Here is a 72,089-nt window from a genome sequence, read left to right on the forward strand (position 1 = left end):
AGATTGGCATAATAAAAACTAGCTACATGAATTAAAACTATCATCCATCCACCTTATAATTGTTACATTAAGGTGTCTAAGGTCTTAACCAACTTGGTATATTCTTATGCATAAAAGTAAAGTCCTTTTCGGTTGCCTTCAGATCCGAGATTAACACGTCATTGATTGTTCATTGAATCTCAAAAGATCTAGGAGTTTTATTGTGATTGATTTGGTAAAGTGATTTACCTACCTAAAATAGATTCGTGATGTGATTATGTCATCCCTCTTCATATTACGAATCAAAAATATGGATCCTAGCCTTAATTTAAACTTGAGTTAATAGTTAAGGATTGAATCGACTTCTTTAAAATTTCTCTCTTAGGTTATATGGAAATCCTCTCCTACCTCCACGCACACTTTCAAATTCTATCTTCTCTATGTTCTCCATAGGGAATAGCTCAATTGCTATGGAATCTTCCTCAATTGGAAAGATGTCCTGAATGAACATATCCCTCAAATCCATGATGTGTAAACTTTAAATAAGTTGTTATTGCTATAAACATGTAGATTTGTCAAATAAGGTTTCTTGCATCATTGTCACTATGTCCTCGATATTCCAAAAGGATCTTTTATGAATATGTGAACATATGAAATGAATTTGCAATTGAGTGAAATGTTTCACTAAAAGACAAGGCAAGAATGATTTGAAAACTGTCAAAAGTTCCTAATTGAATTCGAGCTTAAGGCAAGGTTTTGTATGTGCTCAATGAGAGCTATATAGACAAACTTGTGAATCTCAATGTTGTCTCTGAAAAGAGTCTTTCAATAGATCTTGTGCTTGGATCTTTCATTAGTTCTTATGACAATTTCAACTTGATTTATCATACAAATAGTATGGAGAAGAAATTAATGGAATTCTTAAACCTTCTCCAAACTATGGAAACAGGAAATGAATTAGATTTCTTATCCCGTTCTAGTTATCGCATTTCTAAATATTGACGGAAAGAAGAGGAAACACTCAAATCCTAAATGGAAAGTTACGGTTTCAGCCAGAACTTCCCATTATGATGGAACACAATTAGTATGTCCTCCATTCCTCGCAACCATGATTCAAATGAGGCAACTTGCAATCAATGCAATGACAAGGATCATAGGAAACGAAGTTGCCTTGAGTGGAGATGGTAATGTCGAAATCTTTTGACTCTATATCAAGTACTTAAATAATCGAACTCCATAATACTTCTAATTCATGGGTCCTTGATGCGTGATGTGATAATAAAATTTGTACAACATTGAAGGATCTATAGGAAAGAAAGAAGATTTAAGCATTAAGATCTAAATTTAATCATTGGAATGGACAAGTGTCGCATGTCTTGATGATTAAGCATTTCGAACTTGTGCTTAGTAATGGAATTAGGATAAATCTAGTTATTTACTATTACTCTTCAGAGATTTATAGAAATCAAATTTCGTTTTATGCATTGCATAAACATGAATATCAATTTCATTTGATAATAGAAAAGTGATATTCTAGTTTATAATGATGGTTCTTTTATGTTGAAAACATCTTTTTTCAGTTTACATTCATTATATTGTTTCTAATAATAGCAAGGTTAACTTCAATATTGATTACTCAAATAGCTTAAGTACGAATGTGGTTGTCGCATAATCGTCTTGGCCATATAAGTAAGAATCACATTGCCAAGCTCCAATTGGACTGAGCTCACAATCATTCAACTTTGGGTTGGATGATGTATGTGAATCTTGTTTGATGAAAAGATGACTAAATCACCATTCACATGGATATGTGAATGAGGTGGATGATTGTTGGATCTTGTATAAACTAATGTGGGTAGACCCACCACAAGGGATAACTTATACTACTATGTCATATTTTTTGATAACCTCAGTAGATGTGATTAAATTTATATGATGAAGCATAAGTCTGACACTTTGAATAGCTTAAGAGTGTCAGTACAAAGTAGGGAATTAATTAGGCATGAAGATAAAAGGTCTCAAATCCAAAAGGAAAGGAGAATGCCTTAGTATCAAATTCAATGATCATCATAGAGATTGTGGAATAGTTTCCCGATTAAATCCTCTAAGAACATCGTAGTATAATTGTGACATCCGTAATTTCACGGCCAGAAAATACCGATTTATTTATGCTTATTTAAAATCAGAGTATCCTTTTTGAAGAATAATATTGCGGAATTTGTTCCCAAAAATATGATAAAGATATTATCAAAGAATTTCCGAAGAAATATATTTTATTTATATTAAAAACGTTGGGATGTCATCGTTAATACAATACATAAGCATAAACGGACATAATACAGGCCTTACAAACATCTATTATTCTACTGGGCTATAATCCATAAATCTCTCATCTGATTATCACACTTGTGCTCTCGTGCCACTACTTGTATAACGAGAAACTGAGTGGGTCAGGCTTTGGAGCCTGGTGAGCACATAGGTTTTTCAACCCACAATAATTAAGTTCTTTTAATTATATATTTTATTTAAAACATTCAACCCGATTACCCATTCCCGTTATCCTCACTTTATATCCCTAAAACATCTTATTCAGGGGACCTATCCTAAGGATCATATTTGGGATAGACAATAATTCTTAAGGGATTCCTTAACAGTATATGTCAGTAAGGAAACTATAGGGGGATGGATTACACCTGGTGAAGACTTAGTTCAAAACACCTACTCGTTGCAAGCTTGCTACCGTTCCAATGGACTGTATAGAATAGTCTGTGGTTGTCATCTATACTCCGCTAGACGACTATATCATCTTAAAGTCAAGGCTTCTTGTCATCTATTTCATATTTCATATCTTATCATCTATATCATCTTTTTTCTACCCATCTCTACCCAATATATTTATAGGTATAAAAATACATATACAGTTTGAATCAAGTAAAACATGTATAAATCGTTCATCTAGCATAGATATCAGGAACATAGATAACAGACACATATAGCATGTAATTATCTTAAATACTTCATATCTGTATGTAAGATGAAACTAACTATTCACTCACTTGATAAAGTAATGACTCGAAACTCGGACAACGCCTTGGCATAATAGCTTTTCGGAAATCCAACAACCAAGCGAACGTAACCATTCTAGACGCCTCTCCTGTAAGTAGATGGATTAGTATTATGACTTGGAATTACTGATAATTCTTATTTATAGGTTCATAATAACGACTATGACTTATAAATATATATTACACTAAGATAAATTCGAGTGTAATTTAACTTACAGATATTCCCTAGACAAAAGTCTGGAAATTATGCTGGAAGAACTCCGGCCTACTAGCAACTTAGATGTCGGGATTTAAGGGATCTCAGGGCAACGCCAGATACTTAAAACTAAGGAAATTTTGGGATTTCGGCTTTAGAACTCGAGAGGAAAGGTGTAGGAGGTGTGAAGGATGAAATAGGGCATTGCAGCTTATATATAGCCAAATTTGGGGTGCGCGGCGTGCAAATGGGGTGCACATCGTGCATTTTAAGGCGGAATCTCCCTAGCCACTTTGTTCCACATGTAGTCCTCTATGTGATCTGCGTTTTCACCTTCTAGAAGTATGTGCCGCGCACCTGGCATGCACCACGCGCGGCGCAAAACGCAGATTTTGTAAATTTCGTAACTTCTTCATAGGAACTCCGTTTTTTACATTCTTTATATCTTCAGAAATCTCTTGAAGAGATCTACAACTTTCCTTTAGACTGCGTTTTCATCCCTCTTTTTTATATGATTAAATGATTTTGCCAAAACCATAACTCTCTCATACATACTTCGTTTTTGGCATTCTTTTTCTCAAAATTCCCATCTTAAAGTGTACTACGGTTTTCCTTTTGGTGACTTTAGCTAAAAGTCAACCATTCTCTTCGTCTCTTTTTACATCACACATTCCTTGTGCGTGGCTGACTTTTATGTCTTATAAAAATTATATCTAATTCATACATAGTCGGATTTCTACGAAATTTATATTTTCCGGATTGGGACGACGTGTACTTTCTAACTATATAATGATATATCTGTTTTGGCGCACTTATGTTTACGATTTACGGGCGATTCGGCTGAGTTTTCCTGTTATATTAAATTATAATAATCATGAAACACATAATATTCACATAATTCTTCTTTATTACATCTAATAGGTTACAACTGTTACTATTATATCATCTTATTAATGCCTAACGAGAAACGTGGGCGTTACAATTCTTTCCCCCTTAGGATGATTCCATCCTCAGAATCATGTATCTGCAAACAGATGTGGATAATGATTCTTTATCTCTCTTTCTAGTTTCAAAGGTGAGATTCGACTCATTCGAATGTTTCCATCGCACAACTACTAAATCAACCATCTTATGTCGTAACTTCTTCGACTTACGGTGAAAAATCACTTTGGGCTCTTCGACTAACATCTTATCTTCATGAATCCTTATCTCCGAAAGTTGAATTATATCGGGGACTTCTCCTGCGAACTTCCTCAAATAACACACATGGAAAGTGTTATGAATGCCCCCCAGTTCTTCTGAAAATTCTAGCTTGTAATCTTGGTTCCCAACTCTCCGAAGTACCTTGAATGGCCCAATAAATCTTGGACTCAACTTCCCTCTCTTTCTAAATCTTATATGTCCCTTCCATGGTGAGACTTTGAGCAATACCAAATCTCCAACTTTGAAAGTCATTGGTTGTTGCTTCTTGTGAGTATAGCTCTTTGACGATCTTGAGTTGCTAGCATTCTTTCCCTGATTACTTTCAGCTTCTTAGCAGTCTGATGGACGATCTCCGGTCCCATGAACTGTTTTTCTCCATATTCAAGCCAAAAAGATGGCGTACGACACCTTTTTCCGTAGAAAGCTTTATAAGGTGCCATCTTATTGCTCGAATGGTAACTATTGTTGTAAGAAAACTCTACTAGGGGTAGATGCTCATCCTAGTTACCTTGGAATTCTGGGGTACATGCTCTTAACATATCCTCCAGTGTTTGAATTGTCCTTTCACTTTGACCATCAGTCTGTGGATGGTAGGTTGTAGTCAAACACAACTTTGTACCTAATTCTTCTTGTAGGTTCTTCCAAAACCTCAATGTGAAACGACTGTCACGATCTGACACAATCGTTAGGGGAACATTGTGAAGTCTTACCATCTCCTTCACATAGACATCTGCAAGCTTATCCATAGACCATCTCTCATTGGTCGCTATGATGCAACCCGAGAAGAGCTTTATACTATTTATCCATTTAGCATTGGCATTGATGATCCACCACATGTCACTTATCCACCACTTGCTGCTGATCCACCACATGTGACTGATCCTCTGCCTGCAGATTATCAAGACCCCCCTCCATCAAGGGCTTATCGTAATAAGAAGTCCACAAAGCTTCCTGACTTTGTCTATTCCTCTTACTCACCGGTGTTTGCCTCCTTTATTGCTAATATACATCGTCTCTCTGAGCCAACATCCTACAAAGAGGTCATTTATGATCCCCTTTAGCAGACCGCTATGGCTGAGGAACTTGCAGCTCTTTATCAAACTCATATATGGGACTGGTTCCACTTCCACCCGGAAAGCACACGATTGGTTGTCGTTGGGTATATAAAATCAAAACAAATTCGGATGGATCCGTTGAGCATTATAAAGCCATACTTGTTGCGAAATGGTACGCGCAAAAGTATGGTATGGATTATGAGGAGACATTTGCTCCTGTTGCAAAAATGATGACTGTTTGCACCTTGATTGCAGTTTCTTCCATTCGCCAATGGAAGATTTATCAGATGGATGTCAATAATACTTTCTTGAATGGTGATCTTCATGAGGAAGTATACATGTCTCCTCCCCATGGTATTGCTCACCAACCAGGTGAAGTTTGTCGACTGCGGAAGGCACTATATGGCCTCAAACAAGCCCTTCGTGGTTGGTTTGAGAAATTTTCTATGGTGATTACTTCGCTTGGTTTTCAACCAAGTAACCATGACTAGGCTCTATTTATTCGATGTGCGAATGTAGGTCGGATTATTCTTTCCTTATATGTCGACGACGTGATTATTTCTTGGGGATTGAAGTTGCTCAGTCTCCAAAGGGTTATCTTTTATCTCAAACGAAGTATATTTCAGATTTGTTTGAACCTGCACGACTCACGGATAATTGGACAATTGATACACATATAGAGAGTAATGCAAAGTACTCTCCAACTGATGGTGTCCTATTATCAGATCCAAGCCTTTATCGTACCATTGTAGGGAGTTTGGTTTACCTGACTGTCACTAGACCAGATAATGCTCATGTACTTCATGTGGTTAGCCAGTTTGTCACTACTCCTACTACTGTTCATTGGGGAGTTGTTCTTCGTATTTTGAGATATCTATGTGGTACTCAGTTTCGCACTCTTATGTTTCCATCTAAATCATCTCTTGAGCTGTGTGCCTATAGTGATGCAAATTGGGATATTGATATTTATGATCGTAAGTCCACTACTAGGTATTTTGTTTTTCTTAGAGATTCATTGATAGCATGGAAAAGCAAGAAACAAGATGTTGTTTCTCGATATTGAACAAAATCTGAGTATCGAGCCATGACTATCGCCACTTGTGAGATTGTTTGGTTGAGATGGCTTCTTGTAGATATGGGCGTTCACATCTCTCAGCCTACCCCTTTGTATTGTGACAACGAGAGTGCTATAACGATTGCCAAGAATTCAGTGTTTCATGAGCGAACAAAGCACATTGAGATTGGCTGTCATTTCACACGTCATCATCTCCAGAAGGGCACTATCTCCCTTCCTTATGTTCCTTCCTCTTTGCAGATTGCTGATATTCTTACGAAGCCGTTGACTGCTTTTCGATTTCATTTTCTGTTTGACAAACTCTCTATGCTTATTGCTGTTGCATTGTGAGTTTGAAGGGGGGTGTTAGCCTAATAAGATTTTGGGCTTTATCTTGTATTGAGTTTTATGATTGAGCATTTTAGCTAGGAAACCCTAATTAGCTAGTCTATCTATTATGTCTTTTCCTTTTATTGTATTTATACTTCTCTTTGATAGTAATATGAAACCCTAGCCGTTATATGTCTTTCACTTGTTAGTTTACAGAAACATGTGGCTCAATCAATCACTTGGGATAATCAAGTCAAGCAATCTATATATATGTCATGTTTTTTTTTCCGATAACGACTTAGCTTATTTTTATTTAAATTATGTTCTCTACTTTCTCCGCTCATAAACTATAATCATTGTAATTTTAACCTATCGTTGTCGACTATTGAGTGCTGACAATTTGACATTTAAAAAGGTCATCGATTAATCTTTTAATATATCTATTTAAACTGTTGAAAACCCGATACAATCCGTCCATGTTTTTGATTCAGACATACATACCAATACATGCACGCAGTACGCATTTGAATTTGTTTCATTAATGATCAATATAATAAATTCAAGTTATTTAATTCAACCAATTAAAAATGCATGCATTCTTTTGATTCTATAGTCGATAAACTTAAATGATGAAATTTCGCATTGCGATGAAAACTTAACGGTTGATGAATAAAATTTACCAAAGGGCTTCTAGCTCAGTGATAAGTGGATTTAGGAATAGTTTATGAGTAGACTAGTTTGCCGTTTCAAAAAAACAATAAATAGAATTTCATATAGGAGGACAAGGGTTCAAAACCTACCGCACCCAAAATATCTCTAATGTTCTACAATTGACCTCCAAGTGATGCCGTTTACCTTACCATTTTTATGGCATAATTAATGTCACTTTTTTCTTCCTTTTTAATTTGTTGCGTACAAATGGACTTTTTAAAAAGGAAATATAACTTTTATAATTAAAATGACCATACGATAAATATGTACTAACAAAAATTTCAATGGTTATGATGTCTAGGTTCTCGTTTGATTGTCTGTCCTTCATGTGTGGTATATTCATTTGGCTTGGGAGTTGAGTCTTTGAATATTTGTGTGCCTTTAAGAATCGAATGACAAGCTATTGAAACGAGTGTACTAATATTGACGTTCGTACGATAATTACCCTCTTGCTTTTATCTAACTTTTTTTTTTTTTAATTTTTTTATTTATATCTAACTCATTAACAATGCTTCTTAAGTATATATCATGACGTGAATTATGAACTTATGAAGACAAAGCCCTTCCATTGATACCATTTGGGCCTAGAGCTCGGTATTGGATTTCACAATGAGTTCGTAACTATTTGTTACAGAAAAAAAAATCTTGTATTACAACTTACAAGTAACCAGAACTTAAAAAAACGCTTGTAATAACTAGTAAAAAAATAATCCCAACAACTTTTCGATTGTAAAGATTGCAATTTCACATATAATTCCTAAAACCAAATCTTATCACCATTGGAGATAGAATAAATACCAAAATATCCATGCCAAATTCAAATGCCTTAAAAGGCATCTAAGTATAAATAAAAGTACAATATAAATTAGGGTTCATGTCATTTTTGGTTATTTAATTTTTCGTTTTGTATTCATTTTGTCACTTAACCTATTTTGAATTTTAAAATGTCATCAATCTTTTTGTTTTGTGTTTATTTAGTCACCTAACTTTTGGTTTTATGCTCATTTAGTCACCTAAATCATAAAATTGTGCACATTTAATCACCTAACTTTTAAAATTATGCTCATTTTTATAACTTTATTTTAAAAGTTTAGTGATTAAATGAGCACAATTTTAAAAGTTACGTGACTAAATGAGCACAAATCCAAAAGTTAAGTGACCAAACCAAAAGTTAGGTGATTAGGTGAACACAAAACCAAAAGTTTGGTGTCCTTTTAAAACTTAAAATTAGTTAAATGACCAAATGAATACAAAACCAAAAGTTAAGTGACCAAAAATGACTCAAACCCTATAAATAGCACCCATAGTTTGATTGTCGGTGAAAGAGTGACTCATGAAATGCATCAAACTCATCCAAACATTTGTTGTCTTTGGTAAAATAAAAAACAACCATTAAGTTCATTAAGTGGCGATGACTTGGTACAATATATTTTAAAATAGAGTTAGAATCGTGTTTGAATCTCATAGTATTCAATATTTAGGTGGTCTACTATTTAGAAATAGCTCATAACAAACATAAATAAGACTTTTAATAATGTTTAGGGTGAATATGATTTCATGGAGATTAATGGGACGATACGGGTTGGATAAAATAGAGTTTCTAGAGTACGTGACATGAATCAATGGTCTGTTACCGACCATAAAAGATGAAGCCAATAATAAGATTATGAAAAATAGTAGAGAGGATACATGTATCCCAAGCTAAATGCAAGGTGGACTTAATGTCCATATACCAACCATTATCCTTAGGATCCTAGACCGATAAAGATTGAAAACACCTAAGGGAGTAAAGTAGCATGATCACATAAGGAAGGAGTAAATTGTAACGCCCGATCCTTTTACACATTAAACTACTATGGTCTATAAAAACATTTTCTGTCAATAGGTCGCATTTACAAAATATGGTCCCAAAATTTCTCATTTTATTTACAAATACATTTGTAAACATTCTTCCGGGTACTCCAATCGATACAAATAAACCATAGTAAAGCTGCAAGGTTGCTTACGACATGGAAGGTATGCCCAATTTCTCTCCATCGGCTCTCTGCTATAAATATCAACTCAACTCTCTAGGCTATATATCAAATCCTGGAATACGTGGCATTTAAACAAATATGTAAGACAATCATCGTCTCGTGAGCTATAAGGGTTTCGACACAACGTCATTATCAAAATCATTTGATAAAACCATATGCATTTATAAACAGAATGCAAAGCATGTTATGCATGTCCTCTCTTAATTCAATTCTCCTCGGGCCTTCCCGAGTCTCAGCTATCTGTTGAATCTAATGTCCATAAGGACCACCTCTGTAACGTCCCTAATTTCAACGTAATTTTTTTTCATTTTTATTTATTCAATATATCAAAGTATAATTACATTATATGGAAAACATGATATGAATGCATAGGTGTACAATCGAGCCTTGCCCTTCTTGTGAATCAAAGAAGTACCTGAAAAATATTTATAATCAACTAGGTAAGCATGAGGCTTAGTAAGTTCCTTAAAATACTATATTCCATAATACATATACAATGCATACATATAATGGCCTTCAACATAAAGTTGGTCTGCCCTTTTTCCTTCAGCACAAAGCTGGTCCACTCCTTGGCCTTCATGTAACACCATAATTTTTCAAACAGATTTTTCATTTTAAAATCGCATACTTTTCATAACATATTGTATAGAAATCTCGTTTATTCAAATTACAAAGCACAACTCCATTAATAATCCAGGATCCTCATAACTCTTTCTCTGGTGTGTACAATCAAGCCGGTGCCGTCCCGCGATCCTGAGAAAACCTGAAACACATAACACATAACACGGTAAGCACAAAGCTTAGTGAGTTCCCCAAAATACCACATACGCACATACGCCACTCAAGGCTATAAGACCTTCCGGTCGCTGTGTCTCAGAGGACTTCCGTCCCACAACCCTGGTAGACCTTCCGGTCCTACCCGTAATGACCTTCCGGTCCATATCATGTTGACCTTCCGGTCCATATCATAATGACCTTCCGGTCCTTGACATTCATAACATACATAACACATTCATATCATATAACAGCATACATCTCTTAGCATATAAGACCTTCCGGTCACACATAGGTACCACTCTAGGTACAGTATAGTGAGAAGACTCACCTCAGATGATGAACAGCTCCTATAGACACTGTTGATACACACCGGCCTCTATCTCTGTGCCAAACCCACAATTATCTCAATTAGGAACTAGGTCCAACCCCTTACTTATTAGGTCTAAAGATAGACCACCTACCAGCCCATCAATGCCCTAAACCCATTGGGCCCACCAAGGCCCAATAATAAATGGGCCCTCATACGGCCCAATTCCCAAACAAAAAGGCAAGCCCAAACCAAGGGCCCAAAGCACATATATACACTTCTCTAGTCCAAGACTCTATTGCATGAAGTCCAAACTCCAGGGCCAACACTCAAGGCCCAACACAATGCTTAGCCCAAAAACCCCCAAAAGGAGTTACGCGGGGCGTACCCCCTTGGTACGCTCAGCGTACCCAAACGCGCATGGAACTGATCGGGGACCTCAACCCACTACGTTGCGCGTTATGAGACTTACGCCCAGCGTAAGTCCCAGACTCATTCTTTTTATATTTTTGGTCTGAATAGATTAAGACAACAGTTCATATCTCAGATCTCGACATTCCTCAGTCTCCTAAACCATAAAGTCGAGACCTTTAGGCCTTTGCATGGCTGAAAAGGTTATAACTCACTCCAACCTTTTATCCCCTTTTCTCATTAAGACCAAAACTCATGCATGACCCCATAACCACGACCAAGTTTGGATTTTTATAGATCCACAACACATCCTAAACTGAAATGGGTGAGATCAAGGCTTAGGGAGACCATTTACACCAAAAAGTCTCCATCTTGGGACAAAACCCTAGAAAATGGACCATGAAACACAAAACCAAAATAAAGAGGAAAGTTCTGAGCTTTTTACCTCCAAGTGAAGCTCCTCCCTCTGAAGAACTCAGATCCAAGCTTGAACTCCAAACCCTAGCCTCCACAAGCACCTCCCCTTCTTCTTCACTAACACACAAAGGCACTTTCTAGCTCAAAACACTCACACACAAGCTTTAGAACGATGATAATGCTCTCTTCGGGTTTCTCTCTGTGAAATGGTGGCTGAGGATAAGGCCATAGCATTCCTTATATAGTGCACAAATCTCATTTAGGGTTTGAGTCTGGGCCCACTACGCCCAGCGTAGTTCAAGGTACGCCCAGCATACCGTGAGTATTCCGCGTCCAACTTAAGCGCATGAGTACGCGCAGCGTACTCTTTAGTACGCCCAGTGTACTCATTTGCCATAACTTTCATTTAAGGGCTAATCTTGACAACTTGAAGAAGAAGGGTTAAATAGATATATCCAAATTCCCGGATGTTACACTTCAACATAAAGCTGGTCCGCCCGAGTCTAGTGGCCTTCAACAAGAAGCTGATCCGCCCTCAACTCCCCATATAATATATAAATACATATCTAGCATACAAAAAGTTCCACACAACAAGCAACTAACTAAGATGGTCTAGTGACCTAACGATATACTGTAAAGCAACTACATCCTAGCATGCAGAGGATACATACTGTAGTATACGATATAGTGAGAAAAATTAACTTGGACAATTGCTCAAATGATTAACAATCATCCTTCTGACAATACAATAGGTGGGTAACTTGTTTATCAAGTTTTAGCCTATAATACTATAATTTATTAATATCTATGGTGATCTGGTACAAGTTAGATCCTTCACTAATTCCAAATACACTTTCATAGCTATCAAATAAGGATCAGCCAGACAGGACAGTTGGGAGGCAAGACCATTTCCGCATATAACTTTTCTGAAATCCAACAATCAAGCCAACATACCTGTTCTAGACACCTCTCACGTAAGTAGACCAATTATAATATTTAACTGGAATTCATGATGAATCTAGGTTTTATAGGTTCCTACAACCGCTATAAACATAATTATAAGTTCCCCTAAAAGCCTAGAAAGCATAGCATAAATTACAGGAATTCTAGTGAAAACCGGGAAATTGCATAGGCAGAACTTCGAAACCGAAAGTTCCATTTCGTCAGGCTATCTAGTACTCTAGAGCCTCGCTACTAGCTCCTAAAAACTCATAAACTTCGGCCTCAAGAGCGTGAGAAAATTTCAGAGAGAATGGAAGATGTATAAGAAAGTTGTGAGGAAAGAGTGAGATTTTCGGCCTATATATAGCAATTCAGGTTGTGCGTCGCGTCTGCTGGCGTGGCCGTCACCCCCTGTTGCCATGTATCGCATTCTGCCTGGTCCACACTCAATGCTTCTAGAAGGTGTGTGCCGCGCAACCTACATGCATGTGGTGTTTCTCGCAAAACTTCATGAAATTGTATCTTTCTCATATGAGCTCCTTTTTCGACGTACTTTATATTCACGTGTAGCTATCGACGAGTACTACAACTTTCATTTAGACTCTATCGGCTAATTCTCACTTTATTTTTGAAGTTATATTTTTATAGGGCTTAGACTGTTAAAACCGGTATGAAAATCATAACTCTTTCATATGACATATGTTCTTGACTGCCTTTATTTCAACAAAATCCTATTCATGAGATCTTTAACTCTCGTTTAGATTGTCTTTTCTAATAATCAACCTTTTTGAATTTCGATTTATGTGTCCACACTACTGCGCTGAAACTTCGAAAAAATATAATTTCCTCATATGAAGTCAGATTTGGGCGCTCTTTATATGTACATTCTCGCCTTTACGATTATTAAGACTTTCATTTACATTACTTAGGCTAATAAGCAATCTATCTCTGATTCATATTTTATGATGCGCTTTGTCGTAAAGGGCTGAATGCAAAACTTCGAATAATCATAAGTTATCCAGGTATTATGAGTATTTGCCTTAATTAATTTATGGGTTGTTTGGTTGGGTTTTGACTTTGGGCCCTTAAGAGTGGGCTGAGGAACCTCGTACACGGGGCGTACATTGCTATGTACACTCAACATACTCAGGAGAAGGAAACACGGAAGCCATGCACGTACGTGTGCAGATCCTTAAACCCTAAAATTAGAGTTTGCTCCCTATATAAAGAACATACCCCCTATTGGTTCAGCCTCCCTTCACTCTTACCCAGCCACCATGAAAACCCTAGCTCCCTTTGTGTGCCTTTGTGTTCTAGAAGCCATTTAAGAGTTTTTGTGTGTTGTTTTAGTGAGAAAAGAAGAAAGGATCTATAAGAAGAAGCAAGGATCCACCAAGAGCTTGTAGATCCAGAGGATTGACACCATTTCTGACTCTTTTGAGGTATCAAGTTCCATACTTGACCATTGTATGCTTAGATTTGTTTATTTGGGGTTTTTATGTCCTTTTTGACCCCATTGTTGGGAGTGCTTGAGTATTGTTGGTTCCAGAGCATAAGATCTGTCCTTTTGGACTCTTAGAAACACCTAGGGTCATAAAAATCGCATCTTGGTGGTTAAGCCAAAACCATGCAAGGGTTAGATGGTCTTAAAGCTTGTATAATGGACCAAAATCATGTTTTGACCCCAACCATGCATGCAAGCACCTAAAGTTCATAACTTTATGGCTTGGGAGGCCTTAAAGGACATGGATCTACATTTTGGACGTAAAGACTTAATGGATTAAGTCAGAAGTAAAGTCCCAAGGAAACTGGGTTGTACGCTAAGCGTAAACCCTGGTACGCTGCGCGTACTGGGGTGGTTCACGGTCCATTACCGTTCACGGTCCGTTACAGTTTACGGTCAACCTCCGTTTGCGGCCAAGAGTACGCTGGGCGTACTTGCCAGGTACGCCGCGCGTACGTGTGCAGAATGGCAACCATGGGCTTTTGGGCCTTAAGGATCTGGGTCTGGGCTTGGGGTCCTGTGGCCCACTGAGAAGTATAACTTTGGACTTAGAAATCTGGAACTAGAGCATTGGGACTATTGGGCCAAGATTGGACCCTTGGAATTATTACCTTTGGACTTGGAGCTTTTGGGCCCAATTAGGGGGATGAGGCCCAATTCAGGAATTGGGCAATTAGTGGGCCTTAAGGAGTCTTTAATAGGCTATTGGAGGACTGGGCTTAATAGATTAGAATTGGGACTCTTGGATGTCCAAATTGGACCAAGGAGTAAAATGGTCATTTTACCCTAAGTTGTGTTATAGACTCTGATCGGGTGTTAATGTATTTATGTTAGCCGGGAGTCATCAGAGCAGCTGTTAGAGACTACTTTCTGTAAGATTCGACACACAGTTTTCGAGGTGAGTTACCTTCCAGTAGAGGTGGGTCTACCGCCATAATGTCGGCCCACCAGCAAGGATTGTCTTTAGATGACTGTCTGTGTGATAATTATCTAGGTTGCTATTACTAGATGTGATTTATGTGCCAATATGATATGCTGAATGCGATAGCGGTAGTAGGAGGGGAATAGTCCCCCGCCTCGGTCGTTAGGACTGAAGGGTAGGTCAGTACCCTAGGAATGCTTGATAATATGATTATGACAGTATGGCTATGACAGCATGATTAGGATAGTATGATTATGATTTGCTAGTAGTAGGGGGTGAAATAGTCCCCGTTGCCGGTTGAGATAGACCGGAGGGTAGGTCAGCACCCCAGAACTGCTTGACATGGGTTGGTCAGCACCCCAGAACTGCTTGACATGGGTTGGTCAGCACCCCAGAACTGCTTGACATGGGTAGGTCGGGCTCCCCAGAATTGACCGGCAGTATGTATGTTGTTTGGTATGTGGTATGATGGGGGAACTCACTAAGCTTTGTGCTTACAGTTTTCAGTTTTGGTTTCAGGTACCTCTTCATCCAAGGGGAAGGAGTCGGCGGGGTTGTAGCACATCACAGACACACATGATTTCCGTATTGAGAACCCTGGGATTGTACTCTAACATTTTTACTAATTGATGTTATGTTTTCGAGACTTGTGATCTGTGATATTAATGATGTTTTCCATGAATAATTTTTAAAGTAATATAATTTAACAAAAAAAATTTGGGTCTCGATTTTGGGATGTTACAAGTTGGTATCAGAGCCTTGGTTTGAGGGATTCGGGCACACCTTTGGGGGTGTCTGGACTCAAATCGAGGGCTTGAAGGATTTTTACAAGAAAATAGTTTTCAAAAATTTAAAAATAAAGAGTTTCAAGAAAGAATAAGGTGTGTGATGCGTGCAACCGGCCGAGCTCAAGTAAGTTTTTCCCCAAGATACCCATACTTGTTATGTTATGTTATATGATATATGAGAACTGCATGCTAGAATAGGGCCAAGGATCTAGGGAGGATGCCTTATATTCCTGATGTGTGAGCTTATAGAACTATATGCTAGGGCTGTCTAGCCAGCAGTATGATAGCTTGATTAGGTTATGCTTGATTTGGTTACTCGATGCACGAATGCTACTTGCTTTGTGCTTATAAGGGTTCTAGCTAACTTTAACTAATTAGTAAGCGAGCATGTAATAGTGTTCACAAGCTAGTTAAGGAAAGGTGGTGGGGACTCCTTGTGCAGCTGATGGTGGAGAGTAGATTAGAGAGTGCCCTAGGACAAGCCTAGGATGAGATTAGTTGGAAAGCAGTATTGGTAGAAGGGACTTGGTGAAGTTGAAGCAATCCTTGAGGAAAGTACGGATAGATGTGGAAGGTAGTATGGGCCCATACTACTGGAAGCAGAGGATCCGTACTTGAGTCAAGGAGGGCTAAGATCGAACCAGGGAACTTGGAGAGTGTGCGAGACCTCTCGAGAGTAGGTATGACTCTGACGTTTATGTGTTATATTTCAAAATGGTGGTTACGCGTCATGAAGCAGGAGGTTCAAGGTCTGGATCAGGTTTAGGATCAGGCTCGGGTGCGGGATCCGAGCAGGTTGATGATGGGTTACGCGATTTCATCGCGTCGGAGATCACGAGAGGTATCCTTGAGTCGACCCCGACTATTTTCGGATCGATCAAGGAGTGGATTATCAAGCTGATGGAGGATCGCCTCCGGGCATTCAGGAGCGACTTGGCGTCTAGCCAGTCAGGGACGCGCACACTGTCCTTCAAGGACTTTAGGGGGAGTGGTGCGCCAGACTTTCATGGGGCAAAGGACCCCATTGCTACCAGGAAATGGATCGCAGACATTGAGTCTGCGCAGTTGACGAGCTTCTGCCCAGAGGGGTCGAAGGTCCGCTTTGCTGCAGGATGTCTGAGAGACAGAGCGAGGGATTGGTGGGAGTCAGTCGGTGACTCACTGGGAGCCCTAGCCATCGAGGCTATTACTTGGTCGGATTTCGTGACCAGGTTCAGGGCTGAGTTTGCGCCAGCTGTGGAGCTTCAACAGCTGGCCAGGGAGTTTCTTGATATGAAGCAGACTACTGAGACAGTGGCGGAGATCACCGCCAAGTTCCGATAGAGGGCCTTGTTGGTACCTCAGTATGTAGTGGATGAGGAGATGCGGAAGACCCACTATCATGACATGTTGACGGCTGATATTCGGGAGCATGTCAGCTATTCAGCCTGCCCGACCCTGGAGTCCATGATTGCCAGGGTGAGGGAAAGGGAGATCGATTTAGAGCACCTCAGGAAGAGGAAGGCTGAGACAGAGCAGGTTACTGGGGTTTCGGGGAAGAAAACCAAGGGATCTGACACTAGGTCGAAGGACCAGCCGGGACAGAGCCGCTGTAGGAAATACGGCAAGCCGCATGAGGGAGCTTGTAGAGCGGGATCGTCGAGCTGCTACAAGTGCGGCAAGATGGGGAACTTTGGCAGGGATTGTACTGCCCCGCCCCCACTGTTCAGACATCAGACCTGATTTGCTTCCATTGCAATCAAATGGGCCATAAAAAGGCCAACTGCCCCAGATTGACAGTAGCAGCAGCAGCGCCAGTGGTGGCGCCGACTCCAGTGATTGCACGACTTGCGGATGGACGGAAGGTCAAGTCAGAGGCTCCAGTGGTGAGGAGCCGAGCTTTTCAGTTGACAACCGAAGAGATACACGCCGCACCCGATGTGGTGACGGGATCGTTCCATGTGAACGGTATCCCAGTTCAGGTGTTGTTTGATTCGGGTGCCACCCGATCGTTTGTCTCTCTTGCGCTTAGCAAGAGGTTCCCCGACTCTTCGGGCATGTTGGATTGCCCTCTAGAGGTCGAGATTGCGAACGACCGGTCAGTGCGAGCATCAGAAGTTTTCAGGGATTGTGTTTTGAGGTTGTTCGAGGAGCGCTACTTGGTAGACTTGGTTCTCATACCATTGCGGGGGAACAAGGTTATTATAGGCATGTATTGGTTGAGCTCCAATGGGGCGGTGATCGACTGCGCGCAGCAGTTGATTCGGATCAGGACCCCAAGTGGGAGAGAGCTGGTGATTCAGGGCGAGAGGCCACAACGCGGACCAGCTTTATGTTCAGCAGCGAGGGCTAGCGCTACCTCCAGCAGGGTTGCGCATGGTATGTCGCCTATGTTATGGATACCCGGGAGACGAGTAACTCGACGGTGAGTGATGTGCTAGTGGTACGAGAGTACGTGGATGTATTTCCAGAAGAGCTGCCAGAGATACCTCCGGAGAGGCAGGTAGAGTTCAGGATCGACCTAGTTCCTTGTGCGGCTCCGATAGCCAAAGCACCGTATCGGTTGGCTCCTCCTGAGATGCAGGAGTTGTCTACACAGTTGAAGGAGCTGTTAGACAAGGGATTTATCAGACCAAGCAGTTCACCCTGGGGAGCCCCGATTCTATTTGTGAAGAAGAAGGACGGGTCGCATCGGATGTGTATAGATTACCGGGAGTTGAATAAGGTAACAGTGAAGAACCGTTACCCACTCCCGAGGATTGATGATCTCTTTGACCAGCTTCAGGGGGCATCTTGGTTCTCCAAGATTGATTTGCGTTCAGGTTATCATTAGATGAGGGTCAGAGAGGAGGATGTGCAGAAGACTGCCTCTCGGACACGATATGGTCACTATAAGTTTGTGGTGATGCCTTTTGGGATCACCAATTCTCCTGCCACGTTCATGGATCTCATGAACCGCGTGTGCATACCGATGTTGGATCGGTCTGTGATAGTTTTCATTGATGACATCTTGGTCTATTCCAAGACTCGGGAGCAGCATGCGGAGCACTTGCGGGAGGTGTTCGATACTCTGAGGAGGGAGAGCTTGTATGCCAAGTTCTCCAAGTGTGAGTTCTGGTTGCGCGAGGTGTAGTTTCTTGGGAACCTTGTCAACCAGAACGGGATTTCTGTCGACCCGGCCAAAGTGGAGGCCGTGATGAGGTGGGAGGTCCCAAGGTCTCCATCTGAGATTCGAAGCTTCCTGGGATTGGCAGGTTATTATCGGAGATTCATTCAGGACTTCTCCAAGATAGTCGTGCCCTTGACCCGGTTGACAAGGAAAGTCGTGGTCTTTCGATGGGAGCCTGAGCAGTAGGCCGCATTTGAGACACTGAGACAGAGATTGTGCGAGGCGCCAATCTTAGCCCTGCCAGAGGGTGTGGAGGATTTTATAGTGTATTGCGATGCGTCCATCTCGGGATTGGGCGCGGTATTGATGCAGAGGGGGCATGTTATCGCCTACGCGTCGAGTTGGCTGAAGCCTCATGAGGCAAATTATCCGACGCATGAATTGGAATTGGGGGCAGTTGTTTTCGCCCTCAAAATTTGGCGTCATTACCTATTTGGGGTCCGTTGTACCATTTACACGGACCATAAAATTTTGAGGTATCTCATGGATCAGCCAAATCTGAATATGAGACAGCGTCGATGGCTAGATGTGGTGAAGGATTACGATTGTGAGATCCTCTACCACCCGGGAAAGGCCAATGTTGTGGCCGATGCGCTTAGCCGCAAGGCAGCGCTGATCAGGGATATCTGTATGAGGATGACCGTTGTGACTCCGCTGTTGGATCGGATTCGCGAGGCCCAGCAGGAGGCCATGAAGGAGGAACATCGTAAGAGTGAGCGTATTGTGGGTCAGGTTTCCTCCTTCGATTATGACAGCCGTGGATTGATGACTCTACACCGGAGGGTGTGGGTCCCATACCATGGAGGCGTGCGCCAGGTACTGATAGAAGAGGCGCACAAATCCAGGTTTTCTATCCATCCCGGGGCAATGAAGATATACATGGATCTTCGTCTTCATTATTGGTGGCCCTGCATGAAACGGGATGTAGCTTGGTTTGTTGAGAGATGCCTGACCTGCACGAAGGTCAAGGCCGAGCACCAGAGGCCTCACATCAAGACCCAGCCATTGGATATCCCGCTGTGGAAATGGGAAGATATCACCATGGATTTTATCACGAAGCTTCCCATGACCGCGCGGGGAATGGACTCGATTTGGGTCATCGTGGATCGGTTGACCAAGAGCGCCCATTTCATCCCGATTCAGGAGAGAATTTTGGCCAAAAAGTTGGCCGACATCTATATCAGGGAGGTAGTGGCTCGGCACGGGGTGCCAGTCTCGGTGATTTCCGAAAGGGATGTGTGGTTCACTTCCAGGTTCGGGAAGAAGTTTCACGACGAGCTGGGTACTCGTCTGCACTTTAGCACCGCTTTTCACCCACAGACGGATGGTTAGAGTGAGCGGACCATCCAGACTCTGGAGGATGTTCTGCGGGCGTGTGTTTTGGACTTCGGAGGTAGTTGGGATACTTACCTTCCTTTGGCAGAATTTTCCTATAACAACAGCTATCACGCGAGTATCGACCGTCCTCCCTTTGAGATGTTGTATGGGAGGAAGTGCAGGACCCCGATATGCTGGGGTGAGGTTGGACAGAGGGTCATGCGGAGTACCGAGGTGGTACTCAAGACCACAGAAAGGATCCAGCAGGTTCGGAGCAAGCTTCAGACTGCTCAGAGTCGACGGAAAAGTTATGCCGACAAGCGTCGTTCGGACCTGGAGTTCGAGGTCGGAGACATGGTGCTCCTGAAGGTGTCGCCTTGGAAAGGTGTCACTTGGTTCAGGAAGAAGGGAAAATTGGGCCCCAGGTACATTGGACCTTTCAGGGTTATAGCTCGGGTGGGCAAGGTGGCATATCGGCTAGACCTGTCAGTCGAACTCAGTCAGATTCACAGTACTTTTCACGTCTCCCAGTTACGGAAGTGCCTGGTGGACGATTCGGCAGTGGTGCCTTTAGAGGATATTCAGGGATGATAGCCTGAACTACATTGAGCGGCCAGTGGCGATCCTCGACAGGAAGTCGAAGGACTTGAGGAACAAGATGGTGGAGCTGGTAAAGGTGTAATGGCAGCACCGCAAGGGCTCAGAATGGATATGGGAGCCAGAAGATGAGATGGGGGAGAATTACCCTGAGCTGTTTTCAGCAGCAGCAACGGACTTCGAGGACGAAGTCTAATTCATGTGGGGGAGATTTGTAACACCCGGGATTTTTCCAGGTATTATGAGTATTTGCCTTAATTAATTTATGGGTTGTTTGGTTGGGTTTTGAGTTTGGGCCCTTAAGAGTGGGCTGAGGAACCTCGTACGCGGGGCATACATTGTTATGTAAGCTCATCGTACTCAGGAGAAGGAAACGTGGAAGCCATGCACGTACGCCCAGCGTATCAGGAGTACGCCCAACGTACGTGTGCAGATCCTTAAACCCTAAAATTAGAGTTTGCTCCCTATATAAAGAACATAACCCCTGTTGGTTCAGCCTCCCTTCACTCTTACCCAGTCACCACGAAAACCCTAGCTCCCTTTGTGTGCCTTTGTGTTCTAGAAGCCATTTAAGACTTTTTGTGTGTTGTTTTAGTGAGAAAAGAAGAAAGGAGCTTGAAGAAGAAGCAAGGATCCACCAAGAGCTTGTAGATCCAGAGGATTGACACCATTAATGACTCTTTTGAGGTATCAAGTTCCATACTTGACCATTGTATGCTTAGATTTGTTTATTTGGGGTTTTTATGTCCTTTTTGACCCCATTGTTGGGAGTGCTTGAGTATTGTTGGTTCCAGAGCCTAAGAGTTGTCCTTTTGGACTCTTAGAAACACCTAGGGTCATAAAAATCGCATCTTGGTGGTTAAGCCAAAACCATGCAAGGGTTAGATGGTCTTAAAGCTTGTATAATGTACCAAAATCATGTTTTGACCCCAACCATGCATGCAAGCACCTAAAGTTCGTAACTTTATGGCTTGGAAGGCCTTAAAGGACCTAGATCTACATTTTGGATGTAAATACTTAATGGATTAAGTCAGAAGTGAAGTCCCAAGGAAACTGGGTTGTACGCTAAGCGTAAACCCTGGTACGATGCGCGTACTGGGGTGGTTCACGGTCCATTACCGTTCACAGTCTGTTACCGTTCACGGTCAGTTACCGTTTATGGTCAACCTCCGTTTGCGGCCAAGAGTACGCTGGGCGTACTTGCCAGGTACGCCGCGCGTACGTGTGCAGAATGGCAACCATGGGCTTTTGGGCCTTAAGGATCTGGGCATGGGCTTGGGGCCCTGTGGCCCACTGAGAAGTATAACTTTGGACTTAGAAATCTGGAACTAGAGCATTGGGCCTATTGGGCCAAGATTAGACCCTTGGAATTATTACCTTTGGACTTGGAGCTTTTGGGCCCAATTAGGGGGATGAGGCCCAATTTAGGAATTGGGCAATTAGTGGGCCTTAAGGAGTCTTTAATAGGCCATTGGAGGACTGGGCTTAATAGATTAGAATTGGGACTCTTGGATGTCCCAATTGGACCAAGGAGTAAAATGGTCATTTTACCCTAAGTTGTGTTATAGAATCTGATCGGGTGTTAATGTATTTATGTTAGTCGGGAGTCATCAGAGCAGCTGTTAGAGGCTACTTTTCGCAAGATTCGACACACAGTTTTCGAGGTGAGTTACCTTCCAGTAGAGGTGGGTCTACAGCCATAATGTCGGCCCACCAGCAAGGATTGTCTTTAGATTACTGTCTGTGTGATAATTATCTAGGTTGCTATTACTAGATGTGATTTATGTACCAGTATGATATGTTGAATGCGATAGCGGTAGTAGGAGGGGAATAGTCCCCCCGCCTCGGTCGTTAGGACTGAAGGGTAGGTCAGTACCCCAGGAATGCTTGATAATATGATTATGACAGTATGGCTATGACAGCATGATTAGGATAGTATGATTATGATTTGCTAGTAGTAGGGGGTGAAATAGTCCCCGTTGCCGTTTGAGATAGACCGGAGGGTAGGTCAGCACCCTAGAACTGCTTGACATGGGTTGGTCAGCACCCCAGAACTGCTTGACATGGGTAGGTCGGGCTCCCCAGAATTGCCCGGCAGTATGTATGTTGTTTGGTATGTGGTATGATGGGGGAACTCACTAAGCTTTGTGCTTACAGTTTTTAGTTTTGGTTTCAGGTATCTCTTCATCCAAGGGGAAGGAGCCGGCGGGGTTGTAGCGCATCACAGACACACATGATTTCCGTATTGAGAACCCTGGGATTGTACTCTGACATTTTTACTAATTGATGTTATGTTTTCGAGACTTGTGATCTGTGACTTGATGTTTTGAAATGATATTAATGATGTTTTCCATGAACAATTTTTAAAGTAATATAATTTAACAAAAAAAATTTGGGTCTCGAGTTTGGGATGTTACATTGGATCTATGTTTTCTCTATTAGACATACAAAAAATGAACACAAAAGAAAACCTAGCATGCATCTACTATTTTCGAAAATTACAAATCAAAGATTAGAATGCATACCTTTGTTGCTATGTAGTAATAACAACTAGTTTCTTGAATTCCCTTTGCTCTTGAGAACAAGTACCACAAATGTAGTACCTCTAATGGCTCACAAACACACTTGAGTGAGAGGATGAATATGAGAAAGAGGAGAGAGGGTAGCTTGGTCCAAAAATCGGTTCTTCTAGGGTTTCTCCAAGGGTAGACGAAATCTAGAGCCTAGGGGGTCTATTTATACTTGAGGCTAGCTAGAGTTTCAGGGTGGAAACCCTAATCCCTTAGCTTAGGGCCTAAGCAAGTCCATGGACCTCCTTTCCTTAGGCCTTGGACTATCAAATAATTACAAAACAGCCTCTGTACTTTTAATCAGTTCCTTTAATCCCAAAATTAATTCCAAATTAATTTCTGATTAAGTACTAATTAATAGTATGATTCCTAATTAATATATTATTCTTATAATATATTAATAAATCATATTTATGCCCCAATTTATCATTCTTAATAATAAATCAGCCTCTCTCCTTAACAGTCATCCTGTGTAGTCACCAGTGTGAAGGCAACCCAAAAGGACCATGCTACTATTCGGTCAAGTACATCCCAATTATAGTTATGGGCTTAGAAACCTAATCCAACAGTCTCCCACTTGGATATGTCTAATAACTATAACTACCAATGTAACTTCCGGATCCGATTATCAATCGTAGCTCTCAAATAGTCGTTGTCGAACTCTGACCTAGTCAATGACGCATCCTTTAGATAAGGGATCATACAGTCCTCTGTTCTTCAAGATATAAAGTGGGCAAAGACATGGAATGGAGTCATACTCATTGTCCAACTGTTTGTTTCCCGATTTCTGATTAGTTTGACATATAACTTAATTGAACACATCAATTCAGTCCTGATCGGCCCCGACACATAAGTCAACACAAAATCATCGAGGGGCCCAAGATATCGCTTTTAATACTCTTAGGATAAAAGGAACAGATAAACTTTGACTTATATCCTTGTACTATTTACTTGTTAAATCACACACAACAACACGTTTTATAACATCAAGTTATTGATGTGTTTACGCATTATCAATGCACAACCAACTCGTGAACAACAACTCATATATCTCGGTTTAAAGACTACAATATTATCGTCTCACAATCACTCGTGATGAATTCCATGAAGTGATTCATGTGAGCGCGGGTTTAATCCAATACTCAAATCTTATTTCAGGAGCACTCATGAACGTTGCAACAAACTTTTGCTATGTCTAAATGCTTAGAAAATCTACAAGCCAATTCATGACAGTCTTGCCTCAATGCCTACTTCCAAAGTATGATCGACTGTGGATAGTTTGAATAATCCTATTATTCATGAAGTCAAAACATGCAAAAGTGAAACAATAGTAAACAATTGACACAAGATAGTAACATTACTAATAAATAAATCTCCTTTATTTAATCATCAAATGACAATTAAATTTTATCTATTACAAGTTTCTAAATATCTAATTACTATATAGTCCTTCAGCCTAGTACTCCTAGCATGCTGCAAGTGCTTAACCCTATTTAGTCCCTTCGTAAGGGGATCTGCTGGGTTCTCCTCTGACGATACCCTCTTTACTACGAGGAGTCCCTCTTCTACTCGATGTTTGATGAAATGGTACTTTCTGTCGATATTTCTGGATCTGCCATGATCCCTCGGTTCCTTGGTTAAGGCGACCGCACCCTCGTTATCACAGAAAATTTCCATAGGCTCCTTTATGGAAGGTACAACTCCAAGGTCTCCAATGAAGTTCTTTATCCATATTGCCTCATTCGACGCTTCGCTCGCTGCTATGTATTCTGATTCGCACGTTGAATCAGCTACAGTCTCCTGCTTGGAACTTTTCCAAGTCACTGCTCCTCCATTCAGGGTAAATACCCAACCCGACTGAGAGCAGAAATTATCTTGGCCAGTCTGAAAACTGGCGTCACTATACCCTCACACTCTCAAGTCATCACTCCCACCGAGGATAAGGACCCAGTCCTTAGTCCTTCGTAGGTACTTAAGAATGTTCTTTACCGCAATCCAGTGAGCTCTACCAGGATTCCCTTGATATCGACTAACCATGCTCAAAGCAAAAGCCGCATCAGGGTGAGTACACGTCATAGCATACATGATCGAGCCAACGGCGGAAGCATATGGTACTCAACTCATTTCTGCTATTTCGGCCTCAGTACTCGGACTCTGAGTCTTACTCAGTTTGGTATTGCTCAGAATAGGCAATTCTCCTTTCTTGGAATTTTCCATGTTGAAACATTTCAACACCTTGTCCAAGTAGGTACTTTGACTACGTCCTATTAGTCTTTTACTCCTATTTCTCAATATCCTTATCCCTAGAATATAAATAGCTTCTCCGAGGTCCTTCATAGCGAAGCACTTCCCAAGCCAGGACTTAACCTCCTGCAAGGTTGGAATGTCGTTTCCTATGAGCAGTATGTCATCCACATACAATATGAGAAAGCTAACTATACTCCCACTAGCTTTGAGATATACGCAGGACTCATCCTCGCTCCTCGAAAAACCAAACTCTTTGACTTTCTCATCGAAACAAAGATTCCATCTGCGAGACGCTTCTTTTAATCCATCGATGAATTTCTCAAGCTTACACACTCTATTAGGGTACTTAGCATCGACAAAACCCTCTGGCTGACTCATGTAACCATCTTCAACCAACTTTCCACTTAGGAAATCGGTTTTGACATCCATCTGCCATATTTCATAATCATGAAACGCAACTATGGCTAGCATAACCCTTATAGATTTAATCTTTGCTACTGGTGAGAAGGTCTCGTCATAGTCAACTACTGAAGTTTAAGTAAAGCCCTTCGCAACGAATCGCGCCTTATAAGTGTGTACTTTCCCATCCATGTCGGTCTTCTTCTTGAAGATCCATTTGCACCCGACCGTCTTATGACCTGGTACATTGTCAATCAAGTTCCAAACTTGATTGTCATACATGGACTGAATCTCGTTGTCCATAGCCTCTTTCCATTTTGCAGACTCTGGGCCCGCCATGGCTTCCTTGTAGTTGTTAGGTTCATCCATATTTATTAGTGTACTATCACTAATAAACGTATCACCTTCAGTAGCAATATGGAAACCATAAAACTCAGGTGGAACGCTAACTCTACTAGAACGGCTCAGAGGTAAGGACTTGTCAACTGGTTCAACAGGAGTTTCCTCCTCGGGTTGAGTGCTAGTGTTTGAGGTTCCTTCATCACTTGATTCTTGAAGTTCTTCAAGATCAATTTGCCTCCCACTGTCCTATTGGCATATGAGTTATCTCTATCTCGGAAAACCCCTCTCCTCGTAATGAAGACAACATTGTCACTTGGTCTATAGAAGATATATCCAAAGGACTTCTATGGGTAGCCGATGAATATACAATGCTCACTACAAGGTTCGAGCTTGTCATGAGTCTATCGTCTTACGAAAGCCTCGCAACCCTAAACCTTGATGTGTGCTAACGAGGGAACCTTCCCTGTCCACATTTCGTGAGGTGTTTTGGTAACCTTCTTAGTTGGGACTAGATTAAGGATATGGGCGACAGTCTCTAAGGCATACCCCCAAAATGAGATAGGTAACAAAGCTCGACTCATCATTGAACGAACCATGTCCAACAAGATTCGATTGCGCCTCTCAGCTACACCATTCAGCTGCAGTGTCCTAGGCGGCGTCAAATGTGAAACAATTCCACATTCCTTAAGATAGTCGTGGAACTCGATACTAAGATATTCACCACCTCGATTGGATCGGAGCATCTTTATCTTCCTGCCCAATTGATTCTCCACTTCTTGCTTAAACTCTTTGAACTTTTCAAAAGTTTATGACTTATGCTTGATTAAGTGCGAGTCTTGTTTTCTAGGAAAGATGACCTAAAGGGCCCACACACATCGGTGTGTATGAGATCCAATAATCTATTACCCCTTTCACAAGTGCCAGTGAAGGGTGATTTAGTCATCTTTCCTAGAAAACAAGACTCGCACGTGTCATCGGCCCTAAGGTCAAATGACTCCAACACTCCATCCTTTTGGAGTTGGGCTATGCGTTTCTTATTGACCTGTCCAAGACGATAATGCCACAAGCATGCTTTGTCGAAACCATTGGACGAATCAATATGCAACACATTATTTCTTAAGTTATCTACAACCATCACAGTTTCATATACTCCATTATAAGGCAATGCTTCAAAATAAAAAATACCATTATAGAAATCATTTATAGAACCTATTTCATTAATAAATGAAAATCTAAAACCTTGTCTGTACAAACCATGAAAATAAATAATGTTTCTCGCCATTTACGACGAGTAGCAACAATCATTTAAATATAACCCTAACCCACTACTAAACAATAAAGAGTAAACTCCAATCATGGTGACAGGCGACGCTTTCCTATTCCCCATGATCAAGTTCATCTTCCCGTGCGACACATCCCTACTTCTTCTTAGACCCTGCAAATCAGAACAAATGTGAAAACCACATCCTGTATCAAGGACCCAAGAAATACCATGTGATGATTTGTTAGATTGAATAGTGTAAATACCTGCGAAGGTGGGCTTTATCTTCCCATCCTTGATGTCCTGCAAGTATTTAGGGCAGCTTCGTTTCCAATGCCCTTTATCGTGATAGTGGAAGCACTCTGCATCCTTTGGATTTGAAGAAGGAGCAGCAGAACCACCTTTGGTCCCACTAGAAGAGGATCCATCATGGGACTTTCCCTTGTGGCTCTTAGAAGGAGCCTTCCTCTTCTTTCCTTTCCCTTGTCCAATTACCAAGACAGAGGCAACAACGGTAGGAGTGGGTGTAACAGACTTGCCTTTTAAACTACTCTCATCAGTTCTTAGTAGGCCTTGAAGCTTGCTTAGAGTGACTTCCTCCTTGTTCATATGATAAGTCATTTTGAACTGATCATAACAAGGAGGCAAAGAGTGTAGGATAATGTTAATGTCTAAGTTGACATTTAACTTCAGCAAGCGGTCCACAAACCTTTGCATCTTTTGCAAGTGGGCCGTGATGGACTCTCCATCCTTCATCTTTGTTGTTATCATGAAGGCAATGATCTCGTACCTTTCCTGTCGATCACTTTGATGGTACCTTTCCATCAAGTCTTGGTGCATTTCTAAAGGATAGTAGTCCTCGTAGGACTTTTGGAGTTCAGCAGTGATAGTGGCAAGCATGATACACGACACCTTTGTCGCGTCCTTCTCATGCACCCTATACTCGGCGATTTCCTCAGGAGTAGCAGTTTCTTCATTAATCTCCTTTAGCTCTTTGTCGAGGACGTACTCCTTGTCCTGATAGCGAGTGACCATGCGAATGTTACGAATCTAATCGTTCAAAATTGGATCCATCGAAGATCACTCTCCCACATAAGTTCATGAGGGAAAAGGACCCATAAGCGTTTGAGCCAGAAGTGTTGTTTGAAGTAGACATCTGAAAAAGAAAAGAGAAAAAGTTTAGATTAGATAAGATTCCTTAATATAACACCCAAATGAAATATTAAGGCTAGGACCCAACACAATATTTCACAATTCGGAAGAGGGATGACGTAATCCAATTGCAAAATATTTGAAGGTAGGTAAATGACAATTTACCAATTTCCACCATGAAAGAAGAAAAAGAATATTAAGTTTTAAATGAATTGAAATTCCTAAATTATTTTGAGATTCATTGAAATTTTCAATGGCATGTTTCAATCTCGATTATGCCCTTCAAGTTTGTGACTGGGATACTAAGGATCAAAAACGAGGTGTGAATAACCATGCAAATGTGCTTGGTACTCTCGATGTCATTTATCACCTAATCAATGTGCTGGTTAACCACACACACTCCATTGATCTACGATAAACATCGAGCTACCATTTGCCACTCTTGTTAGTCCCAAATTAATGTGCCGGTTAACCACACACGCTCCACTAACGACTTGGCAAGGTGCAAAGTGTAATTTCATGGAATAGCATCATTTTCACATTTTTCCTAAAGTAACTAAGATTGGGAATTTATGAAAAACATTTAGTTACTTTATAAGATCATTATACTTATTAATGAGGAATTAGTTTGTCATATCCTACCCGTTCGCCTAACGACCCTCCACTAATTAAGGAAGCGGTGGGTGAGAGTGGACACCCATTCAACCGCCATTTTATAGTGTCACAACTAGTACTCTCGGCTAGGAAATTCTGTCTACATGTAATCAACTTTTGATGTATTCTGCAACTTTAAGCTTGACAATATGTGATGTTCATTCCAAGAACCAAATTCAATGCATGTTATACATTCAACATTGGGTCGTAACCCTAATGTTTCAATTCAATCACAAAATGAGCCATGATCTTCTTACTGGGCCTAATGGGTCAGTAAACCTTCAATTTGGTTATATTGGGCCAAGGAACTCTATTTGGGCTCTAATTGGACCCACCTTCATTAAGATATAGTCTTTTGGGCCATATTGGGCCTAGAATGGTTCATTTTATTTCTAATGGGCCATGATGGGCCATAATTGATTTCATAAGCCCTAATGGGCCATAAACTGCATTTCTTTTATCCTATTGGGCCGTGAACCCTCATAAGGTCCCAATGGGCCGAGAACCATCCATTTGGGCCTCGTAGTATCGAAGTCAAGCATGTAAGGCCCAAACTACTTCTCCTTTTTTCTCTTCTCCCTTATTCTCGGCCCAACAATAAAAAAAAAAGAATTTTCATGGAGTTAAATGGTGACACCTCATTTTTGTTTAGAGGATAACCAAGCCATTGCACATCATGTATCTAAGCATGTGTTAACCCTACATGTAATAACGTAGTTAACCCCTCCCTTTATTCTTCTTAATCTTCGGCCGAACCCACCCCTCACCACCTTCACTTTTATTTCAAACTCTCTCAAATATCCTCTCAAGAACTCCCCTTTCCTCCTTAAAATTTCGTGAGTTTGTGTGTATGTTTCAAGAGAACTTCATCAAGAATTCATCCATTTTGGTAAGCTACTCTTACTCAAGAAGTTTAACTTCATGATTTTGTTAAAACTTGTTACTCATTTGCTCTTCAAACCGTGATCTATGCAACATGAATCTCTTAGAACTCGAAGAACTCATCAAGGGGGTAGACTAGGCCGAAAACAACATCATTTCCTCTCATCTCTTCATCAAAACCGAATCCAAACCCCAAAGTGAGTTCCTACCCCTTGTTTTCGGTTTTACTATGTTTTTGGGGAGGATACAAGTTGCTAATGTGATAGATCTATGTATTTGTGCATGTTTATGTGTGTTTTCTAAGTTATATGTTGTGATTATGTGAAGAAACTTCATAAATCTCGAAAACTCTATCAAATCTTGACAATATTTGTAAACTAAAACACTTTATGCAACTTACCATAAAGATGAAAGTGTTAAATATGTTAAGGATGTTGAAAAACTAAACAAAATCTTGTAAAGGGGCCATTTTTGACAAATGAACAAAAAGATGAAGCTTTTATGATACTTACGGTTTTTTTTCAAGGACCAAAGAGTCATTTCTGTTTAAAAATGGGTTTTTATGATATTATGGTTTTAAAAAGGGCCAAAAGAGTAAATTTTTCACAAAATGGGCTTAAATTGGGCATTCACGGTTTTATGGGCCAAATTTGGAAAAATTATGGCTTTTGTGGACTAAATTGTCATTTTAAACAAATTTGAGCCAAAAATGTTGTTTTTCGGTTAAAAAGGGCTGAAATTGCCAATTTTATTAAATTGGGCCGAAAATGTCAATTTTTATATAATTGGGCCAAAATTGTCAATTTTTATATAATTGGGCCGAAGATGTCAATTTTCATAATATTGGGCCGCAAATGTTATTCTTAACAAAAGTGGGCTAAAAATGTCATTTTAATTGAAATAACCCATATATGTAAACTTTTGGTCTTAAGGGACCTAAAGTGTCAATTTTATCAAAAAGGTGCCTAAATTGTAAATTTTCGGCTTAATGGGCCAAAACTGTCATCATTACAAAAAGTGGCTTTTTATGTCATTTTGGAAAACAATCGAGCTAAAACAAACAATGTAATAATAAACTAACTAAATACATCGATTACATGTTTATTGGGCCTAATACTTACAGTTCATGTTTATTGGGCCTTAGTGGTCCATTTACATGCTTATTGGGTCTGGAGTATACATTACATGTTTATTGGGCCTTAGTGGTCCATATACATGATTATTGGGTCTGGACTATACATTACATGTTTCTTGGGCATTAGTGGTCCATTTACATGCTTATTGGGCCTGGACTATACATTACATGTTTATTGGGCCTTAGTGGTCCATTTACATGCTTATTGGGCCTGGAAATAACTTACATGTTTAGTGGGCCTTAGTTGTCCTTTTGCATGTCTGTTGGGCCTCGTACATTCACATACATACTCGTTGGACTTTTCAATCATAAAATGTACATGGAAACATTATACATAACATAATACAATATTCACGTAAACTCACTTAAGGATCTAGTGAGACATGTCGGTTGACACCTCTCGAGTGTACAATCGTAGCCTGTAGTTATAACCAGAGTCTCCTGGAGGGAGAGAGAGAGTTTGTATATAGATCTATACAGGGTGACACCCCACACCTGAGCTGTTCGCTACAGTTAGCCTAGGCCAGTTTAGGGTGACAAACCTTACCTTAGAAGAAGTCGGCGCCTGAAAACGCCACGACAGGCGAATTCGTCATAATCAAGTATGGTTAAAACGGCTCACATAGAGATTCTCTCCATCATAATTTTACGGAATACATATAAAATCTTGTCGATACGAAAACATACATACACTGATAATCGGTCTTAGGGTTTTGAGACCACGACACTTTTATAAACAAAAAATATCAGATTTTCTGGGGAAACATACAGTTAAACAATACCTTCTACTTACAACAGAAAATACAGGATGTTTTTCCGGATTACATTTTTATATACATTCCAAAAACAGAATACACACATGCATTAATACTTGATTTTGATACATCACTTTCAAACCATATTACAGAAAATATCGGATTTTCTGGTGTTTTACGAATAATACAAAACTTTTTATTCAAACATGCTTATGAACTCACCAACATTATATATGTTGACATTTTCAAAATAACTTGTATTCTTAGGGAATCGTTAAGCAGAAAGGTCAACAAGAACATGTGCAATTTGTCGTATTTTGTTACCATCATACATTGAATATTTTGGCATGTAATTTATGATACTATACTTGATGTAAACAATGTTGGTTGTATTTTGATATGTATGATGATGTTGTTGTCTTGTTTCAATTATATACATTATGATGATATTACAAGATAAAGTCACCCAATCCCCGGACGTTTCCGTCGTCTGGTTCGGGGGTGTGACATATAGGCAGTTTTCTTATACCCCTCTTATAGACCGACTTCATGAATGAGGCCTACTACCGATAAGACTGACTTATCTTATAAATATATATATATATATATATATATATATATATATATATATATATATATATATATATATATATATATATATATATATATATATATAAGTATTAAGCCTTTAATATTATAATAGTATAAGGGTGTATTTTAAACATTTCAAAATACTAGAGTTTTTAATCAAATTTAAAATTTTCGAAAATTAATACCTTTTAATTTTAAAATCTTAAATACAAAAAACTTTTGATTTAATAATTATCCAAAATTAAACAATTAATTTAAATTATTAAATCTTAAAGGATTATCCATTAAATTAAATAATTAATTTAACCTAATCCCTTTATCCCCTAGATTTCGAAATTTTGGGAAGGGATATTTCAAAATCTTTAATTATCTACTTAAACAATTAATAAGATAATTACAAAAGATAACATTATCCTAATCCCTAAAATTTTGAAATCTAATCTTGGGGAGGAAGGTATTTTCGAAAACCCCAGGGTTAACCAACCCTAAAATCGAAAAATATGAGGCCAAAGGAAAGGGTTCGAGAAACCCTAGCAAATTTCGAAAACTAGGGTTTTGAAACCCTAATTTCGAAAATCCAATCCCTATTGTTTACTTGCCATAAACCCTAATTTGTCAAATACCTACTTTTGTATCAAATCTAATTGAAAACAACAACCAAAGTCTCTGATACCACTGATGAGTTTTATACAAACAATCCTATGTGTGCATGCAACCCTAGTTTTGGATCTATGGTTTCTCTATTAGCCATACAACAAATGAACACTATAGGGTTTCAAAGTACTCCATGGATTATGGCAATGGGCCCCCTTGATGAAGTGTAGGTTAAAATCCCAAGACTTGTCTTTTCCCTATAAATAGTCATGTATTATTCATAATTAGGGTTAAGAGTGAGGCAAAATGTAGCTGCCACGTTGTGAGGTTTCTTATGTAGAGTTAGATTCTTATTTCTTAAAGTGTAATCTATTCCTCATAATTAAATAAATCGAGTGATCATTCGACATAATCTTCATATTTGTGTTTGTTCTTATTTTCTGCATCTTGTTCATCAAATCACAATTAGGGTTTTAATCCCAACAAGTGGTATCAGAGCGGGTCTTTGAAGATCTATTGATTTTTGAAGTATCGGTTATTGATTTGATTATTTTCTGCACAAGTTATTGAAGATTATTGGTGTTTTGGCGCCCTGGAATCAAAATTCTGTTCAAGTTACTGTTCATGGAGATTTATGGTGTTCTTCATCTGTTCATCTGGTATTTTTTTTAATCTGATTGGCTTTTCTGCTCATATTGAATCAGATCGGTTGCTTAATCTCAAATCAATTGATTTTATCTCTTTGTTTTAAGCCAATTGGATCTGTTCGAATCTTCTTTTGATCTGGCCCAATAATTTAGTCCGTCACTGTTCATGATGCGTGTATTTTGACGATCCAGTTTTTCTTTTAGCCCTAATATCATATTCGATTTCCCGTTTGCGTCATTTGCTTTGCGTGCTCAATTCATCCATTTATTCATTCTCTCAAGATCAATCAAGATTAACAATTCGTTGCTTGTATCATTGTCGACTAAGGGTATTGATGTGTCTTCATCAATTCTGATGAATCGATTTGTGTGTGGTTTAATTCAAGATCAAACCTTTCATCAATTTTCGCATTCATATTCTTAAGATCGGTTTGATTAAATCGTTTTCAACTTGGAAATTGTCTGATGATATTGTTGTGATTTATCTCGATTTTTGGAAGTAAGCGATTGTATGTTTGTTGAATGCAAATATTTGATGTCATTTGATGAACTGTTAACGAACGGATGAACATTGGTCAAACTGGAAAGTCAAAATTGGAATTTTAGGGCGATGCTCTCATGAAATCAAAAAGCTATCGGATTTGTTCAATTGAACAGCGATCGACGTCGAGGCTTAAATTGGCCTCTCGAAGTTTCAATTGAATAGTCTCGTTATTTGCTGCTTCGCATACTCTTGGTTCGATGTATAGTGGGTCTTTCAATCGGTGCTTAGAACAATGGGAATGATTAAGCGGACGTTCTTGGTGGTCATAATTGGTGTGATTGCTCTTACCTGCGAACGCCATAATAAAGATTAGATTCGGAACCTACTGTTCGTTGTTGGGATGATCGGGTTTGGAATGCTTGGATTCGGGGTTGAATGTGAAATCGCATCGAGACTGAAATTATTTGATTCGCAATCGAAATTACAAATGAACTATCCTGCGAATGTTCGTGATGTAAATGAAACAAGCCTGTGCTTGAAATGTTTGAGGTTAATCGGAATGTTGCGAACATATGCTCGCAATTGCTGGTCACAGATAAAAGTGAAATTGATCCTAACGGACTCATCTGCGAGAGGTCAAGGATTCAGGGTGCCTTGGTTCGCAGCGAACCTGTTGTATGGGTTTCGCAGCGAGACTGAAACCATTTGACTCGGGTTCGTAATTGTGAACTGGCTTGCAATCGACTGCGAATGTCTCGAATTCGCATCTTTATTCTCTGAGTATAATTCGTGGGTGTTGATTCTTTGAATTTGGAGGTTTCGTATACGAGAACGAGTTCCAAGCGCATTCGTTGATCAGTCGATATATTGGGAAAGAAGACACAATGTTACATTTTTGGTCCCTGCAATTTCAGCAAATTGACACTTTTGGTCCCTGTTGTTTTCACAGCTTGGCAGTTTTGGACCATTTCCAGAAATTGTTACAAATGAAGGGGAATATGGTGCATAATTATTAACTTAGTCCCCTGAATTTCAGCAATGTGACAGTTTCAGCCCATTTTTCGAAAAGCTTGCAAATTTAAGGACTGGTGAACAGTTTTGGATTCTTTAATGCACTTTTTTTTTTTTCGTGAACAGAAAATTATGGATTCCATCAAGTCTTGGCGGTTCGGAAAGTCGTTTTTCGCAATAAAGTCAAATTTTTTGACTTTTTTGGATTTTAAACTTCATTGTTTATATCATTTTGTCGCGGGGGAGCACAATAATTATTTATCCATTCAAGATCATTCTCATGACCATTTGAAGGTTTTATAATCATGTTTTTGATTATAAATCGGGGGAGAATTTGGTATGGTCATTTGAAATTGGATTTGTGACTTTTCAAATTTGAAGATTTTTGATGAAGCTTATGGGAGAAATATGAAGGTAGATTTTACAGTAGCAGTTCTTCATCGAGCTCTTCTAAAGCTTTTACAGAGAAGTAGCCTTTACAGTAGCAGTTCTTCATCGAGCTCTTCTAAGGCCTTGTTATATCTCCGACTTCTAGTATTTTCTCGATCAAGTGGCGTTATGAATCTTAAAATTTGGGTTGTTACATGATAATTTTTGGTGGCTCATATCATTAGCTTATTTGAAGATCATTGTGAATTTGAGGGAGAGTTCTTCAAAGACAAGAAGTGATTTGGTTTCTTAATTCTGAAATGGGTTTTTATGGCGGGTTTGGCTTTCTTGAAGATCTTTGGGATTACATTAGAAAATGAAGTTTAAAGACATTATTTCAGTGCTTGGTTTATATATCCTAGAACCTGTTTTTGAAGACTATTGAAGAATCAAGATTCGTGGATTGCTTCAAATATTCCTCGTTACGAGATCATTTCTTATTTGCTAGATGCTTGTTTTGGAAGTTGAAGCCTTGTCATCCATTCCATACTTTGAGGGGGAGATTGTAGGGTTTCAAAGTACTCCATGGATTATGGCAATGGGCCCCCTTGATGAAGTGTAGGTTAAAATCCCAAGACTTGTCTTTTCCCTATAAATAGTCATGTATTATTCATAATTAGGGTTAAGAGTGAGGCAAAATGTAGCCGCCACGTTGTGAGGTTTCTTATGTAGAGTTAGATTCGTATTCCTTAAAGTGTAATATATTCCTCATAATTGAATAAATCGAGTGATCATTCGACATAATCTTCATATTTGTGTTTGTTCTTATTTTCCGCATCTTGTTCATCAAATCACAATTAGGGTTTTAATCCCAACAAACACAAAAAAAAAATCTAGCATGCATCTACTATTTTCGAAAAAATTACAAATCAAAGATTAGAATGCATACCTTTGTTGCTATGTAGTAATAACAACTAGTTTCTTGAATTCCCTTTGCTCTTGAGAACACGTACCACAAATGTAGTACCTATAATGGCTCACAAACACACTTGAGTGAGAGGATGAATATGAGAAAGAGGAGAGAGGGTAGATTGCTCCAAAAATCGGCTCTTCTAGGGTTTCTCCAAGGGTGGACGAAATCTAGAGACTAGGGGGTCTATTTATACTTGAGGCTAGCTAGGGTTTCAAGGTGGAAACCCTAATCCCTTAGCTTAGGGCCTAAGCAAGTCCATGGACCTCCTTTCCTTAGGCCTTGGACGAAAACTCCTAGATCCTTCTAGGACTTTTGGCCTATCCCTAATAAGGTGTTCCACTGGCCCAAAGCCTCAACTATCAAATAATTACAAAACAGCCCCTGTACTTTTAATCCCAAAATTAATTCCAAATTAATTTCTGATTAAGTACTAATTAATAATATGATTCCTAATTAATATATTATTCTTATAAAATATTAATAAATCATATTTATTCCCCAATTTATCATTCTTAATAATAAATCAGCCTCTCTCCTTAACAGTCATCATGTCTAGTCACTAGTGTGAAGGCAACCCAAAAGGACAATGCTACTATCGAGTCAAGTACATCCCAATTATAGTTATGGGCTTAGACACCTAATCCAACACAACCATCATATTAGTGTTATCTTGTTGATTACTGATTGTCTAATTGGATTCAAATATTGGGGTTGCTGAAATTTAAAGTTGTATTTTCTATTGTGTAATTGGTTTTTTAAATTGGTTATAAGTTGACCTTTATAATGGTATCAAACCATTTATTGACATGATAATCACATATTTAATTTATTGTCATCATCATTTGTGTTGGGTTTTCTAAGCATCAAATACACTTAAACTATGTAATCGGAAAATCAATCTATGATATACCTAAATGTAAATGCAACCTAAGGATCTAGGTTTCATACTAATTACAATTACCTTATGAAAAACATAGAACACAAAGAAGAATAACATAACTACTATATATCAATTGATCTCCATGATTGAGATCTTGTCCTATTCGAAGTTGCTTGGATGACAGGATCCAAACCAGAATCCCTCTCTTGGTTCACACCTAACGAACTCAAAAGAGTAGATCCACAAATAGCTAGGAGGTGGGATCAATCTTACAAACGCTAAAAAGGGTTAAGAATTTCGTCTATATAGGGGTGAAAGAGGGAGGCGAAAATTCAAGCCAAGATACAAGGAAGAATGAAATCCCTAAGGCCCTATTTATAACTTTGGATCCCGTTCTAGGTTTTGCGCTCCATCCTATGTGGGACAAGGAGCGTAGAACGAAATTCACTCCCCCTCCCATGTGGGATGAGAAGTTTTCGTCCGACCCAAGATCCCTTAAGGGTTCTGGAATAATCCTGATCAACCAACTATTGATTAATTGAATATTCAACCATTTAATTGATTAAAATGTTAATTAATTCCCAAAATATTTTCCATTTAGTTTCTAATTAATTATTCACCATAATAACTAATAAACCAATTCCTCCTTTATTTATTATACTTAATTTAAGTCTTGAGGGCAACCCAAGATGACCATATTATTATTAGAAACATTACCAATATGAACTATTAATTAATGGTAATTTGTTAGATGTACTTGATTATTAAAACTGGTCGATTTGAAAAGACTTAGAAATAATAACTTTTATTAGGCAGTGTCTAACAGCATTCTATATAAGATTATATGGATACATATAGTGATAATCATTATGATTATCATCTCATACATCAAATGATCCCTACTTAGAAAGATATGATCTTGAAACATCATATTATTGTTATCTTGTTGATTACTGATTGTCTAATTGGATTCAAATATTGGGGTTGCTAAAATTTGAAGTTGTATTTTCTTTTGTGTAATTGGGTTTTTAAATTGGTTATGACTTGAACTTTATAATGGTATCAAAACCATTTATTGACATAATAATAACATATTTAATTTATTGTGATCATCATTTGTGTTGGGTTTTCTAAGCATCAAATACACTTAAACTATGTAATCGAAAAATCAATCTATGATATACCTAAATAAATATGCAACCTAAGGATCTAGGTTTCATGCTAATTATTGTTACCCTATGAAAACATAGAACACAAAGAAGAATAACATACCTATTATGTAGCCATTGATCTCCATGATTGAGATCTTGTTCTCTTCGAAGTTGCTTGGATGACAGGATCCAAACCAGAATCCCGCTCTTGGTTCACACCTACTGAACTCAAAAGAGTAGATCCAAAAATAGCTAGGAGGTGGGATTAAAATCTTATAAACGCTAAAGAGGGTTAAGAATTTCGTCCCTATAGGGGTGAAAGATGGAGGCGAAAATTCAAGCCAAGATACAAGGAATAATGAAATCCCTAATGCCTTATTTATAGCCTTGGATCCCGTTCTAGGTTTTGCGCTCCATCCCATGTGGGACAAGGAGCGTAGAACGAAATTCATTTCCCCTCCCATGTGGGATGAGGAGTTTTCGTCCGACCCAAGATCCCTTAAGGGTTCTAGAATAATCCTGATCAACCAACTACTAATTAATTGAATATTCAGCCATTTAATTGATTAAAATGTTAATGAATTCCCAAAATATTTTCCATTTAGTTTTTAATTAATTATTAACCTTAATAACTAATAAACCAATTCCTCCTTTATTTATTATACTTAATTTGAATCTTGAGGGAAACCCAAGATGACCCTATTATTATTAAAAACATTACCAATAGTTAATGACTTTGTATACTCTTTTCAACCTTTTATTCATCGCTCTTAGTGTTCTTAAGGAGTGATAATGTATTTTAAAGTTAAAATTAAGATTTTAACGTTTTGTAATGGGTTGGTTGTAATTTTATTTTAGATTATATTATTAGTTAAAAAAAACTAATATGCATGATTTTTATAATAATACATTAAAGGTGGTACATTAGGAAGAATGCATTCTTCGTGTCCAATGTGGATTATGGCCGAATGTTTTAATGTTTTTATTTAATTTCATTCAAATGTGATGTTGGTTTACCAATTTCTTTTTAGCTTAATGTTTGTAATAATTATGATTTATTTTCTTGTATTTGTTTACTATAAAATTATAAATACTAAAAAATGAAAACGAAAAACCTAGCAAAATATTGGTTGGCATCCCGAATACATAGTACCTCAAACTAATAACCATGGCCCCAAGCTGCCACCAGCCCAAGTGAAACATAAACATCCCACCAGTGAAGAGCGGAAATGAAGACTGCTCTCATCATCAAAATACGGCTCACCAGCATGTATTCCCAAAACATATAAGCCTAGGGGTGACCCTTTATCTCGCCCCACCGTAATCGCTCCAAGTGAGTTGTAACGTCCCAAATGTCAAAACAATTTTATCATTTTCAGAATAAAGTCTAAACTCAAACTTCGTTTCCAAAAGTAATATAATAACTCATTTCTCCAACCTTGTAAAGACATAGTTTCCAAAACAGAGTAATAACACAAGTCAATATCGATGTGTGTGAGGTATAGTCAAGCAGGGCCCTTCATTTTGACATAATCCACAATTGTAAACATAAAATTTAGTAAGTTCCCCAAAATACCGCATATCACATCACATATAGAATGCACACAAAGGCTCGTAGTCAACACCTCCGTGAGCCTACAAGCTCGTAGCCATCATCCTGAAGACTTGTTAGACTTTCAACCAACTCATAGTCAACACATCAGTAGGTCTATATGTTGGAACTTTATATATATAAAGGAATTGCAAGTTGGTAATTTCCTTTGTATCCCACATTGGTGGAAGGAAGAAACTTTTGTGGGTTTATAAGCATTTTCCCTTGATAGGCCATCAAAGGCTTTAGTGGATCAAAGGAATGGGCCAAGCCCACGCGTACGCTTAGCCTAGCCTAACACTAGCCAACAGGGCGAGTGCGCGAAATGGCGCGGTTTAGGCGCACTTTGCATTTCGCACGACGCATCGGTCACTGGGAGCTGATGAGCTTTTATTTTTGACGAGTTCGAGTCAAGATGGTTGACCGTCATAGACTTCGTGAAGGTCAAGTCGAAATATTCTGGAAGGCCAATAAAACGGCTTGCTTGGAGAGCAAGGCGTCGCCCTAGGGTTTCTAGGGATCGGCGTATGAGGGCTCGTTTAATGCCTTCTAGGGTTTCGATACCTATAAATACAGCTCCCTAGGAGCCATATTAGATGCTCACGAAGTTCAAAGCTCTCTCCCTCTCTCTGCGTTACTTCTTCCAGTTTCTGAGTATTCACTTTGCGTTTATCGTTTTCCAGTGTTGTTGGAAAATCGATAGATTTGCATTAAATCCTGGGGTTTTACTCTGTTTCTTACAACCAATAGAAGTGAAGTAAAAACCTTTAAGGACAGGAGTCCGATTAAAGAACACTCTCCTTCTACCTTTCTTATAATCAGACCTAATTGAGAAGGATTAATATGGTTTTTGGACGAGACTTGGTAATCATATTAATAATAATTGGATCTATTATTCATAACTAATCGACATATAATTCTCAATATTATTTGTCGGTTTCCTTGCGTGTCTATTGGTTTGATTTACAACAATCTTAAAGGTTTTTATAATTTGTGTTTATAATTCAACAAATTAATGGAAACTCTAATCCCAACTGCTAGTCTCCACTACATGAACCAAGAGTTTTCCAAGCTTGACCGATTCGATGGTCAGAACTACACCCGTTGGGCTGACATGGTCAAGTTCATGCTTCATGTGTTGAAGCTCGCCTATGTTTTGGACCTAAAACTGACCCCAATTCCTGTTGATCCAATTCCCAAGGAGGGGAAAACTGTGGATCCAAGGATCATCTTTGATCTGGAAAAGCAAAGGGCTCTGCATAGAGAGTCTGAGGAATTGTGTCCGGGTCACATCAAGAACTCACTGTCTGATCGGATCTATGATCTTTACACGTCGGTCAAATATCCAAGAGAGCTATGGAGTGCTTTGGAACTCAAGTACAAGGCACATGAGAAAGGTACTAATAAGTACCAAGTGTCAAAGTACCTAGAGTTTCAAATGGATGATGACAACCCTATCATGGAGCAAGTGCATGAACTCCAGGTCATGGTCAACAAGTTGAACGCGCTCTCCATCTCGATACCGGAACTCTTTCAGGTTGGTGCGATCATCACAAAACTACCACCCTCATGGAAAGACTTCTCTAAGAGAATGATGCAAAAATCTAAGGACTACTCCTTGGATGATCTGATGAAACACCTTCGCATTGAGGAGGAAAAGCGTATCAGGGACAAGCGTGGTAAAGTCGGATTGAGTGTGCATCATGTATCAACTGGTGGTTCTGGTCATAAGACCAAGTCTGGGGTACAAAACAAAAGGAACTTGGTACCCAAGAAACAAAGCTTCAAGAAACAAAGTCATCAAAATCCTAAGTCAAAGCCAAAGAGGACCGGACCTTGCCACATCTGCGGAGAGGTTGGGCACTATGCGAGAGAATTCAAGGATCGTAAATCAGGACCGGTAGCACATGTAGTCGAGCAAGTAACTGACATGGTGGCAAGTGTAAACCTTGGAGAGATTTTCATGATCTCTTCCCTTACCCGAGCAATCTGTGCTCGATGATGGTTCGTGGACACTGGAGCCACTGTGCATGTTTGTGGGCAACAAGAGAGCTTCCACACTTACTGTCCAACACCACCAGGGACGGTAGTGGTCTGTGCAGATGGTCATAGAGCTGAAGTTATGGAAGATGTGATGTTCGTTTGAAGTTCACATGTGGTGAGTATGTAACCCTTCGAGATGTATTTCATGTTCCTAATATCTCGAAGGGGCTGGTTTCTGCAGATAAGTTTCACAAAGGTGGGTTCAAAATGGAGCTTGAGAATGGCAGGATTGTGATCACTAAGGGCAGAAGGTATGTTGGGAGGGCGAACAATTATTCAGGAATGTATCGTCTGTTGCTTAGTGATGTGGGTAGTACGATTAGGCTTAGAGTTGAGAGTGGTGGTTCAAGTGTTGCAAGTGTGTCTAGTGTTGCTAGTAATGATGTAATTGGTGGATTGGTTGCAAATGTGAATGAAGTGAACTTTTCTGGTTATTTTGTTTGTTCAATTTCTTTATGGCATAAACGTTTAGCACACACTAATGCTAAAAATATTGAAAAAATGCAAACTAAAGGAATGTTAAAATATGGCTCAAAAGATTTTCAAAAATATGAAACTTGTGTGAAATCAAAGTTTACAAAGAAACCATTTCCATCGGTTAAGAGAAATACATCATTACCTGAGTTGATTCATTATGATATATGTGAATTAAATGGAATACTTACTCGAGGAGGAAAAAAGTATTTCATCACATTCTGTGATGACTCAAGTCGATATCTACATGTTTATTTGATGAGCTCAAAAGATGAATCTTTTGATGCATTTAAACGATATAAGGATGAGGTCGAAAATCAACTTGAAAGACACATCAAAATTCTTCGCTCAGACAGAGGCGGAGAATATTTCAACCAAGAGTTTGACACATTCTGTGAAGAGAATGGAATCAAACATGAGAGAACTTCACCATATACTCCCCAACAGAATGGTTTGGCTTAAAGAAAGAACCGAACCCTTTCCGAGATGGTCAACTGTATGTTGAAACAATCGGGTCAACCAAACAATCTATGGGGGGGAGTACTATTAACTGCTTGTTATGTTCATAATAGGATCACTAGTTGTGTGATTCCTACAAGCCCTTATGAAATGTAGAAAGCGTCACCTAGACTATTTTAAAGTGTGGGGTGTGTTGCTTATTATCGGACTCCCGATCCTAAGCGAATCAATTGGGAGAACCATCTAATAAGAGTATATTTATTGGATATGCTCACAATAGAAAGGCTTACCGGTTATTAGATATTGAATCAGGTGTTGTTGCAGAATCCAGAGATGTGGAATTCTTTGAGGACAAGTTTTCTAGGGATGAAGAGAATTCCAGTCATACAACACCTACAAGTAATTCTCGAGAAATACTCCCACCTCCTCCTATTGTGGAGGAACCAATGAGAAGTACTAGGGCTAGAATAGAGAAAAGTTTTGGAGATGATTTCTATTCTTATTTGGTTAAAGGAACACAAAAGAAAGTGACGAGAGAGGTCATCTTTGCCATTAACTTGGATGATGATCCTAAGACCTTTACTGAAGCCATAACGTCTCGAGATGCTCCTTTGTGGAAGGAAGCCATCAATGACGAAATGGATTCAATTATGGGTAATGGAACTTGGGAGTTAGTTGATCTACCCAAGGGGAGGAGACCCATAGGATCCAAATAGATGTTCAAGAGAAAATATCACTCAGATGGATCCATATCCGCCTATAAAGCAAGATTAGTTGCTAAGGGTTATAGGCAGCGAGAAGGGATCGATTATTTTGATACCTATGCCCCAGTTGCTAGGATTAGTTCTATTAGAACTCTCATAGCAATATCAGCTTTGAAAGGATTGTACACCCATCAAAGGGATGTGAAGACATCCTTTCTGAATGGTTATCTTAAGGAGGAGATTTACTTGGAGCAACCTAAAGGTTTCGTGATACCTGGACAAGAAAACAAAGTATGTAGACTTGTTAAATCCTTGTACAGGTTGAAGCAAGCTCCCAAACAGTGGCATGAGAGATTTGACACCGCTGTTACTACTTTTGGATTCTATCATAATAGTGCTGACAGATGTATTTATTCTAAGTTCTCTTCCGAATACACAATTGTTATATGTCTCTATGTTGATGATATGTTGATCATTGGCACTCACCTAGAAGGTATTCTTGAGATGAATAAATACTTATCCTCGAACTCTAAGATGAAAGATCTTGGTGAAGTTGATATAATTCATGGTATCAAGGTGATAAGGACAGGCTGTCAGATTTCTCTGAGTCGATCACATTATATAGAGAAAATTCTGACAAAGTTTCAACATTTGAATATTAAGGAATTCAACACTCCTTTTGATTCAAGTGTGAAACTTAACGTGAATTCTAGACGAGCAGTGGCTCAACTAGAATATGCAAGTGCAATTGGGAGCATGATGTATGATACACATTGCACTTGACCTGAAATGGCATTCGTTGTAAGAAAACTGAGTTAATATACTGTTAATCTAGGGACGGAGCACTGGAAGGCAGTGGGTAGAGTATTGGGATACCTGAAAATGACAAGTAATTTTAAGTTGATGTATTTGTGATCTAACGGAATTCTTGAAGGTTATTTTGATGCTAGCTGGATAGATCACACCAGTGATTCAAAATCAATAAGTGGTTTGATTTATACTCTAGCTGGTGGTGCTACTTCTTGGGCGAGCAAGAAACAAACATACATAACTCATTCAATGATGGAAGCGAAGCTAATTTCCTTAGCAGCAGCATGCAAAGAGGCAGAGTGGATTCGAGATCTACTCATGGATATCCGTCTGTGAGATATCCCAATGTCTTCTATACCCATGCACTGTGACAGTGAGGCCTGATGAAACAATGAATCGAGTATAAAATGAATCAGAGTAAAAAATGAAGTAAGAATGCGAGATTGAACAACGAATGTAAATATGATATTGTTTCAGCTCTATTACGCTTTCGAATGTTTACAGAGTACAAAGACAGGTCTGTAAAAAACTCTTATCTAACTGTAGTAAATATCCTTATTTATAGGGAACAGAAAGCGTACAAAAAATATACTAAGGCATAGACACTTAAGCTTCGAATAAAAGTGCCTTAGTAAAATAGATTACAAAACATTCGAAGAGTGCAAAAAACACTTCGACTAATTACAACATTTTGACCCTTACAATCTCCCCCTTTGTAATCATAGTTGAACTTCTTAATTTGTAAGAAGCTAAATGGAATACAACATCACTCTTCGAATTTCCGTGTACCAGGAAATTATCTTCTTTAGCTCTTTCTTATCTCCTTCATTGTTCTTCTTACAATGATTCATACGAAAATTTAAGTTCGTATATTGAGACATTGAATATCTCTCCATTTCGCATGCCTGGAATAAGAAACGTTTTGCTTTTCCAGCCTTGTCTTTTCCTGCGAAGACTAACCCAAAAGGCTTCAAGCAGATTTCACCATCAGTATACTTTTTCAATTCTGCTTGAGTCTTCGTAGGTGCCATTGGAGCTTTTATTTCCATACCTTTAGCTGTAGCTAACTCCACATCAGTTAGAGCCAAGCACTCATAATAATTTTCGATGAAAATCTTGATGTGAGCAACCCCAAGCTTAAATTCATCAGTTTCAGTGTTTTGAAGATATGAAAACGATTTGTCTTTCAGAATCAATGCAACTTGTATAAGATCATACAAGTTCATTAATGAAAAATCTGCAATTGTAAATTCGCAAATACTTCCATTTGCCCTGGCCACCACATACTTGATATTTTGGACTGTGTTTTCGAACACCACATCCTTTTTCATACTGATAACTTTCTTGATCTTCACCAAAGACCAAACTTCCTCAGGGGCTTTTGCAAGAACAGCATGAAATCTAATTTTCATGTGAGTACCATCATCCTTTTCTTTGAAATTTCCTTCTGCTTTAAAATGTGGCATGATAAACATCATCTCATTCATTGGAAAGTCAAGCTGACTTGTATCAGTATTCGTAACCATATAACTCTGCTTTGGTTTCTTCTCAAACGAATACATATGATTATATGCAACCTTGGCTTCAATTGTTTCGTAATTGTAGTGTTTGGACGGATCACCTTTGTCCATACCCCTAGGATCACTTGCACGTTGAGTCATTATGCTTTGAATCAACCTTAGCTTTTCAATTTCAATTTCAGCTTCTGCTTCAGCTTTCTTTTCTTCTTTCGACTTTTCCACAACTATCGTTTTCCCTTTATCTTTCAAAGCTGAATTATCTATTACCTCTTTTGTTTTCGAACCAATCCCACCAGTATCAGCAGATTTACCAATCACAATTCCTTTCGAAATTGGTCTTGTAATTGGCATAGTTGTTACAACTGTTGAAGTAACCGGCCCAGCAGATGCAACAATTAGCTTCGTTGATGGGATCTTTGAAGAAAATACCTTTCCCACAACCTTCGCATCTTCACCACCAGCCTTCGTATCTTCAACTTTTCTTTCTCCCCCTTGCACCCCTGTAAAAACAGGTGGGGCATCTGTTGTTGGTAGAAGGCTTGATATACGAGAAAGAGGGGCCAGTTGCTTGTGTAGAATAGCTTCGAATTGGGTGAACTTCTGGGATAAGAATTATGGAGTAATCAGAGAAGACGAAACTGGTTTGATAGATAGATCTTTTAACTCCTTCAGCAATGTAATCACTTCCACAAAGTTGTTACTTTCCATTGTAGAAAGTTGAGTAAGTTGAGGGCTCATACTTTCGTATAACTTGACAAATTTCGTGACAGCATCACAAATAATGTCAATCTTCTGACTCAGAGACGCAAAATCCTGTTGGACACTAGCAATCTCCTTTTGCATATCTTCGCGAAGTTCACGAATCTGGAAAGTAACATCCTCCCTGACTTTCTTAACATCCTGAACAAAGAGAACATGTCGTTCCTTTGCAACTGTCTTCAATTCTTTTAAATCTCCAACAAACTTTGAATTTTGAGAATTTATTCGTAGCTCATTGTTTTGATCAATATGATCAACCTTCTCCAAAATTCTTGACTCCGAGTCTCTAACCATCCCAGAGACTTTACCCACTATCTTGGCTTCGAACATTTGCAACATCGTATCAACTTCCAAACTTGAGACTGACGAACCACCCCCCAGATCAGCTTGAGATTGAATTATGGAATTCAACTTCGTATTCAAAATTTTAAACTGTTTCATCGTCATTAGCATATGATCTGGAAAATCTTCTTCTTCGTCATCAAACTTTAATTCATCAAACGTGCCTCCAAAACCTTCATTGTCAGTGTCGGTTTCCATAAGAACAGTTTCGTGAACAGGCGAATTAAGTTTGGGTGTATCAGTAGATTGAGAAGAAAAAATGGAAGTAAAGGGTTGATTGATGATATTTTCGAATGTAGGTGAATCAGTGGTTGAAGTAATCGGAGTGATTGGTGGAGGTAAAGAAACAATATTTTCGAAGGCTATTGAAGTAGGATGACCTTGATCTTCTTTCTTCGAATCTCCTTCACCCATATTGACATTTGCATCCGTATCAGATACGTTTGCAGTGATGCCTGAAGTTCGTACCTCCTCAGAAACTGATTTGGCAACCGAATCTTCGGGTGGGATGACTATTGTCTGCTCAAGAGTTGAACTTTCTTTGTGAAGAGTTACTTCTGGTGTTTCAGGAATTCGTTCATCATCATCTTCTGTAGACTCAGTGGAGAGCATAAGCTTTCGTGTCTTCTTCTTCTTCTTCTTCTTCTTCTTTGACAAATGTTTGGCCATATCCTCAGCCCTTCGTTTCTTTGACAATGGAGAAACAGGTGCTGACATTTCACGAATTAAAACCCCTTTGATGAGTAACCTAAGGCTTTCGGACTACGTTAGGTGTTGGAGACTTGCTTTTATGCGTAGACTTCATTTTGCTTCTTCGAAACATACCGGTCTTCGAGGGAATGACCACTTGCTCTTGAGTATCTTCAACCACAGGCTCAATCAATTTTGTCTCAGCAACAGACACTTCAACTATAATAGGCTTCTGCTTTGGAGATTTCTTAGATTTCAATTCTGTTACTTTGTTTTCAGAAGAACTAGTTTCATTCTTCTTTGACCTCTTGGATTTCTTATCTTCCCTTTCCAATAATATCCCAGTTTCTACAGTAGAATCAATAGTTTTCAAATAAGCCACCAAGACTGAATTCGAAGGATCAACTCGTTTTAGCATAGCATCTGGAATACGATCCACAAAGGGAAAATCTTCAACATTATCTGTGACACCCTTTGGATTGTGGAATATCTGGAAAACAGCTCTTTCTTCATCATTGGGTACCAAAATCCCCTCCTTGTTGTAGAAATATTGTAGAATCAAGCTCCAGTACCTCGCACATGAAATACCATAAAGAGCATCCGTGTGTTCTACACTCTTTTGAAATTCCTTCCATAACTGTGTAGAATAATCCACTTGAAGATCATAGTATAGCCCAACAACCATGACATATACCTCCATTCGTCCTTTATCGAGACCAACAGTTCTACCAGTTAAACACCTCAGAAAAATACCAAATAGAAAATTCCAGATACTAGGAAGGCCAGATTTCTTAAAATCACTGATCTTAGTTAGTTGTGGTTGATAACCCATCTCATTGAACATATAGACTATTTGAGGGAATGAGAAATCAACATACAGTGGTGAATTTGGAATTTCAAGAATTTGGCAAAAGAGTTTCTTGGACAATCTGACCTTTTTATCATTAACCAAATTAAAAGTAATGGCATCAAAAGCTTTGTTGTATGTAGCCGTTGATCCTGCTTGAGAAAGCCATGACACCGGAACTGAAAACGAACTGAACATAGCCTTTGACAGAATAGAACTCTTTAAAGCAACAATCAACATCTTCAATTCTTCAGGGTATTGAGAAGTGTCCAGTTGATAGTTAGTTCCTTGGATCTTCATTATTGGTAATGAAGTCACATCTTCAGTGGTTTGAGAAGGGTCAGCATCGACATGAACAGAAGTCGCCATTGTCAGGGTTTGAAAGCTTTGAAGATCAAAGAAAATTGGGAATTTTTTTTACTTTGAACGCGTAAACTGATAATAGACCTTTGAATCCCCTTTTATATGTAACCCTAGAATTTGAATTTGAAGCGGGATGTGCAATTAGTGATATCCGACGTGGCACCTGAAAAGTCGCATTAGTCTGCCAAAAATTACCATGTGTCAAAAAGTAACTGTCACATCTCCTTGAACCAAGGAAACGTCTCCTCCCACAGTCTGTTCGTGTCTCGTCAAGGAATAGTAACCGTCAGCATCCTTCGGATGGAGGAAAGGCTCTTTCACTTTTGGGATGAAAAGCGAAGTCATATGCCTAATGTTTAAAATCATTAGCCTGAGTTGGTATTACTCAGAACCTCAAAGATTTCGTGAGTGCAGTGTTCCAAAGAATTTAGATAAGAAGCAATAATAAGAAAATTTTGGGATACTGTGATGTCAAAATATCAATTTGACACGAAGGCAGATAAAACCTCGGGCAAAGATTGCTTCGTTAATCACCAAGAGAGATGATCAACAGCTTATGTATGTTCCCGTGAAATACAATCAAATACTTGAAGAGAAGTATCGAAGGGCTTCTTTTATAAGGTTTCATGGGTAGCTATTAAAATTTTGTTACATATCATCCTAAACATAAGGTGATAAATTATAACAGAAATTACTTGTTTGACCAGTGTAATCAGTGACAAGTTTGCTTTGAAAAATTTTAAGTGACTTTGGATTTCGAATGAAACGCACACGGAAATCATATTCATGAAAAATTTGTGCTGGATCTTGTTGGGTAACAAACATTATGGGCTTTGAATGTTTGATCAAGACCACTCATACAAAATGAATATGATTTGGAGTTTCGAATTTGGATACTAAAACAAAGGTTTCGTGAAAATCTGGAACATAGTTCCCCGTTAATTCCTTAAAAGTTTAGAAAATTGGGTTTCACTTTCATCACGGTCTTATGATGTCAGATCATGAACACAGATTTTTGATATGTCTAAGTCTCGATTGGTGTGATCAGAGACCTCTCGGACATATGTCTTCGTGTGTGATCGTGTAAGAACTTTTTAGATGAAAAAGATGGATGAAAGACACGAAATGTACCTCTGTTATATTTGGACAAAACAGTAAACTCTTAACTCATTGTGAGAAGAGTCAGGTAGCTCAGGAGACTAATGTGAATACAAGCCTGATCGGGAAGAAATTTTCGTATGAAATATTTCATTAAGGCTTTTGTACACACACATTGAGTCATTGGAGGCTTTGGACAACATGCTGCAACATGCTTCTAGGGACAACTTAACTAGTTCAAAATATTCAAAAATTTCAAGATTCGTAAGATAGATTTACCTGACCCTAGTACTGCAAGCATTATCCACTGTGTATCATCATGAATATCTGCAACAAAGTACTAAAAAGAAATAAGAAACAAAATATTTTTGTTGTTTTGATTTTTCGAAAATAAAGAACGAAATAAAGAGAAAATCTTTTTGATGTTTTTGATTTTTCGAAAATAAAGAACGAAATAAAGAGAAATTTTTTTTGATGTTTTTGATTTTTCGAAAATGAAGACAGAATTTTGAAATTTTCAAAAATAAAATGACAAAACAAAGGAAAATCTTTTTGGATTTTTAATTTTTCGAAAGTTAAATGACAAAACAAACGAAAATCTTTTTGGATTTTTAATTTTTCAAAAAAAAATTAAATGACAAAAACAAACGAAAATCTGTTTGGATTTTTAATTTTTCAAAAAATTAAATGACAAAACAAACGAAAATCTTTTTGGATTTTAAATTTTTCAAAAAATTAAATGACAAACGAAATGTACTTGTTGCAAAAACACGAAATTTTATCAACTCTTGAAAAGTGATAAATCTACGAATTCGAAGGGGTCGATGCGTTGACTATGAACAGTAACCTCTGAACGCTGAATGACTTTGCTTTGTCTTTTATTCAGTGCCTCTGAATCATTCCAGGTCAACCATCATTTTCCTTTTTCGCATGAACAGAATTTCCATCGATCATTCCAAGTCCTTCTAAAATTTTTACAAAGGATTTTTCATCTAAAGGTTTCGTGAAAATATCAACTAACTGATCAGTTGTTTTCACGAAATGTACTTCAATATTTCCATCCTCCACGTGATCCTTGATGAAATGATAACGAAGAGCTATATGTTTAGTATTCGAATGCTGCACAGGATTATGACAAATTATTTATTGCACTTTGAGAATCACAATATAATGGAATCTTTTTCATATTAATTGCATAATCACGCAATTGACTTTGGATCCATATAATTTGTGATGTGCAAGCAGCAGCAGCCACATATTCTGCTTCAGCTGTTGAAATTGATACACATGTTTGCTTTTTCAACTGCCAGCTCACCAATTTGCCATAGAGAAATTGACATCCTCCACTTGTGCTTTTTCTATCAAGATTACAACCACCCAAGTCTGCATCCGAATAAGCTTGTACAAAGAACCCAATTTTCGAAGGATACCACAATCCTAACGAAATTGTTCCTTTAAGATAACGAAAGATATTCTTCACAGCAGTGAGATGTGGTTCTCGTGGATTTGACTGATACTTAGCACAATTACACACAGAGAACATGATATCAGGTCTACTTGCTGTAAGATAAAGTAATGAACCAATCATGCTCCTGTAAAGAGTTAGGTCAACTGCAGGTTTATCTAACGAAGGTGTCAACTTTATGCCAGTTGCCATAGGAACTCGTAACTTTGTGTTATTCGTTAATCCAAACTTCTCTAGCAGATTCTTCGTATATTTTTCTTGATTAATAAAAATTCCTTCTCTGCTTTGACGAATATTCAGTCCAAGAAAATTATTGATTTTTCCCATCATGCTCATTTCGAACTTACTTTTCATCAGATCTTCGAATTCTCTAGACAAGGCAGGGTCAGTTGAGCCAAAAATAATATCATCAACATAAATTTGAACAAGCATTAGATGATTACCAACTTTCTTTCGAAATAATGTGGGGTCAACAGATCCTTGTTTAAATTTAGATTGCTTCAAAAATGAAGTAAGAGTTGCATACCATGCTCGTGGTGCTTGTTTTAAACCATAAACTGCCTTATCTAAAATATAAACATGATCAGGATGTTCTTCGTTAATAAAACATGGGGGTTGTTCCACGTAAACTGTTTCTTCAAGCTCTCCATTTAAAAATGCACACTTCACGTCCATTTGATAAACATCAAAGTCTTTGTGAGCTGCATAAGCCAGAAATATACGAACAGCCTCAAGTCTTGCGACAGGGGCAAAAGTTTCTTCATAGTCGATTCCTTCTTGTTGTGAATATCCTTTAACAATAAGTCTGACTTTGTTTCGAACGATATTTCCATCTTTGTCGGTTTTGTTTTTAAAAATCCATTTTAACCCGACAATCGAAACATTTTCAGGTTTAGGAATTAATCTCCAAACCTTGTTTCGTTTAAATTCAGACAATTCAGATTGCATCGCAACAACCCAATCTGAGTGTTCCATTGCAACCTTAACTGATTTTGGTTCAATTTTAGAGATGAAAACATTGAACATGCAAAATTCTTGATGAGTATTCAATACCTCATTCTTTGCACGAATTTGAGCTCGTGTTAAAACACCCTCTTGCAGTTTCCCAATTACTTGATCCTTCGGATGATCTCTTGTCCACTTTTCCATTGGCGGATATGCTGGATCAAAGTCCAAAGGTGCATCTTCGAATAAATCATCATTCTCTGAACCTACAATCGAGAAAATATCATCAAAATCATTATTATTTTCATTGTTTTCTAAATAGGATGATTTTCAAAATGCGTTTCAGTTTTTTTAATATAGTAATCATCAAATGTAAGATTAAAAGTTTCTTCAACTTTTCGTGTTCTTTTGTTCAACATACGATATGCGACTGAATTATGCGAATATCCCAAGAAAATCTCTTCATTTACTTTAGCTTGAAATTTTGTAAGATTATCCTTGAGATTCATAATAAAGCACCTGCATCCGAAAACATGGAAAAATTTGACATTAGGTTTTCGATTGTTGAGAATTGCATATGGAGTGATGTTGAAACGACGATGAATGAAAGATCTGTTTTGAGTAAAACATGCTGTGGATACGGCTTCAGCCCAAAGGTATTGTGGAAGATTCGCATATGCCAGCATAGTCCTTGCTGCTTCGCATAGAGATCTATTTCTTCGTTCAACGACACCATTTTGTTGTGGTGTGTATGGAGATGAAAAATTATGCGAAATCCCTTTTTCCACCAAAAATGAATCAAGAACATTGTTTTTAAATTCAGTTCCACGATCACTCTTAATTTTTCGAACAATCTTCTTCAATGTTGTTTCCATCTTTTTGATAAAGTCAATCATGATTTGTGCAACTTCGGATTTAAGCCTGAGAAAAGAAACCCACGTGAATCTTGAAAAATCATCAACAATTACTAAAATGTACCATTTCTTGTTGAGTGTTGAAACTGTCGATGGACCACACAAATCAATATGTAAGAGCTCCAGTGGTGCGACAATTTTCGAATCTATCGTAATCGGATGACCTTGTTTATGTTGCTTGCCAACTTCACAAGCTGCACATAAAGAATCATTATCAAATTTAAGTACAGGTAAACCTCTTACCAGATCTTGTACAACAAGTTTGTTGATGTTTCGAAAGTTGAGATGAGAAAGTCTTCGATGCCAAAGCCAACTTAAGTCTGATGAAGCTTTCGAAATAAGACATATAGCAGGTTTGCCTACTATCGCATTGATGTCCAAAGTGAACATGTCACCTTTGCTTTTTGATTTGAACAAAACTTCTTTAGTGTTGACATTCGAAATAATGCTTCCCTCTTCATTAAAAATAACTTGATTGCCAGTGCCCACAACAAGTTGTGAAACACTTATCAAGTTATGTTGAAGACCTTCAACATAAGCAACACGATTCACTGTGAATTGTCCATTCGTGATCTTCCCATATCCTTTGAATTGACATTTTTGATTATTACCAAATTTCACAACTCCAGCATTCTTTAGGCTTCGAAAATCACGTAAATTCTCCTTCTTCCCAGTCATGTGACGAGAGCAACCACTATCAATATACCACTTATTATCATATTGCTCGTCACATAGTACCTACAATCAGTGGAAAAATTTAGGTACCCAAGGCTTTTTGGGTCCTTGGAAATTAGATTTCAATTTCAAATGTAATGAAGAACTTTTAACCCAATCACAAACTTTGGTTTTGAGACTATCAATTAAGTTCACATCATCATTTATAGGAACCGAAACATAAGATTTTGATGGTTTCGGATGTTCACTAACATTACCCTTCGTATTCGGAGTTTGTGATTGTATATTCTTTGCTTTCATTACTGGTTTCCATGCTTTGACTGATATGTTCGAATCCTTAGAAGATGAACTTCCGTTTGATGAAGTATTCACATACTTCTCATAGGCTTCGTGAATTTGCGCCTTTGAAAATGTTCTCGACTGATACATTTTTCCTTTGCCTTCAAGCCAATGATCAATATTCTTCCTTGAAGTTATTCCTTTTTCATGTGAAAATTTCAAAGTTTGTTTCTTCGTATGATTAGGAAAATTTGGCTTTTGAGGAACAAAATCAAATTTTGGATTTGTTAGAAAAGATTGAGCATAAGATGGATCAACAGTCGATTTAAAATGTTGACGTTGAGAGAATATTTGTGGTGGATTTGATTTATTTGAAAATTTCCTTGGAAGAGTAGTTTTTGAAACTTTCGAAAACTTTGGTTGTTTATTCACTTCAGACCTTGAATGATTTGATTGTGATGAAGGTTGTTTATTTGTTGAAAAAGAGGAATTTTTAGCTTTGAAACCATTTTTGGGTGATTGTGATTCAGACAAGTATTTATTTGTTTGAGTGAGATTTTTCTTTTTGTCTGAAAAAGTTGTTGAATCAGTTTTTGTCGTTTCAACTGACATCTTTTGAGACTCAATAGTCTGCCAAAATATTTTCCTCCTAACTTGTCTTTTTGAAATGTTGTTTTCTTTCGAAAATTTGTCAATTTGATTTTTGAATTCCTTGGAGTTTAGTTTGACAACATTTTCATTTTCCACTACATCTGGTTTTGAAATCTCTTTTTCAATTTTTGATTTTTCCACCCATTTTCTTTGTGGTTTTTGACGTTGAAAAACGTACGAATTATTTGTTAGGTTGTTTTCAACTGTGCTTTGATTTGCGAAGAAACCTTTATCAGTTGTTTTCAAATTATCTTCTTCAACTAACTTCTTTAATTCTGGTTTGATATTCTCAACATTTCCAGTAGTTACGAACACTTGATTTGGAAAAATGACCTCATCTATATACTTGAAATTTGGATAAACCACAATATTCGTTTCAAAAAAATGAGCACCTTGTTCATTCATCACTTTTTCGAACTTTTGTGTATCACCATACACTTGATCAACCACAATTCGAGGAATTTCGTCTTCCATTGACGATTTCTTTTTCTTCGAAATTTTCTCTTCATTTTCATCATCACTATCATCAGTTTGACTATCTCTGATGTCCACGAAGTCCAAATCACAAACTTTCGAAGTTGAGGGTTTATCAGTTTCTATCTTAACCATCAAGTCCTTAACTTTTTATTTCCCTTTAGATGTTGATGCAACATTAACAATAGACAACTGGGAACAATCAACATCCTCAAGATCACTAATTTCACTAATATTGTCAGAATTATCTTCAATATCGGCAAAATTAGATTGAGAATCAAATGTTGAATTCTCAATCTTTTTCAAAATTTGGATTTGTTCAGATTTAGTCAAAGTATCATTCACTATGTTAACTAATTCATTCGCATCAAGACATTCATCAATTTTGACAATTCCATATTTATATCTATCATCAGGAACTTTGTCAAATTCAGCAATTATCTTCTCACAATCATACGAAACATTATCTACCTTAGCTCTTTCGTATGCTAGAAACGGTAGTAATTTTCTATGTTGCTCTTTACTTATTCCACATGAATGATGTAAATCAGTTAATTTGCCATATAGTCTCTTAGCAGAATTACAATATATGTTTCTTTGTGCTAGCAAAAGTTTGACTTCATTTGATAAAGTATCCCTATCACACATAATATTCGTTATCTGTAATTCTAAACAATCAACTTTACTTATTTTCATGTCTAATCGCTTTTTGGTCTCTAATAACTCCATAGACAACTTGTTGGCCTCATTGCTAGCAGACACAACAATTGAATCAAAATAAGTAACAGTCTCATCAAAAGATATTAGTTCAGAGTCATAAGCATGTGTAGGAATATTAAAAGATTCGAGAATATTACGTACCTTTGTTGTCATTGGAGATTTGTCTGCTGCCTTGGATACGAAGCATCTACCTTTCACTTCGAATTCCTCTTCATCTGAGTCCTCCTCCATTTTCGCATACATTGCTCCATGTGTTGGATTCCTCATTTCTTCATCGTCTGATCCAGATGACCAGATTTGATAAGTTCCATCTTCCTCCTGTTCACCCCTTGCGACCAGCGACAAATTCTTAGCTTTCGCACGAACCTCCTCAAGCCTATTTGCGTAATAAGCCTCATCTTTTACTTTATTCTTCCTCTCATCCTTCTTCCGAAGCATACAATCATTCGCAAGATGATTGGCTCCATTGCAATAATGACAATCTATTCCAGCATCACCTTTCAGTTTCTTCTCACTCTTTCCTTCAGACACCTTCGAATCTTTCTTCTCAACCTTCTTTTTCTCCTCAACAACAGCTTTACTCACAGCACTTCCTTTTACCTCAGCAAGCTTAGCCTTCAGATTGAATGAATTTTTGAAAAACTTCTTAACACGATTATTCGAGTAAAATGCTATTGCCTCATCATCCGAATTCATGATGAATCCTTCTTCTTCCTCTGAATCACCATTTTCAGCTTCTTTCTTAGATATCTTGGACACAAGTGCCAATGGACCTCCCAAATTCATCTTCGATTCCTCAGCTATTTCATTAACCTCAATTTTGTGTGTCTTCAACTGATTGTACAAATCATTGAGAGTTGATGTATCAAAACTTTGTTGATTCTTCACCATCATACTCACGCTTCTCCATTCTTTTCGAAGACCCATCACAAAGATGAGATTGAATTCCATTGAAGTCCTGGTAATTCCATAGCGATTGCAACGATAGATTAACTCGTTCAGACGATCATAGTAGACTTAAATTGTTTCACCTTCTTGTTGTCTGAAATCTTTCAGCTCGACCAAACATTGTTTGACTGAATTGATTTTCGTCTTCTCACTTCCTTGAAACTTATCTTTCAGATTGTTCCAGATCTCCTTAGCAGTTGTACAACTCCTTACGTAATTGTACACAACTGGAGGTAAAGCTCCTCGCAATTCCCTCATACATCTCTTCTCCAGTTTCTTCAGACGATCAGTTTGATTTTCAACTCCAGAACTTGCAGAAGATGATCCAATTGCTTGAACATTCACTGGAACATTGACATTTCCAATGATACATGACCATAATTCTTCATCAAGACCATTCAGATAATCCTGCATACAATCAGCCCACTGATCATAATATTCAGGGATTAGCATTGGAATTTTGGTCGATGATCCTAACAGATGAGAAAACGAGGTCATCGAATTGAGACTGAAGCTCGCCATTGTTGTACGGAAGATGATTTTGAAAATTTTGAAGAAAATTTGGAAATTTGAAAACAAACTAGTTGAATCAAATTGGAATTACAAGAAGAACACTCGATTCAACAATTCAAATGCAGAATCGAATCACAAACTAAAATCTAGACAATTTTTTTTTACTATAAAAAAGTGCGGAATCTTTTGAACCAAAAAGTTGATTCAAAAACTTTTTGAATAGGTGAAAATCAGATCATAGATGTGATTCCTGCTCTGATACCAATTGATGAAACAATGAATCGAGTATAAAATGAATCAGAGTAAAAAATGAAGTAAGAATGCGAGATTGAACAACAAATGTAAATATGATCTTGTTTCAGCTTTATTACGCTTTAGAATGTTTACAGAGTACAAAGACAGGTCTGTAAAAAACTCTTATCTAACTCTAGTAAATATCCCTATTTATAGGGAACAAAAAGCGTACAAAAAATATACTAAGGCATAGACACTCAAGCTTCGAATAAAAGCGCCTTAGTAAAATAGATTACAAAACATTCGAAGAGTGCAAAAAACACTTCGACTAATTACAACATTTTGACCCTTACAAGGCCACACTATATAAAGTATATAATGCGGTAAATAATGGGAAGTCGAGACATGTAGGTTTGAGACACAATTTTGTGAGACAACTAATTGAAAGTGGTACCATCAAGGTTGTCTATGTCAAGACAAATAGGAACTTGGCAGATCTGTTTACCAAACCTCTGACTAGAGATTTGGTTACATCTACCACGAGAGTCATGGGTCTAACACCACGATAGAATCACTTAGTGATGGAAACCCGACTTGACATTAGTGCTCCTAATTCTCAAGTTTAAAGGGTAACAACGAAGTCACTAACGATAAAAAGTACTATCATTAATGATAGATCCATGTGAGCTAGGATAGTACGTCATTGCCGAGAACGAGGTTGACGTATGACTCTTAACAAAGTTTTGGAGACATCTAAGCAACGAAGATGTTGTAAAACTTTTCCTATATGATCTAGAGGTGGTGCCTCCTCAAGTGAATATTAGTGGTTTATCTTCTAAAGGGTCATGAAAACGGTTTATAGCGCATGGCCTTATTAACGCTCAAAGAAAGCGAAAAGACGACTTTTGATGTGTGGGGGTAAACCGAAGAGGTCATTAAGGTTCGGGGTTTAAACCTATAATGATACCATCGAATCGGTCTCTTCTTGTTTGTTCTCATTAAACTAGGGTTTAATCTTCGTGACACCTAAGTGACATCATCTGTCTGAGTGAAAGGAATCTTTCCAACTTGGTGGGGGATTTGAACTTTATGTATATATATATATATATATATATATATATATATATATATATATATATATATATAAGAATTGCAAGTTGGTAATTTCCTTTGTATCCCACATTGGTGGGAGGAAGAAACTTTTTGGGTTTATCAGCTTATTCCCTTGATAGGCCATCAAAGGCTTTGGTGGATCAAAGGAACGGGCCAAGCCCACGTGCGTTCCTATCCTCGCCTAGCACTAGCCGACGCCGCGAGTGCACAAAATGGTGCGATTTAGGCACACTTTGCACATTGCACGACGTATCGGTCGTTGGGAGCTGAGGAGCTTTTATTTTTGACGAGTTCGGGTCAAGACGGTTTGATCGATCTGGTCAAACGGTTGACCGCCGTTGACTTCTTGAAGGTCAATTCAGAATATTCTGGAAGGCCCAGAAAACAGCTTGCTTTGAGAGCAAGGCGTCGCCATAGGGTTTCTGGGGCCGACCTATGAGTGCCCGTTTCATGCCTTCTAGGGTTCCGATGCGTATAAATACAGCTCCCTAGGAGCCATATTAGATGCTCACGAAAATCGAAGCTCTCTCCCTCTCTCTGCGTTTCTTCTTCATGTTTCCGAGTATTCACTTTGTGTTTATCGTTTTCCAGTGCTGTTGGAAAATCGATAGATCTGCATTAAATCCTGGGGTTTTACTTTGTTGCTTACAACCAATAGAAGTGAAGTAAAAACCATTAAGGACAGGAGTCCGATCCGTACAGTTATTCCAAAATTGAGATCAGCCGTCAACAGGTCGATTTTACATTATTGTATTGTTTTTAATTTCGTCCAATAACGGGACATTCTCCTTCTACCTTTCTTATAATCAAATCTAATCGAGAAGGATTAATATGGTTTTTGGATGAAACTTGGTAATAATATTAATAATAATTGGATCTATTATTCGCAACTAATCGACATATAATTCTTAATATTATTTGTTGGTTTCCTTGCGTGTCTATTGGTTTGATTTATAACACTATATGCATAAAGTTGTTGGGTTTGCTATGCATCTAAACACACAATATGTGTAATGAAAATATAAAAATAATCCTATGTGTTTATGCACCATAAGGATATAAGTTTCATGCTATTATTGCTACTCTACTAAAACATAAAACAAAAAGAAGGAAGAATATTATACCTCTTATGTAGCCATTGATCTCCACACTTGAGATCTTGTCCTCCTCAATGTTGCTTAGATGACAATACCCAAACCATAATCCCTCAAATGGTATTACACCCAATGAACTAAAGTAGGTTTGGATTGCTCCTAATGCATTGGAATCTTCTATTGCAACTCCAGAACGTTGTCAGTTCATTTTAGAGGATATAAATATAAACAAAAAACATAAGTGGGAGTAAAGGACTTACTCATAAAACAACTGGTTCATAGTGATCGTCTTCTATATTTGTTGTCGGAGTTCAAAATGAGTATCGGAATCGGAGAGTTAGAGTGGCATGCCGAAGATTTGAATCAGAATCAAAGAGTCAGAGTAGTGTATTGGAGAGTCGGAAACGGTATCGAAATGTCGAGATCCATAATGAATTTGGAATATATTATGGAATTTGAAATTCAAACATTTGCTCCGGAGGAATAAGTACAGATGCGCCAGAATGGCCATTCTGGAGGAAACCTGACGGGCCAGACGGCCAAAAAAGACTATGAATTTGTTTCCGGAACGACCCATTCCGAAGAATATGGTTATTTTGCAAAAATTATTTAAATGGGTCGTTTTTTAAAAAATACACGAAAAAGTGGTTAGTTTATTCAATTTCCATTTTATATGTGTATATATGTATGTTTGTATGTAAAGAGTCATGCATCTAAGTGTAAGAAAGTGGAAGAAAAGATAGGGTTATATAGATTATAACCCTATGTAAGATTATATAAATTTGGTTATACATGTAAGACATGTATATGAGGATGTATGCATAACCAAAGTATGTATAAGTGGGAAAAAAGGTGAATAAGGGTATTATAAGTAATACTCTTAAGAGTAGATAAAGAAATAATAGGATTATATGTAATACAATCCTATGTATGAATATATGATGAGAATCGTATTTGTTAGAATACCTAAGAAAAAGAAGAAAGATATAGAAGATGATTATATGTAATATAATCATAAGAGTCAGTATATATGTCTAGCTATCATTAGTATTGTAGAATGTTATATGATACTAGACATAGATAAAGAATAAGTACTTAATGATTGAATTAATAGAAGAGAAAGATTAGAAGGTCTCTTGATGAGACAAAGAGGTAGATGTTCCTCCGGGCACAAAATATAGAGGTTCCTTTGGGAACAAGAGTATGGTTCCTTCGGGGACAAAAGATAGAAGACTCCTACAAGAATACGAGTAAGGTTACGTTGGGAACAAGAGTATGATTCCTACGGTAATAAGAGTATGGTTCCTTCGGGGAAGAGAGTAAGGTTCCATTGGGGACGAGAGTATGGTTCCTTAGAGGACAAGGGTAAGGTTCCATCGAGGACAAGAGGTAGAAGGTTCCTTTGGGGAGAAGAGATACAGATTCCTTCGGGAATATAGTAGAGGTCCCTTCAGGGACAAGGATTATGATTCCTCTAGGAATGAGATTATGTCCCTACGGGGGAAGAGATAGATGATTCCCTTTGGGAATGTAGATAGATGATTCTTATGAGAATCTAGATTGAGTATGGTTAGAGAAGATAGAGAAAGGTTCATTGAGAGGAACAATATAAGAGAGTTATTTGTAAAAACTTAAAGATAATCCGTGAGGGGTTAAGAGTAAGGAATCCGTGAGGGATTCAAGAGTAAGAAGAAAAAATAGGGATCCATGAGGGACATTAAGAGAGAGAGAGAGAGAGAGAGAGAGAGAGAGAGAGAAAGATAGAGAGAGATAAAGAGTGAGAGAGAGAGAGAGAGAAAGGAGTGAGATTAGATGAGCATGCCTAATGATTGAAGTGGGAAGTTGTTCCTTTAGAGTAAAGTATGAGATGACACTGTTGGGTCTAGATGAGAACAAGGTGTTGAGGCACTAGAGAAGAGAAATAGTTGAGTAGATAACGAAAATGGATGATAAAGATAAGATATAAAGATAGATATAGAGCTAGAGTATGTGTAGAACTTGAGAAGAGCCTGCTAAGAGGATAAGAGAAGAGTATGAGAAGATCCTATTAAGAGGCTAAGAGAAGTGTCTAAGGAGATCCTGTTAAAAGGCTTAAGAGAAAGAGATAGATGAAAGAAAAAGAATGATAGCAATGTATGCAATGAAAGAAAGAGAAAAGATGATAGAATATGAGAAAGATAATGAAAGAAAAAAGAATAACTCACCAGAAACGTTGTGTCTGATACTCATAGATTTCATGCTTTGCAGGTTAAAGTTGTAGTAGCCGTTGTACCAGAAGAGAAGACACGATCACAAGGAAGATTATATAGTAGGATGTTATTAATTGTAAATCCTTGTTGTTATTTTATGTAATAGATATATTTTATTGTAAACCCATGACTATGCCTAGGATATAAAATGTTTTTATTTTTATACATTAATAGAATTTCAAAAAAATTTAGTAATAACTCTGATAGTCCGATTAGATTATATGATAGAAAGTACGGGTCGTTACAATATTGACTTTTTTCTTCAAATTGAAAACTAAAAATGACATCTTCACAAGCTTCTACTTCCACTTCTGTTGGTAGTGTTGATGTAACCGACATTAAAAATTATATGAATGTCACTGTAGTGAAAATAAAAAAACATCTCATAAACCAGAAGTGTGGTTGAATTTTTATTAATACATTATGAACAATGGAGAAAAAAATGTGGCAAAAAATATGGGAGATTTTATAACATCGTTGGATTCACGACATTTAAAAATCATAAATATGGTGCTTGCAAAGTTGTGAAACAGGACAATTTCAATTTGACACAAACTAATATCAGATTGGATGATGCTTTCTTTATTTATAACAACAATGTGGTACGAGAAGCATTTGTGAGAACTTTCATCCAATAAACGCTTCCATTCGACCACTTCTACAACCTGTGTATTATGGAAATTATCAAACCAAATATTTAATCGTGTTAACTTCTGGTAAGTAATGTTATTCTTAGTTGAGATGCATTTAGACTTTTGACCAAAGCAAAACCCGAAATAATAATGGGATTTGAACACTATAATTATTTTGTTTCTTTGACGTATAACATTCGAGTCATTGGCTAATTCTTACATAGCCATTCTGGTGCATTAGCTATACCTGTAAACTTGGCTAATGCTAAAATGAACTGCTACATTTAAATTGTTTGATTATCTGCATATGAGTGTGAATCTACGAAAATTTTTACTTGATATTATTATCCCCTTCACACACACACATACATACATACACACACACACACACACACATATATATATATATATATATATATATATATATATATATATATATATATATATTCACTTTTTAATGTTTCAAATAATACTATAATGTCATTAACCATCTTAAACTGCACATAAAACCTATTTGAAAAAACTGAAAAAATGGTCCCTAACATATGTATTTTTCCGGGTTTTGGTCCAAACCCCGACTTTTTTTGGATTTGTGGTCCTTTTGAGAAATTTTTGTTGCGGATTTGGTCCATTGGTAAACTTAAATGACTTTAATACCCTTGGGTATTTACTTTCTATTTTTCTTTCAATTTTTTAATCTAATACTTATTTATTTATTTAAACAATTAATAAATATGAGTCTCTCTCTCTCTCCCTCTCTCTCTCTCTCTCTCCCTCTTGATGAAAGTTGACCGGGTGAAGAATTACACGAGAAGACTTGTTCATCTTCTTAACCATTAACGCAATGTATCTTCAACATATGTCTCTCTAGAAGCTGACTTATTAGGTGATGATCTCCAGCCTCTCCATCCCTACTTACAAATTATTTATGACAATTACTATAATCATATATATGATTTCTGATAGTTTTTACATCTTTTGCATACCAATAGCAATGGTGGAAGGTAAATTACTCAATTTGGTAAAATACTCATTAAAATTAGGGATTTGTGTACTCTTACGAACACATAGATTGCTTCCAAATAGAAGTTAGAAATGTAGAATGATAATTCAGTCAGACCTCGGAAGGGTTTTGGTTGTGTAATTGTAGAAGAGGAGGATGAAGATGATTTGAACACTTCATCAAGAGCTTCAAGGCCAGATCTAATGGATTTTAACTCAGATCTGGGAATAGAAATTCCAGATTTAAAATTTTCATGCACACCTCCCTCTAAGAAAATTTAGCCCTAGTAATTTCATCCTTCGAACACACGTATTTCTTCTCTGCATCTTTTAATTTAAGATATTTAACAATTCATCTAATCTTTAAACTGCAAGGCAACGACTAAAAATTAGAGAAGAAGGATGTCGGAAAAAATTTTGATGGCCCTAACGAAGTCATGAAAATGAGAGAGAGAGAGAGAGAGAGAGAGAGAGAGAGTGAGAGAGGGAGGCTCTTATTTTTAAATTATTTTAATAAATAAATAAGTATTATATTTAAAAAAATGAAGGAAAAATATAAAATAATTTGCCAAGGGTATTAAAGTCATTTCAGTTTATCGAGGGATCAAATTCACAACGAAACTAGCTCAGAAGGACCACGAAGCCAAAAAAGTCGAGGTTTGGGCCAAAACCCAGAAAAAATGCATACCATATGGACCATTTTTTCAATTTTGTCACCCTATTTTAGATAGTATTTACCCCATTTTGTTGCACTGTTTATTAGTATAGTTGTGCAAGCCGAACTAAAAAGTTATGAATAACTAAGGTTTAAATTTAAAGGTTTATTATCTAACTAGACGTGTACTCGCGCATTACACGGGAGTAAAATAAATGGTAAAAAATATTGACAAATCACATGCACTTTGAAACTTTAGATCCAATCTAGATATTCATAAACTAAATAATAAATATTATATATCAATAATACAATTATCAATCTAAAAATACGATAAACTGTCGTAATCACATTTTTGAAATTAACTATATATATAGACAATCCAACACTAAATCATAATTATACATATTTAAATGGATACCTTAAACTTTAAAATAAAAAGAACATACTATTGATAATACAATATAACAAACATTTTAAATAAAGTTTTTAACTAATGACTATTTAATAAAATATAATTTAATTTTTTGTATAATTTCACTTTCTATGAAAATGAATACATTTTTAACAAATTTATTAATAGAAAAAATTTATTTTCCAATCAATTTCGTTCTTTCAATGTTTTCTCTTTGTAAAAAATAGTTTCCTTCATAATATTTTATCTCTTTATTTTTTTTTCATTAGTAAAAAATAAAATATTTTTATGTGGTTAAAGATAGATATATACCTTAAACCATATTAATTAATGTAATAAAAACTATTTAAAATCATTGAAATGTTATTTTAATATTTCAACTTTTCATATTCCAATTAAAGATAATTAACATTAAATTACTATAACTCAATGTTTTATACTTATGATAACTAATTCTTAGTTATGGTACTTAATTATATAATAATGAAATACTTAAACTGATTTTACTAAATTAAACGAATAATATGATATACTTAATTGTATAACATTATATTATAATGAAACGTTTCTCTTGTGATAATAAAAATAATAATATGATATTTTCATCCTTTTAAATTTTATATTATAACTTATTTTGTGTGTTTGTTTTAAAGTAAAATTTAAAACCATATACTTTACATGTGTTATGGTAAAAAATTATCTAATGTGTTGATAAAAGTTTGTAAGGTTCGAAATATGTGGTGAGGTGTGGAAGTACATTTAGGCGTGTGTAGTGTTGATGTCGAAGTCTGTACTTCGAATGTATGTATTTTCATAAATTCATTCTTCCTTCTTCTCTATTTTATGTTTCATATGTTCAGAGGGTGTTTGGGATTCTCGGTATACAACTCGATCATGTGCGTTCTTCAATCTGGACTCCGATTGGAAGATGATAATCAACATAGATTAGTTCTTCAATGGCGTTTCTTTAAGCTTGCTCAAGTCTTCAATCTTCAGCGATGGTGACGACAAAGCCGGTGTTGAAGTCTCGGCTGAAGAGGCTTTTCGATCGGCAAATCTGTAGCGTTCTGAAGAACAATTTGGAGAAGACAAACAGATCCAGTGAATTCAAAGATGGAGAATTCGAACCGAGCTCTGTTTGTTTGGCTAAAATAGTTCAGAATTCGAAGAAGACAAATGCCTCCTTTCTCTCCACCTCAATCCGCCAATCCTCCACCATGACCACCAGCTTCAGCTCGAGGCTTGTTCTAGGCGTGCGAAGATGAACGTAGACACTGAAAAGCTTATTCTTAGGATTAAATTGGGCGTTCAGTATAGGTGATTCTTCTACTCTTCATTCTTTCTTCAAATTAATCTCATCGATTTACTAACTGGGTATTTTGGAGTCGAACTATTGTTCATGAAACCTATGATTTAATCTATTAATCATCATTTATGATGGAAGATGATTGAAACAAGTTGCTTAGTTAATGCTAATTTTGATATTGTTCTTCGATTATTTACTAATTTATCATTGTTTCTAGAATATGAATATGAAATCTATAGATTAATTAGGATGATGTTTCAGTTGATGTCTTCATTGTATCTGAATCATTTGCTTCTATTGCTAATGTCATTGACAAAAATATCCGATTTCATGTAATTTACATTAAGAACTATATAAAGAAATCAACCAATTGGGGAAAACTAGTAATCGAAGCCCCAAAGGCCAAAATATAGAATTTACTCTAGTTATATCTAATTTTGGATCTTGTTTGATTGCAGTTTACAGGGAGGATCTATGCTAAATCTGTTCTGGAATGTCTTGGTTCATTTGGAAGCACTGGAAGATCTGAATTGAGAATATGATGGATGATTTTTCATTAAATCTTAATTATATACCATCTGAATTGAAATCTGTATTGTATTCTAGTTCTTTGCTATTGTTGCTCATTCATCAGAGTGTTCAAAGTCAAAGCTGATTAATCCCTTGAAATAAAGAAATCAACCAATATTCTGTGATCATAGTTTCATGTTAAATTTATTAAATTTTTAATAATTATTTTAGTTTATAATTTTATATTTATTAATGTTATATTCTTAGGATTAATGTTATAATTATTAATTTTTTAATAATTAATGGTCCCCGATTAATCATCCGATTAATCCCCTCCTAACCGATTAATCCCTTGACCCCAATCCACCGCTGAGCCTACGTCAAGCTTTTTTTCCAACCTTGGTATTTTGTAAGGCAGCTTTAGAGGTCGAAGCTCAAATGTTTAGTCCTTACATATTTTGTGTACGCGTCTATAACATCGGGTAAGTATATGAGTCGAGAGCATCTTTTGAGCTAAAGAACTTTTGAGCTTTTACTCTCTTGTGTTCTTGTACTTGTTCAAACGTAATCAAAGTGCCAAACAGATTTTATTTACATCTTTGTTCTGAACTCATACTGTTCTTGATTTCGTTCTTAATACTCGATTAAAACACACTTCATTTGGTATCAGAGTAGGATACAATCAATCATTTATGGTTTTCTCATCTTTTTCAAAAGTTTTGAATCGTTCTTTCCGATTCAAAAGATTTCCGAAGAAATGTATTTTTATTCATTTTAAAACATTTGGGATGTCATCGTCAATACAGAAACATAAGCATAAATAGAACTTACATTTATTTACATTAGTGATCTACATCTCTTTTAAATCTCTCAGTGTAAAGTAGCTTCGTATCGACACCTGTGATACAAATAAGCTTGAGTGGGTCAGGTTGGGAAACCTGGTGAGTACATAGGGATTTCAATCCCACAATGTTATATCATATAATTTAGAACTTACAAAATATACGATTTCACCATATATATATATATATATATATATATATATATATATATATATATATATATATATATATATACATATATATATATATATATATATATATATATATGTATATATATATATATATATATATATATATATATATATATATATATATATATATATATATATATATATAAGCAACTCTTACCCCACCCCGTTAATCCTCACAACGAGACTATCCATACTCTCGGACCTTAAATTTTACCTCTTACTTAGTCCATACTCTTGGATCTAATCCATTCTCTCGGATCAATAAGTGTGCCCATTCCATACTCTCGGGTTAGGGACATGTGTTTGTGTAAATCCATACTCCCTGATTAATGACGAACAACTGTGTCCTGTCCATACTCCCGGACTAAGGACAACTGACTATGTCTTAATCCATACTCCCGGATTAATGACATTTGACCGTGTCCAATCCATACTCTCGGACTAGGGACAATGACTATGTCTAATCCATACTCCCGGATCAATGACATATACTAAAGTTCTATTCTCTGAGTATAACTCACTCGTACTCGTAAGAAGATTCTACCCAATATTCCTCATAATTAATTTAGGTTTACTCTTTGTCCTAAATCATCATATATAATCAGGTATGTTCTTTAGCACGTATTTCAGGCAACATCAAATAATTCGCACATAAACATATATTTAATACATCAATCAATACTTGTATTAAAATCATGTTCATGAAAGGGACTATGCACTCACTTGATTAGGTGGTGATTCCGAACTCAGACAGCGCTTCGTTATCTCAAAACAATTTTCCTCGACAAAACCCAGTATCAATACCACTAGGGTTTAGTTTTAACGTTAACTGCGCTAATTAATAGTCTAGCTATTATTACTATTATATAAACGTTAAATAACACTCAATATAACTCATAATAATAGCCCAAATAATTATTTTAAGGTCCTAATAATGTTACTATAATTAAATAAAAGCTATATTAAATATAGTATAGGCGTAGCTCACTTACAGCGGATTTTTATTAAAAACCGGGCTTCGCTGGAGCAGCGTTTCCGAGCCGAAAACTTTTCTTCTCAGAGCTGTCGGGCGCTCAGGGGCTTCCTTCTCATGCTAGGGAGGTTCCCTAGACTTGGGAGGGGTTTAGGGAGGCTAGAGAGAAGTTAGAGAGAGAAAGAAAGGCTTATGATGTGAAGAAATTATGAAGAGTTCATCTCTTATTTATAGGAATTTTATAGTAAAGTAGTCTCCAAGCTTCGTCCGTATCTTTCGCGTACCAGCTCCGTTTTCTACGTTCTTTATATCCACGCATTGGTATTTACGAGTACTACAACTTTCATTTAGATCCCGTCGGCTAATTCTCCTTCTATCTCAGATTTACAAAAACTGTATCGAATTCGCCGCGCTCGAAAAGTAGAGACTAAGCTTCGTCCATAACTTTCGCATACGAGCTCCGTTTTTGTCGTTATTTATATCCACGCGTTGGTATTTACGAGTACTACAACTTTCATTTAGACCTCGTTGGCTAATTCTCATTCTATCTCGGATTTACAAAACTGTATCGAATTCGCCGCGCTCGAAAAGTAGAGACTAAGCTTCGTCCATAACTTTCGCATACGAGCTCCGTTTTTGACGTTATTTATATCCACGCATAGGTAAAAATAAAATCTACAACTTTCCTTTTTACTCCGTCGGCTAATTCTCGACTGATCTTAAATTTAACAGTAGGAGGTGATTACACTGTTAAATATCCGCGTAAAATTCATAACTTTTACATACGGACTCCGTTTTCGTCTGTCTTTTTGTCATTGAGTTCCTATTAATGAGATATTCAACTCTCATTTAGGTCGCATAAGCCAAAAACCGCTCGAACTAAAATTCGAGTTTCGGGCCGTGCACTGCTATGCCAAATCTTAGAAAAACCATAACTTCCTCATACGAAGTCAGATTTGGGCGTTCTTTTTATGGACGCTCTCGGTTTAACGTTTTCTACGACTTTTGTTTAGATCGCTAAGGCTAAAAGTCTCTCTATCGTAAATTCACTATTTACGCTTCCTGGTGCCGTGCCGGTTCCGTCGCGAAACTTCGACGGGTCATAACTTCTTCGTTATAACTTGGATTTCGGCGTTCTTTATATCTACGGAACCCTTGAGACATATTCTACAACTTGGTTAAGATTATTTATTCTAAATAATCTTTTGTTGAAAAGTCGTTTTCGACCCCTATTATCTCTAAATTGACTAGCCCGGATCTACGGACGTTACATTATTATTCCAACAATAAAGTCAAAAAGTTCTTTAAAAATCCTTTCAATCCAAAATACAAAAGCAACAATGAATTCAAGGGTAACATCTCGTATGGGAAAGGAACTTGAGTGGAGTCGAAGGAAGAGAAGAAGGATAGCAAGACTATTGTTGAGAAGGCTGAAAAGAAGTTGAAGGGAGATTCCGGGTTCGACTGTAATTACTGTAATGGTGTGAACCATCTGGCAATGGATTGCATGATGAGAAAGAGAGAGGAAAAGAAGGAGCGAGTTAAAGGTGAGGCATATTATGTCGAGAGGTTGGAAGAGGTAAGAGCTAAGACAAAAGGATTGTCTCTGGTTGCGAAGGGAGGTGTTAAAGGGGATGGAACCTACCAGATCTGGTCTTCTGGTTCCGACGATGAAGAAATGATAAACCCCACTCATGGTGCAATGTATGCAAGATTCAAAGAGGGTCGTTCAGATGAGGAAAACATCACTGGCAGATGTTTTGTGTCAATTAGAGTAGACAAATCTCCTATGACATCGAAGGTAATGTGTGAAAAGCAATACGATGAACATTAGTATATCGATAGTGGTTGCTCTCGTCACATGATAGGTCGAAAGGAGAATCTGCAAGACTTTCGAAGCTTGGAAAATGCTAGAGTTGTGAAGTTCGGAAACAATAAAAAATGCAAAGTGAAGGTTATGGAAAACTGCCGAACGGGAAGTTTACTGTGAATAGAGTGGCATACATCAAAGGATTACAACATAACTTGATAAGTGTTTCACAACTTGTTGTGGGCACTGGAAATCAAGTAGTCTTCAATGAAGAAGGAAGTGTAATCTCCAATAAAGAAACAAAGGAAGTTTTGCTTAAATCAAAAAGGAAAGGTAACATGTTCACACTCGACATGAAGCCCATTGTTGGTTCTCCCTCAGTGTGCTTACTCTCGAAAGCCTCATCTGATCTTAGCTGGTTGTGGCATCGACGACTCTCCCATCTGAACTTCAATAATCTTAACAAATTGGTTATACATGATCTTGTTTATGGCTTACCTTTATAAAAATTTGATAACGATTCGTTATGTGCATCATGTGAACAGGGAAAGCAACATCGTCAAGGTCATCATTGTTGGATTAGGTGTCTAAGCCCATAACTATAATTGGTATAAACTTGAATTGATAGTAGCAATGTCCTTTTGGGTTGCCTTCAAACCTGGCAATGGAATAGGATGACTGTTAGAGAGAGAAGAATGATTTATTAATTTATTACTTGGTTGATAAATTAATTTTAAATCAAAATAAATGATTTAATTAATATATTATGTGAATAATATATTAATTAGTAATCATATAGTTTAACTAATATTTAATCATAAATTAACTTGGAGTTAATTTTGGGATTAAAGGAATTAATTGAAACTACAGGGACTAAAGGTGACAATGTTCAATAGTTGAGCATTGAGCATTCTAGAACCTCC

General features: G+C 37.5%; 2 protein-coding genes across 2 annotated transcripts; both read left to right on the forward strand.

Moving 5' to 3' along the window:
• Nucleotides 1-41,462: 41,462 nt before the first annotated feature.
• Nucleotides 41,463-42,449, forward strand: LOC145105482 (uncharacterized). The gene has a single exon (XM_079042577.1). It carries the CDS (start codon nucleotides 41,463-41,465, stop codon nucleotides 42,447-42,449), a length of 987 nt encoding a protein of 328 aa, XP_078898703.1.
• Nucleotides 42,450-42,697: 248 nt separating this feature from the next.
• LOC145105483 (uncharacterized) lies at nucleotides 42,698-44,139 on the forward strand. The gene is made up of 3 exons (XM_079042578.1): nucleotides 42,698-42,920; nucleotides 43,029-43,415; nucleotides 43,736-44,139. Exons 1-3 carry the CDS (start codon nucleotides 42,698-42,700, stop codon nucleotides 44,137-44,139), a joined length of 1,014 nt encoding a protein of 337 aa, XP_078898704.1.
• The last annotated feature ends 27,950 nt before the right edge of the window (nucleotides 44,140-72,089 follow it).

This window comes from Lactuca virosa, chromosome 4 (genome assembly GCF_052849685.1).
Source record: "Lactuca virosa cultivar CGN04683 chromosome 4, Lactuca_virosa_CGN04683_v6, whole genome shotgun sequence".
Taxonomy (NCBI): Eukaryota; Viridiplantae; Streptophyta; class Magnoliopsida; order Asterales; family Asteraceae; genus Lactuca; species Lactuca virosa.

Coding starts and splice junctions, on each gene's coding strand:
- LOC145105482 (XM_079042577.1), top strand. CDS start 41,463: ATGGAAACTCTAATCCCAACTGCTAGTCTCCACTACATGAACCAAGAG.
- LOC145105483 (XM_079042578.1), top strand. CDS start 42,698: ATGGAGCTTGAGAATGGCAGGATTGTGATCACTAAGGGCAGAAGGTAT. Junction 42,921..43,028: donor GAATGAAGTGAACTTTTCTG/GTTATTTTGTTT, acceptor ATGGCTCAAAAG/ATTTTCAAAAATATGAAACT. Junction 43,416..43,735: donor ATATACTCCCCAACAGAATG/GTTTGGCTTAAA, acceptor ATATTGAATCAG/GTGTTGTTGCAGAATCCAGA.